The sequence below is a fragment of the Manihot esculenta genome, chromosome 18 (genome assembly GCF_001659605.2).
Source record: "Manihot esculenta cultivar AM560-2 chromosome 18, M.esculenta_v8, whole genome shotgun sequence".
Taxonomy (NCBI): domain Eukaryota; kingdom Viridiplantae; phylum Streptophyta; class Magnoliopsida; order Malpighiales; family Euphorbiaceae; genus Manihot; species Manihot esculenta.
Window position 1 is genome coordinate 11,456,713 of NC_035178.2, and position 61,044 is coordinate 11,517,756.

At 37.3% G+C, this 61,044-nt stretch overlaps 2 protein-coding genes and 1 pseudogene across 2 annotated transcripts; all 3 read left to right on the plus strand.

Annotated features, from left to right (window-relative positions):
- Nucleotides 1–31,659: 31,659 nt before the first annotated feature.
- LOC110606216 (mitogen-activated protein kinase kinase kinase 20) lies at nt 31,660–33,172 on the plus strand. The gene is made up of 4 exons (XM_021744973.1): nt 31,660–32,601; nt 32,645–32,737; nt 32,829–32,999; nt 33,155–33,172. Exons 1-4 carry the CDS (start codon nt 31,660–31,662, stop codon nt 33,170–33,172), a joined length of 1,224 nt encoding a protein of 407 aa, XP_021600665.1.
- An 8,059-nt stretch (nt 33,173–41,231) lies between these two features.
- On the plus strand, nt 41,232–42,167 carry LOC110606217 (mitogen-activated protein kinase kinase kinase 20). Its single transcript, XM_021744974.1, has one exon. It carries the CDS (start codon nt 41,232–41,234, stop codon nt 42,165–42,167), a length of 936 nt encoding a protein of 311 aa, XP_021600666.1.
- A 2,425-nt stretch (nt 42,168–44,592) lies between these two features.
- LOC110606219 lies at nt 44,593–45,524 on the plus strand (annotated as a pseudogene).
- Nucleotides 45,525–61,044: the final 15,520 nt, after the last annotated feature.

The window sequence follows — 61,044 nt, forward strand, 5'->3', positions numbered from 1 at the left end:
CTTTAATAAACAGAATGTCTTAATCTTTTCACCAATAAAAAATATACTGATACCAAAATTCTTTCACAGTGAGTGAATATATATATATATAAATTACAATCACTTAACGGTCAGCTGTCTGCTTGCAGAATTGCGGCAGCTGAACCATCTATAATAACTAGCACGAAACTACTAAATAACTTGAGTTAACTATTTTGGACCAAGTGAAAAGTGGATCCAAAAGTTATTTGGGTCAGTTCGGGCCCGGCTGTTTCAATTGGTATCAGAGCCACCCTGAGTCAGACAAATTGTACGGAGCTAGTAGGCCTGCGAGGAAAGGGCTACCCGTGAGAGACGAGGTGGAGCTGCCCGAGGTACTAGCGAACCACAATACTCAAGGGTTCGGTCCTGATTAGCAATCGTAATGGATTCAGTTGCGACGAGGACGTCGCAAAATTTAGCGAGACCGAATGTCAGCTGCCTGCTTGCGCAATTGCGACAGCTAAACCGTTTCACATCGGAAGATTTGAAAAAAATGGATTTGTATATAATAACTAGCACGAAACTACTAAATAACTTAGGCTAACCATTTTGGGTTAAGTGGAAAGTGGGTCCAAAAATTATCTGGGTCAGTTCGTGTCCGGCTGTTTCACTTAATTTTCAAATATTAAATAATTGCAATTTATAAATTTAAATGTTTTAATAAGTATATTTTATTAAAAAAAAAATTCCTCTCTCTAGTTTTTTTTAGAGAGAGATTCTCTTAACTTTTTCTTCTCGTTTACCTTCACTTGGAGCCCATATCTGTTTCCCTACCCCTTGTGTGGCCTCCTCTGCCCTCTAAGTGGAGGAGTTTCTCTTTCTGGATCGGCTTGTGGATCTAGCCTGCCTCTAGTTTTGCTGAGTATGCATATTATTTGTTGTAGTTGTGTTGCATATTTATTGCATCAACGTGGGCTTTTCTTCTGAGATCTAATTTTTCTTTAAGAATATGCGTCTTCTACTTGTGGTTGTGACATGTTGGGTCTCGTCATTGTCAGTTTGCCTCAACGAGCACCATTATTTGCTGCAGCTTGCAATGGGATGCGTGATGCTGTGAGGAGGGAAATCTCAAGGGTCTATAGTCAATTGCTACCGTTAATTTGCAAACCCCAAAGGTTAATGATATTGCCTAAGCTCTTCCCTTCGATTCCACAACAAAACTTGGAGGTGAGTTTGCTTTTCAAGATTTCATGGCTTTCCTATATATATTGGATATGGTTATAGCATATAAGCTTCTTACTGTTTTTTCTTTTTTTTCTTTTTTCCTACCGACTAGATAAGGTAGCGGTTGTTCTTGCCCTTACATGAGGTTTACTATTGTGGATTCTGTTGTTGCAGGTTGGGGAGGATTTGGGTCGGCAAAGTAGTTGCTGCCCTCCTATGCTGCCATTTGCTAGGGTTCAAGGTAGATGGGCTTCGGTCAGAGTTTTGGGATTGTAGAGTTATCTTTTTATTTGTCTATGTGTATTTATACCTGATTTGGGTTGTTATCCTATTTTTAATTTTTTATCTTCAAAAAATATTTATTTTTACTAAAAAAAATATTTTGTAAAGTTTAATTTACCATCTTCGTGTCCAGCTATTTTTTGGTAAAAAAATAATGATTTTTTTTATAAGAATTAACAGTTAAAAATTAATAATAAAAATATTAAAGTACGAATTAACTTGCTGTATAGCAGTTAAAGAGCAAAATTATATATATATAGCTTGAAAATAAATAAATAAATATATATATTTCAATTAATGTATGATTCTTAAAATTTGAAAACTATAAGGTCAAATTAGTTGACTTTTTAATAAAAAAAATTCTTTGTCTCCTAAAATCGGATTTTATAAAATTTAAGATTACTTAGTATTTGGTAAAATTTCAAAAGAGAGAATCAAAGGGTGTATTCTGACAAATGCTTGGTTATAATTGGTTTGGGTTAAAACTCTCGCGTGGTTTGTCAACTTCTTTGGCCTTTCTAAGTTTGTGTTGCTTGTTTATGTCTTGCTTAGGGAGTGCTTGTGAATTTTATTCTTTATCTAATTTTTCTTTTTAAACATTAAGTTGCTGGTGAATGAAGATTCTAATCTTCAACCTATGAAGTTTAATCACTGCAAGAATACACCATTTTTTTTCTTTTAAAAGTGGATATTTTTTCTCTCTGAAAATAATAATTTATTTAAATTAACGTACAAGCCCTTATACAAAGGCTTTGTAAAAAAATCATTATTCCAAAATTAGAGTTTATAAAATTTAATAGTATTGCTTTTTTATGCATAAAAAATAACTTGTCTTGAGATTATAGGAAGAAAACTATTTTTATTTTCTTACCTCTTGTGTAGTAAGTTACATAATTTATATAGTACATAATATGAACAATTAGACCTTTGATTATGCTCTCAATTATGTCCTAGAATCATGCTATATTAAATATGGTAAGATTTGATCACTGATTGATTTACAATCTTGACAGAGGATCACTGATTGATTTACAATCATGGCCGATGATTCTTTCCAACACTCCCCCTCAAGTTGGTTCATGTGGATCTAGCATACCCAACTTGCCCAAAACCTCATGGAATATTCGTCCAGCTACTGCTTTGGTTAGGATGTCCGCCCATTGATCCTCTGATCGAACAAACGGTAAAGATATCAGACCACTGTCCAACTTTTCTTTGATGAAATGTCGGTCTATTTCAACATGTTTTGTTCGATCATGTTGAACTGGATTTTCATATATGCTTATTGCCGACTTGTTGTCACAACGGAGTTTAGCTGCATCCTTTGATGGGAATCCAAGCTCAAACATCAACTTTCTGATCCATAGGAGTTCTGCCAGTCCTTTTGCTATTTCCCTGAATTCTGCTTCAGCACTTGACAGTGCCACCACATTTTGTTTCTTACTTTTCCACGTTACCAAATTTCCTCCGACAAAGATAAAGTATCCTGAAGTAGATCGTCTGTCGGAGAGATCTCCTGCCCAACTTGCATCCGTATATCAACTGATACTGAAATGACCATTCTTTTTGAACAACATGCCCATCCCATCTGTTCCTTTTAGATATCGAACGATTCTCAATGCTGCCTCCATATGGTCTTGTTTTGGATCATGCATGAACTGACTTACCAAACTCACAGCATATGCCACGTCTGGTCTAGTGTGTGATAAATAAATCAGTTTTCCTACCAGTCTCTGGTACCTCCCCCTGTCTGTGGGTCCTTCTTTTGAGTCCTTGCTCAACTCGTGATTGACCATTACCGGAGTATCGACTGGTTTGCAATCTATCATTCCTGTTTCAGTTAACAGATCAAGAATGTACTTTCTTTGTGATATCAAAATTCCCTGGTCTGATCTGAGAACTTCGATTCCAAGAAAATATTTTAGCATCCCCAGGTCTTTCATCTCAAATTCTTGGAATAAGTTGTCCCTCAGTTGTTTGATTTCGTCCACATCGTCTCCAGTTATAATCATGTCATCCACGTATATAATCAAACACGTGATCTTCCTTCCTTGCCTCTTCAAGAATAGAGTGTGATCGGAGTTACTCTGCCGATATCCATTTTTTTTCATTGCTTGAGTAAATCTCCCAAACCATGCTCTAGGTGACTGTTTCAACCCATACAAGGCTCGCCTCAATCGACACACTTCTCCCCTTCTATATCCACTCATGAACCCTGGTGGAGCATCCATGTATACTTTCTCTTCTAGATCACCATGCAAGAAAGCATTTTTCACATCAAATTGGTGAAGTGGCCAGTCTAGGTTTGCAGCTAGAGAGAATAGGACCCGTATTGTATCAATTTTTGCTACTGGAGAGAATGTTTCAGAATAGTCAACTCCATAAGTCTGAGTATATCCTTTTGCTACAAGTCTAGCTTTATATATGTCCACCGTTCCGTCTGACTTATACTTTATGGTAAACACCCATTTGCATCCCACTGGTCGTTTTCCCTTGGGTAGCCAGCATTTTTCCCAGGTCTTGTTTTTCTCCAGGGCATCCATCTCGATCTCCATTGCCTCAACCCATCTTTTGTCCTTCTGGGCCTCTGTGGCATCTTTTGGTATCCATTCTGAGCAAATGGATTTCTGTAGGTTGACCAACTGAGGTGATAGTCTTTCTCCTTTAGTAACATTTGCCACAGGGTATCTGGACCTGGCTGCCTCGAATTCTGGATCATATCTCCTGGGTGAAATTCCTCTATTATTCCGAGGGGGTAGAACATATTGGCCTGTTTCAGGAACCTCAAGGGAAATGGGCTCAGTGGTAAGGTTATTAGAAACAGGGGAAAGTTCAGATTCATATACCTCAGTTGTGTATTCCTCAGGATATTCTACGGTGTCAGGTTCTGGTTGTGACGTTGAGACCGAGGACTATACTAAATGGTCAGTATCTCCCAGTTCTGGTGTAGACTCAGGAAGAGAAGAATAATCAAGTTTTGGCCCCTCCTGACTAAGCCAATTTGGCAGTGATGGTGATTGTGCCGTTGTCTCCCCCTCACTGCTAGTTGGCGAGGGAAAAAAATATTCCTCTTCCAGAAAGGTGCAGTCCATGGTAGTGAAGAGCCGTTTAGAGATTGGGTCAAAACACCGATAGCCCTTTTTATGGACACCATAACCAAAGAAGACACACTTAAGAGCACATGGATCAAGTTTAGTGCGGTGTGTTTTAGGAATGTGAACATAAACTGTGCAACCAAAGATTTTAGGTGGAAGGTTGAGATGGGAAGGGATGGTGTGATGAGAGGACAAGGTATGCAAGGGAGATTGGAAATTAAGGACGCGAGACGGAAGTCGATTGATGAGGTAAATGGATGTGGCAACTGCTTCAGACCAAAACTTAGGAGGAACTTGGGCTTCAAACAATAGGGCTCGGGCAGTCTCAAGGATATGTCGATTTTTCCTTTCAGCAACCCCATTTTGCTGTGGTGTATAAGGACAAGTAGTTTGGTGAAGGATCCCATTATCCCAGAAAAAGGCTTGGAGATGGTTATTGACAAATTCCCCCCCATTGTCAGATCGGAGGACTTGAATGGTCTTGTGAAATTGGGTTTTAATCATGCGGAAAAAATCACAGAATTTCTCAGCCACTTCACTTTTTTGTTTTAACAGGTAAATCCAAGTAACACAAGTGCAATCATCAATAAAAGTCACAAAGTATCTATAATCAGAGGAGACAGTTTCCGGGGCAGGCCCCCATACATCAGAGTGTATTATTGAGAAGGGAGTATCAGATTTATTTGTGGATATATGATAAGTACTCTTATGACTCTTAGCAAGCACGCATGAAGTACAAACTGGAATGTCAATGGATTTAAACTCAGGAAACAAAGTACGAAGATAATCACTTGAGGGATGGCCGTAGCGCTGATGCCAGAGCCATAATTGTCGGGTTGAGGACCCTTGAGCTAAGTGAGTTGACCCAGTACTTAAGACCTCCTCCACATAGTACGGTCCATCTTTCTCAGTACCACGGCCCAGTACCGTGCCCGTATGAATATCCTGCAAAACACAAAAATGAGGATACATGAGTACTCTGCAATTTAACTGTTTGGTGATCTGACTGACAGAGAGTAATTTGCAAGATAAGGAAGGTACATAGAGGCTGTTGGAGATATTTAAAGTGGGGGTTATAGAAACGGTACCACCACCGATGATTGGAAAGGAGCCGCCGGTAGCGTTTAGAATATTGGATTTAGAGGGTGGGGCTGACACAACAAAATCTGAAGAATCATTAGTCATAGTGTCTGTGGCTCCTGAATCAAATATCCACCCACTAATATTTTGTACCTTGTTAGCATGACCGATAGAATTAAGGGCTAACGATTCAGTTTTGGGATTACAAACAGACTTATCTAAAACATCCGAGACCAGGGATTTAATTTTACAAGAATTAGAACAAGTAGAGGCACATTTAGATTTATTTAAAGAGACAGGGGTAGAAAGGTCATTTGTCCTCCTTTCTAACCCTAAAATACCTCCTTCCCGATCATAAGGGACACCCGTGCCTCCTCCTTTCGTGGCTCCTTGTAGCGTCGTGACAAACATCTCCATCATCTTTGCCCAGACAACATAATTGGAATCGTTCAATTTTATGTCGGACGGTGGCTGTACTGAATCAAGAGTGAATTGGTTCATTGATTTCTGATTTCCATATTGGCTATTCTGAATTAACTGGAATAGTTTTTGTGACAGGTCTGCTATTAGATCAATTATTGTCTGGAATTGGTCAGCCGGGCTGGGGAGGTCGGCCATTGTTGTTTTGGTGAGAGAAAGAAGTTGAGAAAGGTATCTGGTAAAGGATTATTGCAGGACGGCTATATTTTTAGACCGAAATCCGCTCTGATACCATCTTGAGATTATAGGAAGAAAACTATTTTTATTTTCTTACCTCTTGTGTAGTAAGTTACAGAGTTTATATAGTACATAATATGAACAATTAGACCTTTGATTGTGCCCTCAATTATGTCCTAGAATCATGCTATGTTAAACATGGTAAGATTTGATCACTGATTGATTTACAATCATGACAGAGGATTACTGATTGATTTACAATCATGGCCGATGATTCTTTCCAACAACTTGCATATGACAAATATTTTGTGTAAAAAAATATTTATTTAGTATTTAATTATAATTTAAAAATTAAATGATATTAATAAATTTATATATAATAATTTTAATTATAATATTGTCAAAATCTTATAAAAAAGTCTTTTTAAAAAAATAAGTAATTTTTTCATAAAAATAATTTAATTTTCTCTTCAATTTGAAATATATTTTTATTGAGAATGTTTTTTAAAAAAATAACATTTTTCTACCATTTGATTATAATTTAAAAATTAAATAATATTAATAAATTTATAAATAACAGTGTTAGCGATAACACTATTATATTTTTACTTTTATATAATAATATTATAGTATCAGTTAAAAAAATTATTGCGTTAATATTATTAATACAATAATTTAAAATTGTTATACAAAATTTAATTTTTTATTATATATCATAATATATTTTAATAAATATTTATTTTATATTTAATAAAATTATAATTTTTAATTTTTTTATTTATTATAAAAAATTAAATAAATTACTATAAACAAATTAAATTGTTTTTAAATTGTTATTATTAACTTATAGCTATATAAATATGCAAGATAATAATTTATTATGAATATCTTAAATTTATTTTTATATTAGTGTAATATGGTAAAAAATCTTTGAAAAATGACTTCAATAAGTAATTTTCTTAAAAACAATTTAATTTAATTTTTAATTTAAAAAATATTTTTTAAAAATCAATTTTCTTGACTGATATAAACATTAAAAAATAAAATTTCCCTCTGTGATCTCTTTGTGACTCGATTGTCTTGCATTTTTCTCTCTTAAACCTAACTTCTTCTTTCCCCTTCCCTGTGGAAGACGATTTGCGTCAATTGACTATTGATGAAGAAAAAGATGTTATTGTCCCTATTAAGAGTTCCAGAGATATTCAAATCGTCACTTATGATTTCTGTATGGTGGGAATGTTTCTCATATACAATCCAATAAATTTTCAGAATATGCAAACCTCTTTGATAGATTTATAGCGGCAATCCTCGGACAGTTATTGCATTGAAGGATTTGATTCCTAGTTACAAGTCGGATATTTTATTTTTGATAGAAACAAAAACTCTTAGTAATTTTTTACACTTTGATGGTTGCTTCCCGGTCAATAGACAAGGATTGGAAGGAGACCTTTCGTTAATGTGGAAGAGTTATGGATTTGTTTCTGTGGTTGACTTTTCTTCAAATTTTATTGATTCGGTTGTTTTGGAAGGTAATGTTCAATGGAGGTTTACTAGTTATTATGGGTTTCCGGAATCACAACGACGACGTCAGTCTTGAAACCTTATTCGAGCTTTATCTCGTAAAAGCTCTCTTCTATGGCTTTGTTTGGGAGATTTTAATGATTTATGCTCAAGAGATGAGAAAGAAGGAGGAGTATTTTTGGCAAATTATCCTATGCAGGGGTTTAGACAGGCACTTGAGGAGCATTTTTGCCAAATTATCTTATGCAGGGATTTGATTCTAAATGATTGTAAATCTTTATTAGACTCTAGAATTGATATTTTTGTTACATGGATTCGTCGTAATGCTACTTTAGCTGCTCATATTTTAGCTAGAGAATCTATTAGTATAATCGTCTCTCTATTTGGGATGATATCCCTTTTTGTTTGACAGAATTTTATTAATATAATCAATAGGTATGCTTTAAAAAAAACATTAAAAAATAATAAAAAATTCATATTTCGTAAAACAAAACAACCGGAGGCTTGTTTGGTACACTTTTAAAGAATAGAATCAAGTGTGTATTTATCAAGTTCTTAAATTTCCCATTATTATCCCTACATCAATGTACCTTAATAAATAATTACGATCGATAACACTTCTAAACCATTTAGTGAAGAAAAATGAAAATGTTATGAGTATAAAATATTTTCATTTTTTTTTCTAAAAACTTCTTTTTATTTAAAGCAATTTGAAAAAAATGTTAATTTAAGATACAAATTTAGAAAAAAAATTTGTATTATGTAATTAATCATGGAGAAAAATTGTATTCTCCTCTTATTAAATAGTTTTATAAGCTATTAATGGGTTAAAATTATTATTAACGTAAAATTTGGCCTTTAATTAATTAAAATTAAAAAGTAACTGATGACTGTTGGGTTTCCTCTACCCTGGGCGAGGTCGGCCCAAGTTGAGAACAATGGCTCAAAGCCCATCAAGCTCTCCTTAGGCTGACCAACTCAGCATCTCAGGCCTCGACCCAGACACGCCGGGCCGAATGGATTACCCGCGAACCCAGACCCAGCAGGAAGAAGCCCAGTCTGGTGATGTGATGTGAGGGAGAGGAGATGGTCCAGTCACTTCACAGCTCAACCCGCACGCATGCCGAGGGAATTAAATGGCCGCCTGGCATGGAGAGGGGTCTGACACGTCTGTACGTACGGGTCTGAGTGACATAGACAGGTAGCACAATAGCAGAGAGCCGGAAGGCATTAGGGGCAGGTAAAAAAAGGAGGGGGGTCTTCCTTCTTCTTCCGACTTCTTCCTCAGCTCCATATTCTTTTACTTTATTTTTATCTGCAACTCTGGCCTATCCATATTACACTAGTCATGAACCTCACTTGAACGTCGGAGGGTCTCTATCGGGAGCATCTCCGGTAGACCCCTGACTATTTTTTCTTATTTTGCAGGTCCTTTCATCAAATCGAACACTAAGAGACCCATATGATGGACCCAAAAGAAAACTAGATCTATCATGGAGTAAGAGGAAAATCATATTCATCAATTGGCGCTGTCTGTGGGGACGAAAGAAATTTTACTATCTCTAAAGTTCCTAAATTCACCCATTGAGATCCACATAAGGTATGAAAGTTTGTGCGAAAAGGAAGCTGGAGACTTACAGTAACCCAGCTGAAAATAAAAATTCATTATGCTCGAGAATATTTTGATAGTCTTTCAAGAAGTTTGTTTTAATGCTTATTTAATTTTATTACTACTAACTTTTTCTTTGAAACCCGGTGAAGTGAAACTTCAGATCGAAATACTTATCTATAAGTATAAAATGCTAATCTTCTCTATAAAAAGAAAAAGAATATGGTGAATGAGTGATGTATATACTTGTTGAAATATTGAGATTGGTCGTATATATATTGTAAAGATGAGATGGGCAGGTTGGCTACAAAGTCCCAGATTAGCAAGTTAGAGAGAAAATTAATAAAAAAAAAAGAGAAAGAGAGGGGAGACCCGCGAGGAAAAGTAAAACAAGTTGGGTAGATTGGACAGTTCTCTGATTGGACAATAAATAGGCGAGGTCGGACTAACATTTCAGGTCGGATAGGACACGATTCATTGCCAATTGACATTAAAGTAAGGTATATATAAAATTGCCACCTGTTTGTCACTTGTCATTAGCATAAATTATGCTCCAGCTCTTATCTTGCCTTAGAATTTCGAGACTGCCTTTGATTACTGTAATTGTTTTTTATTAATTATTGTTGAATATAAATAATTTCATAGATTATTAAAAGATATGCTTTGCATGTAAATGATAACGCTAAATTTAATTAAAGTATACTTACCTGAGTTTAGATATCTTGACAATTGCTTACATAACATTAAAATTCAAGTATTGTTGTAATACCCGGCTAGACTCCGGTATCGAAATTCCTACCGTCCGATTGAATCTCGGATATTGGAAACCTCTAGAAGGGTAAAATTATGTTTTTATAAAATGTTTTAATGTATTTTATGATTTTAAGTAAGAAGGAAATTAAGTTTTGAGTGAAAAAGACCAGGGAGACATTTCCAGGTTTGGCAGCCGAACCCCAAGTTCGGCCGCCGAACATGGGATAGTTTAGGGAGGCAAGTTAGGCTTCCGAAAGTGGCTCAGGTTCGGCCACCGAACCCCAGGTTCGGCCGCCGAACCCCGTGTTCGGCCGCCGAACACCGTGTTCGGCCGCCGAACTTGCATGAGTTTTGGAGGCACTTTAGGCTGCCGAAGGTGGTCTAGCCAACCCCTATTTAAGGGCTCCATGGCCGAAACAGGCGAGTTTTCTCTCCCTTTTCGGCCAACGGTGAGTCCATGCTCTCCCATGGTTGATTTTTGATGTTTTCCTCCAATCTTTCGAGTTTTAACAAGTTTTATCTTAGTTTGAAGATATTTGAGCAAAAAGAGCAAGTTTTAGAGCTTGGAGACCCAAGGAGTGAGATTTCTCCCATCTCCGAGTTAGATTGCCTCTCCTCTCGATCTCCAAGAGGTAAGAGTAGATCCTTAGCTCATTTTATATTTTAAACAAGTTTTATAAAGGTTTATGGGGTAGAAAATGCATGTTTAGGTTATTTTGAGTTTATGGGTTTATGTTGAGTTTTTGAGCAATGTGGGTTGTTATGTATGTTTGATGTGTTATAGTTGGGGTTTAGGATAGTTTGAAGCCCCTAGGAGCTTATGTATGTGTGTATGCATGTTGTGAAAGTGTTGTGTTTGAGTTGAATGGTTTGAGAGGCAAATGTGCATAGTTGAGGCTGAGTTCTGCCCTTTGGAAGAACTCAGGTTCAGCAGCCGAAGGGACTTTCGGCCGCCGAACCTGCCTGTGGAGGCAAGCCTTTGGCTACCGAACCTTGCCCCCGAAAGTGGACTTTCAGCTCTGGAAGGGAGTTTCGGCCACCGAAGGTGCCGCCGAACATGCATGAGTTTCGTTTCTGGAGAGAACCTTCGGCCGCCGAAAGTGCCGCCGAAGGTGCATGACTTTCAGCTCTTGAGGGACTTTCAGCCGCTGAACCTGCCGCCGAAAGTGCCCTTGTAATACCCGGCTAGACTCCGGTATCGGAATTCCTACCGTCCGGTGGAATCTCGGATGTCGGAGACCTCTAGAAGGGTAAAATCATGTTTTCACAAATGTTTTCATGTTTTAATGATTTTTAAGTAAGAATGAATTTGAGTTTTCAAATGAAAAAGACCATGGAACCTTTACCAGGTTCGGCCGTCGAAAGTCATGTTCAGCCGCCGAACGTGGATAGGTTTTGGGAGCACTTTTGGCCTCCGAAAGTTTGGTTTGAAAGAAACCAAGTTCGGCCGTCGAACCTCATGTTCGGCCGCCGAACATGCATGAGATGTGGGGGCACGTTCGGCCCCCGAACGTGAACTGGCCAGCCCCTATATAAGAGCTCCATGGCCGAAAAGGGCGAGTTTTCTCCCCATTTTCGACCACGGTGAGTTCTTGCTCCTCCATGGTTCGTTTTTGATGATTTTCCTTCGATCCTTCATGTTTTAACAAGGTTTATGTCATTTTGAAGAGATTTGAGCAAGTTTTGAGCTTGGAGACCAAGGAAGTTAAATCTCTCCAAACTCCGAGTTTAGGTCGTCTCTCCCTCGATCTTCAAGAGGTAAGGGCCGATCTTGAATCCTTTTCATGTTTTAAACAGGTTTTAGTAAGATCTATGGGGTAGAATGCATGTTTAGCTCATAGTTAGGTTTTTGAGTTAATGTTATGTTTTGAGCAATGTATGTTGGATTTGTGTTGTTGTTGTGTGTTGTAGTTGGGGTTTTAGGTAGTTTGAAACCCCTAGGAGCTAATGTATGTATATTGCATGATTTGTTGAGTTATATGCATGTTGGAATGGAAGGAAGAAGTTTTTGTGCAAAGGGAGCCAAGTTTCTGGCCTTTGGCAGAAACCAGGTTCGGCAGCCGAAGGAACTTTCGGCCGCCGAACATGGCTTGGGAGGCAGGCCTTTCGGCTGCCGAAGTTGCCCCCGAAAAGAGACTTTCGTCTCTGTCTGGGACTTTCGGCCACCGAAGGTGCCGCCGAACCTGCCTGGGTTTCGGCTCTGGAGGGACTTTCGGCCGCCGAAGGTGCCGCCGAACCTGCCCTGTCCAGCCTTCCTTTGCATGTTTTTGCATGATTGTTTTGAGGTGTTTTAGGGGGTTTTTAGGAGATGTTTTTAGAGTTATGTTCTAGTGGTTTGGTCCCTCATTTGAGTCCACCTGTGTAGGTTCGGACCCGAGGAACCGAGGACCCCAGCAGTGAGTCCAGCTGCTTCTGAGTCAGTAGAGCTTCGGCCAAGAGGTGAGTAGAATAAACCTTTACGATTTAAAGCAAATAAATTATAAAGTTTTAGCATGTTCATGCATCATGAATGCCATGTGATGAATTAGGTTGCTTGCATTAGAATTCACGAATATGTTGCATTGCATTTATGATGTTGATGTGGATTGGTTATTGGATGACCTTTTAGTCCTCATATGATATGATGATGTTATGGCATGATACGGTATGGAAGTCCAGGTTGTACCCATTCTACGTCCCTGGCACATTGGTATGTATGATATGTTATGTTAAGAGAAAGACCGGTTGTACCCATTCTACGTCCCGGCACTTTGGAATGTAGAGGACTATTGGTGACAATACCATCCGAGATGTGATTTGTTGTGATGTGTTGCATTACATGATAGCATGAGATTTTTAAATGTTGTTTTCTATTATTCTGCTCACTGGGCTCTAGTAGCTCACCCCTTTTCCCTAATCTCCCAGGATTGCAGGTACGGGCTAGACAGAGAAGTCAAGAAGAGTAAAGTCTTGTAATTGTAATAGTTAGAAAGTGGACATGATAAATTGTAAGATGGTGTATAACTGAATAAGTTATGTTATGTATAATGATATTGAGGGATTAGAAGTTGTGCTTGACCCTATAGATGTTGTAATCCCTTTTGTTACATGATTTTAATGTTTTATGATAAAGATGCTAGCCAACTCAACACATGTATATCGCCCATTGGGGCATTGATGAGATCCCACAGAGGGGTCAAGTTTATGATTATGTTTTAGTGCATGCACAGGTTGAGTTTGGTGTATGAGGAATGAATGAAAGAAAAGTTTTAATTTTTTTATGTATATTTTTGATCATGTATGGGATTAAACAGGTTTACAGGTTACATGTCAGGCTTGCTACGGGTCCCGGCGGCCTTAAGCCGATCTGGATCCTAGCGCCGGTAGCGGTCCGATTTTCGGGTCGTTACAGAATGGTATCAGAGCCCTAGGTTCATATGGTCGGACCTAGAGTGTCGGGCTCATAGATTTTAGAGAAGGTCAAGCACAATAGGAAGATCATGTCCACTAGGATAGGATGTGGAGTCCTGTCTTGTTTGATGATGTGAAATGCCATGATTTTATACATATGCATTAATGCTATGATATGAATGATATGTATGTGATGAGGGTTCATGTGTGCCCACATGAACCATGTGATGCTAATGTTTGCTTGTTATGTGCTGCCTTTTAGAAATAGGATGAGAGGAACTCGTCGATCTGCACGATTGACTGGAGTGCCACCTGAGGATGAGGGCATGAGCGCCCGTCCTCCTACATTGCCTAGGGCAATGTCAAGCAGGTCCAACAGAGGCAGAGTAGTAAGAGACCCTATAAGGTCTCTGGATCTGGGTAGAAGCAGATCAGTCAGAGGAACAGTTCAGGGAGGAATGTCAGAACACATGGGGGATGATATGGATGTAGAGCAGAGGAGGGATGGCAGTTTGGGAGTTAGTATGTCAGAAGAGGGAATGGGAGAGTCCCAAGGAGGCACTCAGGCCTCGGGATTTGTTCAGCCACCCCACTACCCACACTTCTCGCAAAATCCCGGGTATTCGATGGGAGGTACATCGGATTACCCTAGTTTCACCCTTTATCCCACACAGATGCCATACCCACCCTACTACCCACCATACTCGCAATACCCAATGTATCCACCCCCACCTTACTATCCAAATCCAGCAAACCCTACCTCAGAAAATGTTGCACCACCTCCACCACCTTCAGAACCAGCAGCCCCAGCTACCCAACCTTCTAGACCTAGCTCAGCCAGTGGGAGCAAGGTCAAGATGACCGACTACATGAAACTGGGTGCTCCTTAGTATGAAAAAGGGGATGACCCATTTGTGTATCTGGAAAGGGTTAAGGTGATCACAGATGAGATTGGGGCTGATGATAGTAGAGCCATTCAGATGGATGGGTTCACGCTTAAGTGCAAGAAGGCACGAGAGTGGTTCAAGAACTATGTGAACCCGAGGGTAGACAGCATGTCTTGGGAGGAGTTTGAAAACGAGTTTGCAGGATGGGCTTTCCCGGATAGTTCAAGGGAGTTGAAGATGATAGAGTTTGAGCAGTTGAGGCAGACCGAGGATATGGGTGTAGAGGAGTTCACAGACAGATTCTTGGAGCTGTTGCCATTTGCAGGGCAAAACCTTGAGACGGATCAGAAAAGGTCAAGGAGGTATATCATGAAACTCCACTCCAGATATTCCTCCTTGATCCAGTCAGCAGATAGGGAGAGCTTCCATGCCATAGTGGATATGGCCCGAAAAATGGAGGCCAGTGCCATCGTTCAGGGGGTAGTTAAGCAGTCAGTGGCACAGCCTTCTGGTTCTAAGACCCCAGGCTCTTCTTCTTTCAGTGCAGCAGCTTCAGGTAGCAAAAAGTGGAGTAACACCACTAGGAAGCCCAAGAAGAACAAGTTTTGGAACAAGGTCAAGTCTAGTATGGGACTAGGGAGTGGCTCAAGCTCTGGCGCGGATAATGCAGTTTGTGCAAAGTGTGGTAGGCTACACAGGGGAGTTTGCCGAGCTGGGACAGCAGCCTGCTTCAGATGCGGGCAAGAGGGACACATAGCTCGGGAGTGTCCTAGGGCAGCTTTTGGAGCACAGTCTCAGCAGACAGCTTCTGGTAGTGTGGCTCAGCCAGCAGCTCCAGCCATGACTCAGGCCAGTGGCAGAGGCAGAGGGAGAGGGGCAGCCTCTTCTTCAGTGGGTTTCAGAGGTGAAGGTCCATCAGCTCCAGCACGGATCTTCACAATGACTCAGCAGGAGGCAGATGCATCTAACACCGTGGTGGCAAGTAATTTAGTCATTGGTTGTTCAGATGTGTATGCCTTGATGGACCCTGGTGCATCTCATTCTTTTATTGCTCCGAGAGCTGTCCAGAGGTTGGGGTTGATGATCTCTGAGTTAGAGTGTCCTCTCTGGGTCAGTGGACCCAAGTGTGATCCATCAGTGGCAGAGTCAGTCTGCCAATGTAGTCCTGTGTTTGTTGAGGGAAGATGCTTATCCGCCGACCTGGTGGTTCTAGATTTGACAGATTTTGATGTCATTCTAGGGATGGACTGGTTATCTACCCATGGTGCTACCTTGGACTGCAGGGACAAGGTAGTCAGGTTCAGAGGTCAGGATGGATCAGAGGTTGTCTTCAGGGGAGACAGGAGGGGTACACCTAGAGGTCTGATATCAGCTCTTCAGGCTCGTAGGTTGCTTAGGAAGGGATGTCAGGGGTATTTGGCTCATGTGAGAGAGCTTAGTAGTCAGGTTAGAGAGCCCGCCTCGGTGCCAGTAGTTAGAGAGTTTCTAGACGTCTTCCCAGACGAGCTGCCAGGTTTACCACCTGCTAGGGAGATAGAGTTCGAGATAGAACTGATGCCTGGAACCCGACCGATCTCTATCCCTCCCTACAGGATGGCTCCAGCCGAGTTGAAGGAATAGAAGGAACAGTTACAAGAGTTGGTAGACAAGGGCTTCATCCGACCGAGCACTTCACCTTGGGGTGCACCAGTTTTGTTCGTGAGAAAGAAGGATGGATCCCTTAGACTTTGTATCGACTACAGGCAGTTGAACAAAGTCACTACCAAGAATAAGTACCCTTTGCCAAGGATCGACGATCTATTCGACCAGCTAGCAGGAGCGGGTTGTTTCTCCAAAATAGATATGAGATCTGGGTACCATCAGCTGAGGATCAGAGATGAGGATGTGCCAAAGACGGCTTTCAGGACCAGATATGGGCATTTTGAGTTCCTTGTAATGCCGTTCGGGTTAACCAACGCCCCTGCAGCATTCATGGATCTCATGAACAGAGTGTTTAGCCAGTACCTGGATCACTTCGTTATTGTCTTCATAGATGATATCTTAGTGTATTCCAGGAATGCAGAGGAGCATGCCCATCATCTGCGGTTGGTCTTGCAGACCTTGAGGGAACATGGCTTGTATGCCAAGTTCTCTAAGTGTGAGTTCTGGCTGAGGAGCATTTCGTTCTTGGGGCATGTAGTGTCAGAAAATGGTATAGAGGTAGACCCCAAGAAGACAGAAACTGTGGCTAACTGGCCTAGACCCTTTCAGTGACGGAGATCAGGAGTTTCTTGGGTTTGGCAGGTTACTACAGGAGGTTCATTCAGGACTTCTCGAAAATAGCAGCTCCTCTGACAAGACTAACCAGGAAGAATCAGAAATTTCTGTGGACCGACCAGTGCGAAGAGAGTTTTGAAGAGCTTAAGAAGAGGTTGACTTCAGCACCAGTTTTAGCTCTGCCATCTAGTGATGAGGACTTTACAGTCTTTTGTGATGCGTCCCGTGTGGGACTGGGTTGTGTACTAATGCAGAATGAGAGGGTGATTGTTTATGCTTCTAGGCAGCTGAAGAAGCATGAGTTAATTACCCCACACATGACCTTGAGATGGCAGTAGTAATCTTTGCACTCAAGATGTGGAGGCACTACCTCTATGGGGTAAGATGTGAGATGTTTACAGATCATAAGAGTCTGCAGTACATCCTGAGTCAAAGAGATTTGAACTTGAGACAGAGGAGATGGGTAGAGCTGCTGAGTGACTATGATTGCAAGATTCAGTATCATCCGGGTAAGGCGAATGTCGTGGCAGACGCCCTAAGCCGGAAGTCACTAGGCAGTCTATCCCACATCACGGCAGAGAGGAGACCAGTGGTGAAGGAGTTTTACAAGCTCATGGAGGAAGGTCTACAGTTGGAGTTGTCTGGTACCGGTGCTTTAGTGGCCCAGATGAGAGAGACACCTGTGTTTCTGGAGTAAGTGGCTCAGAAACAGCATGAGGACCCAGAGTTAGTGAAGATTGCCAGGACTGTTCAGTCAGGCAAGGATAGTGAGTTCAGATTTGACAGTAAGGGTATCCTCCGCTATGGGAGTCGATTGTGTGTACCAGATGACATAGGGCTAAAAGGAGACATTATGAGAGAGGCTCATAATGCAAGATACAACGTTCACCCCGGAGCCACCAAGATGTATCAAGACTTGAAGAAAGTTTACTGGTGGCCAGCAATGAAGAAAGAAGTGGCACAGTTTGTGTCCGCCTGCGAAGTATGTCAGAGGGTGAAGCTGGAACATCAGAAGCCGGCTGTAATGCTTAACCCGCTACCTATTCCAGTGGAAATGGGAGAACATAGCTATGGACTTCGTAGTGGGGTTACCGGCAGCGTCCAACAGATTGGACTCCATATGGGTGATCGTGGACAGACTCACCAAATCTGCTCACTTCATCCCTGTCAGGAGTGGCTATTCTGTGGACAAGTTGGCGCAGGTGTATGTGGATGAGATCGTCAGGCTGCATGGGGTTACTGTTTCAATAGTGTCGAATAGAGGGCCCCAGTTCACCTCCAGGTTTTGGCGGAGTCTGCAGAACGCCATGGGTACTAGATTGGATTTTAGTACTGCCTTCCACCCCCAGACGGACGGACAGTCCGAAAGGACCATCCAGACTATCGAGGATATGCTTAGAATGTGTGTGCTGGACTTTGGCGGTTCTTGGAGGCAGCATCTACCTTTGGTGGAGTTTGCCTACAATAACAGCCATCATGCTAGCATCGGGATGGCTCCATACGAAGCTTTATATGGAAGGAAGTGCAGGTCACCTGTTTGCTGGGAAGAAGTTGGAGAAAAGGCCTTGGCAGGGCCTGAGCTAGTAGAGATCACCAGCAGGGTGGTACCCATAATCAGAGAGAGAATCAAGACTGCTGCAAGCAGACAGAAGAGTTATGCAGACATCCGCAGAAGACAGGTCGAGTTTCAGGAGGGGGATCTGGTATTGCTCAAAGTGTCTCCAATGAAAGGAGTGGTTCGTTTTGGGAAGAAAGGTAAATTAGCCCCACGATACATCGGACCCTTTAAAATCTTGCAGAAGATTGGGAATGTGTCGTACAAGTTAGATTTGCCTGCTTCAATGGCAAGAATCCATCCGGTTTTCCATGTTTCAATGTTGAGGAAATTTGTGTCAGATCCGGGCAAGGTTCTTAGTGAGCCTGATGTGGAGATCCAAGAGGATCTCACCTATGTTGAGCAGCCAGTGCGGATCATTGACACCCAGATCAAAAAGCTGAGAAACAAGGAAATCTCGATGGTGAAAGTCCTATGGAACCACCACAATATGGAAGAGTGCACCTAGGAGACACGGGAGTCCATGCTTCAGCAATACCCTTATCTTTTCTAAGGTTAGTTTCTTATATGTTTTATGTGTATGTTATGTTGTATGCCATGCTATGTGCTAGTTGAGGAACATTCGGGAACGAATGTTCTTAAGGGGGGGAGAATGTAATACCCGGCTAGACTCCGGTATCGAAATTCCTACCGTCCGGTGGAATCTCGGATGTCGGAGACCTCTAGAAGGGTAAAATCATGTTTTCACAAATGTTTTCATGTTTTAATGATTTTTAAGTAAGAATGAATTTGAGTTTTCAAATGAAAAAGACCATGGAACCTTTACCAGGTTCAGCCGCCGAAAGTCATGTTCGGCCGCCGAACGTGGATAGGTTTTGGGAGCACTTTTGGCCTCCGAAAGTTTGGTTTGAAAGAAACCAGGTTCGGCCGCCGAACATGCATGAGATGTAGGGGCACGTTCGGCCCCCGAACGTGAACTGGCCAACCCCTATATAAGAGCTCCATGGCCAAAAAGGGCGAGTTTTCTCCCCATTTTCGACCACGGTGAGTTCTTGCTCCTCCATGGTTCGTTTTTGATGATTTTCCTTCGATCCTTCATGTTTTAACAAGGTTTATGTCATTTTGAAGAGATTTGAGCAAGTTTTGAGCTTGGAGACCAAGGAAGTTAAATCTCTCCCAACTCCGAGTTTAGGTCGTCTCTCCCTCGATCTTCAAGAGGTAAGGGCCGATCTTGAATCCTTTTCATGTTTTAAACAGGTTTTAGTAAGATCTATGGGGTAGAATGCATGTTTAGCTCATAGTTAGGTTTTTGAGTTAATGTTATGTTTTGAGCAATGTATGTTGGATTTGTGTTGTTGTTGTGTGTTGTAGTTGGGGTTTTAGGTAGTTTGAAACCCCTAGGAGCCAATGTATGTATATTGCATGATTTGTTGAGTTATATGCATGTTGGAATGGAAGGGAGAAGTTTTTGTGCAAAGGGAGCCAAGTTTCTGGCCTTTGGCAGAAACCAGGTTCTGCAGCCGAAGGAACTTTCGGCCGCCGAACATGGCTTGGGAGGCAGGCCTTTCGGCTGCCGAAGTTGCCCCCGAAAAGAGACTTTCGTCTCTGTCTGGGACTTTCGGCCGCCGAAGGTGCCGCCGAACCTGCCTGGGTTTCGGCTCTGGAGGGACTTTCGGCCGCCGAAGGTGCCGCCGAACCTGCCCTGTCCAGCCTTCCTTTGCATGTTTTTGCATGATTGTTTTGAGGTGTTTTAGGGGGTTTTTGGGAGATGTTTTTAGAGTTATGTTCTAGTGGTTTGGTCCCTCATTTGAGTCCACCTGTGTAGGTTTGGACCCGAGGAATCGAGGACCCCAGCAGTGAGTCCAGCTGCTTCTGAGTCAGTAGAGCTTCGGCCAAGAGGTGAGTAGAATAAACCTTTACGATTTAAAGCAAATAAATTATAAAGTTTTAGCATGTTCATGCATTATGAATGCCATGTGATGAATTAGGTTGCTTGCATTAGAATTCACGAATATGTTGCATTGCATTTATGATGTTGATGTGGATTGGTTATTGGATGACCCTTTAGTCCTCATATGATATGATGATGTTATGGCATGATACGGTATGGAAGTCCAGGTTGTACCCATTCTACGTCCCTGGCACTATGTAAGAGAAAGTCCAGGATGTACCCATTCTACGTCCCTGGCACATTGGTATGTATGATATGTTATGTTAAGAGAAAGACCGGTTGTACCCATTCTACGTCCCGGCACTTTGGAATGTAGAGGACTATTGGTGACAATACCATCCGAGATGTGATTTGTTGTGATGTGTTGCATTACATGATGGCATGAGATTTTTAAATGTTATTTTCTATTATTCTGCTCACTAGGCTCTAGTAGCTCACCCCTTTTCCCTAATCCCCCAGGATTGCAGGTACGGGCTAGACAGAGAAGTCAAGAAGAGTAAAGTCTTGTAATTATAATAGTTAGAAAGTGGACATAATAAATTGTAAGATGGTGTATAACTGAATAAGTTATATTATGTATAATGATATTGAGGGATTAGAAGTTGTGCTTGACCCTATAGATGTTGTAATCCCTTTTGTTACATGATTTTAATATTTTATGATAAAGATGCTAGCCAACTCAACACATGTATATCGCCCATTGGGGCATTGATGAGATCCCACAGAGGGGTCAAGTTTATGATTATGTTTTAGTGCATGCACAGGTTGAGTTTGGTGTATGAGGAATGAATGAAAGAAAAGTTTTAATTTTTTTATGTATATTTTTGATCATGTATGGGATTAAACAGGTTTACAGGTTACATGTCAGGCTTGCTACGGGTCCCGGCGGCCTTAAGCCGATCTGGATCCTAGCGCCGGTAGCGGTCCGATTTTCGGGTCGTTACAGCCCTGTTCAGCCTTCCTTTGCATGATTTATATGATTGTTTTAAGGTGTTTTAGGGGGTTTTTGGGGAGTATTTTAGAGTCATGTTCATGTATGTTTGGTCCCTCATTTGAGTCCACCTGTGTAGGTTCGGACCCGAGGAACCGAGGACCCCAGCAGTGAGATAGCTGCTTCAGAGTATTGTCTGAGCTAGCCTGAGGTGAGTAGAATGACTCTTTATGTTTCAAAGCAAATAATGAAAGTTTTAGCATGATTCACAAATCATGAATACCATGAGATATATTAGGTTGTTTGCATTAGAATTCACGAATATGTTGCATTGCATATTATGTTGTTGATGTGGATGAACATTGAATGATCCATTAGTCCTCGTATGATATGGTATGGAAGTCCAAGAAGACGCATTCTACGTCCCTGGCATAATGTAAGAGAAAGTCCAGGAAGACCCATTCTACGTCCCTGGCACATTGGAATGTTATGATATGTTATGTAAGAGGAAGTCTAGAAAGACCCATTCTACGTCCCTGACACTATTGGATATGTAGAGGACTATTGGTGACAAGTTCATCCTTAATGTGATTTGTTTGTGATGTGATGCATTTCATGAAAGCATGAACTTTAAATATAATGTTTTATTATTCTGCTCATTGGGCTCTAGTAGCTCACCTTTTTTCCCTTAATCCCCCAGGTTTGCAGGTACGGGATAGAGCAGGAAGTCAAGAGTAAAGTTATGTTCTATGTAATAGTTAGCTGTGGACATGAAAATGATGTAATGTAAAGTATAGTTCAGTAATGTAATGTAATGATTGTTTATTGAGGTTTAGAGTTGTGCTTAACCCTAGTATGTTGTTAATCCCTTTTTGGTTACATGATCTTTTAATGAAATGTTTTATGATGTTATGTAAACCAAACTTAAAATATGTTATGTTACCCCATTGGAGCATTGATGAGGACTCCAATGTGGGGTTGATGATTATGATCATTAGTTATGCATGCACAGGTTGAGTTTGGTAAATGAATGAGAAAATTAAAATTTTTATGTATATGTTGATCATGTATGGGATTAAACAGGTTTACAGGTTGTATGTTAGGCTTGCTACGGGTCCTGGCGGCCTTAAGCCGATCTGGATCCTAGCACCGGTAGCGGTCCGATTTCCGGATCGTTACAATTGTTATGAAAATTTTATTATTAATTAATGTTAGCACATATATTCCTAAGAGAAAGATCATGTATTTTATAAATTGAAAAATCTTAGAGAAATCTACACATGCAAAATATTATTTATTGAGTCTCTAAATTACATGAGTTAATATTGTTGGTCAAAACTGATATTTACATTCATCTTAAATATGAAGCTAAGTGCTATGTACGACATATTATTTATTGATGAATATTATTAAATTAACAATGAGCATTCTCGTTATATACGCTCTGTGCAAGCTCTTATTTTGCAGAAAAAATTCAGAAGAAAGAGTAAGGCCAAAGAGCCTGAATCTTGCGCAAGACCTCAGTGAGGTAGGTGACCGATCTCAGAAAATGACCCTCGGCACCACAAAACCGGCTGAGATGACAAAGCGACAGTAAGGCTAATGAGCCTGAATCTCATGCAAGGCTAACGAGTCTGGAAGCGACAGTAAGGCCTAAGAGCTTAAATCTTGCGCAAGACCTCAGTGAGGTAGGTGATCGGCTTCGGAAAATGACCCCCGGCACCACAAAATCGGCTGAGATGATGAAGCAACAGTAAGGCCAAAGAGCCTGAATCTTGCGCAAGACCTCAGTGAGGTAGGTGACCGGCCTCGAAAAATGACCCCCGGCACTACAAAGCCGGCTGAGATGATGAAGCGACAGTAAGGCCAAAGAGCTTGAATCTTGCACAAGACCTTAGTGAGATAGGTGACCGGACTCAGAAAATGACCCCCGGTACCACAAAACCGGCTGAGATGATGAAGCGACAGTAAGGCCAAAGAGCCTGAATGTTGAACAAGACCTTAGTAAAGTAGGTGACCGGGCTCGAAAAATGACTTTCGGCACCACAAAACCGGCTGAGATGATGAAACGACAGTAAGGCCAAAGAGCCTGAATCTTACGCAAGTCCTCAGTAAGGTAGGTGAGTGGCCTCGGAAAAAGACCTTCAGCACCACAAAACCGAGCTGAGAGGACAAAGGGAACTATTCTTTCGCCTTTTATTAAAAAATACCATATGCTCACAGCAGACAGCGGCATACGATGACAGCACACAAAAACAACATATAAGAACATAGTTCCGACCTCACATAAAAGATTGGGGCACTGGATCATAAATGAAAAGTTAAACTCCGACCTCCCAAAGGAGCTCGGGTCATAAGGTAAAGAGACTTTGATCTCACACAACAGCCAAAAGCACCAAAGCGCCATGCTAACCTCAAGAGGGTGCTGAAACAGAAATAAAAAGTCTGAATTCGACCTCTTGAAAGAGCTCAGATTACAGGCTAATAAGACCTCGATCTTGCAAAATAGCCAGTATATATCGAAATTAAACTATGGTGCCCCAACGCCTGTATCATGTAGCAATGCGATATACTAAAGGCCAATGCAAGGCTCATAATGCCAAAGCGCCAAAGCACCATGCCGATCTCAAGAAAATGAGCTCAGTACTGGTAAATCCAATAGGCAGACCAAATTAAGGCGAGGCGAATCCTAAGCAAAATGCATACCAAGATAGAGAACCAAACAAAGGACTAGGGGCAATCATAGGAGGAACTGACCTTGAAAATTGACCGTTAGCACTAAATCAGCTCGGCTAGCCTAGAGAAAGGTCTAAGCAGCAAAGAGCTCGCAAAACGCTTGAGGAAAGATAGCTCGGAAAGCACTCAGGGGCAAAAAACCCAAACCACCGGACATACTCAAGGACCAAATGCTTAGATAAAGAATCAAGGGGACAGGAGCAATGTAAAAGGCCAAATGAACTATTCTGAATGATTGGACGGGATAGTGGAAAGTCTTGACTCATTAGATACAAAAGAATCGAACACCAGTATGGTCAAACCCAAAACAGATAGTCCAACCTCTTCGACATGGGGTCGATCTTCCTAAAAGCCTAGAGGGGCCAAACATACCTCTCTGCTGAGTCTTATGTCTGTGCTGGCGAGGCTTTTAACCTATAAAAGAAAGGTTAAAAGCTGAACAAACAAGCAGTCAGGCTGAAACATAGCCTGTGTAAGGCTGTAATACCCGGCTAGACTCCAGTATCAGAATTCCTACCGTCCGGTGGAATCTCGGATGTCGGAAGCCTCTAGTAGGGTAGAATCATGTTTTCATAAAATGTTTTAAGGTATTTCATGGTTTTAAGTAAAATGGAAATGAGTTTTTGCATAAAAACAACCTTGAAGGAAAACTCAGGTTCGGCCGCCGAACCTCAAGTTCGGCCACCGAACGTGTATGCCTTCGGGAGCGCCTTTAGGCCTCCGAAAGCATGAGTGAGGAAAGTCCAGGTTCGGCCGCCGAACATGGCATGCATGCGGAGGCACGTTCGGCCCCTGAACGTGGCCTGGCCAGCCACTATAAAAGGGTCCCTTAGCCGAAAATGGGCGAGCTTTCTCCCCATTTCCGGCCAAGGTGAGCTCTCCGCCGCCCCTCACCGATCTTGAGTTCTTTCCTTCCCATCTTACTCGATTTTCATGAGTTTTTAACTTGTTTTGAAGATTTGCAAGCTTTTAGCAAGTTTTGGAGCTTTGAGGTTCAAGAACTCAAATCTCTTCCAACCCCAAGTTAGATCGCCTCCACCCTCGATCTTCAAGAGGTAAGAGTCGATCTCTAGCCTACTTTATGTTTTAAGCAAGTTTTATGCAAGTTCATGGGATAGAAAATGCATGTGTAGCTTATGTTGAGTTTATGGGTTTTATTTGTGTTTTTGAACAATGTGAGTTGCTTGTGTGTTGTAGTTGGGGTTTTTGTTGGTTTGATGCCCCTAGGAACTTGTATGTTTGCTTGTGTATGATTGGGAATGTTGTAGAATAGGTTTATGCATGTTTGGGTAGTTTTGGAGGCAAATGTGCATAGGAGAGCCAAGTTTCTGCCCTTTGGCAGAAACCAGGTTCGGCAGCCGAAGGAACTTTCGGCCGCCGAACATGGCTGGGGAGGCAGGCCTTTCGGCTGCCGAAGTTGCCCCTGAAAAGAGACTTTCATCTCTGTCTGGGACTTTCGGCCGCTGAAGGTGCCGCCGAACATGCATGAGTTTCGCCTCTGTCTGGGAGTTTCGGCCGCCGAAGGTGCCGCCGAACCTGCCTGACTTTCGGCTCTTGAGGGACTTTCGGCCGCCGAACCTGCCGCCGAAAGTGCCCTGTCCAGCCCTTTCTTGCATGTTTTTCTATGTTTATTCCATGATGTTTTAGGGGGTTTTTGGGGGATAGTTTAGAGTTATGTTCAGGTATGTTTGGTCCCTCATTTGAGTCCGTCTGTGTAGGTTCGGACCCGAGGAACCGAGGACCCCAGCAGTGAGTCTGTTGCCCCAGTGTCTGGTCAGAGCTATCCAGAGGTGAGTGGAATATCTCCTTATGTTTTAAAGCAAATGATGGACTTTTTAGCATGATTCACGCATCATGAATGCCATGAGATGTACTAGATTGTTTGCATTAGAATTCACGAATATGTTGCATTGCACATTTTATTGTTGATGTGGATGAATGTTGGATGATCCATAGCCCTCGATCTATGATATGACGATGTGATATGTACGGTACGGAATGTAAGACCAGTGGGACCCATTCTACGTTCGCTGGCACTATGTAAGGGAAAGACCAGGACCCATTCTACGTTCTGGCACAGTTGGACACATGTTATGCTATGTTATGTAAGGGAAAGACCAGGACCCATTCTACGTTCTGGCACAGTTGGACCATGTAGAGGGCTATTGGTGACAAGTTCATCCTTGATGTGATTTAGCTGTGATGTGATGCATTCCATGATCCATATGATTTAAATGTTTTTATTATTCTGCTCACTGGGCTCTAGTAGCTCACCCCTCTCCTAATTTCCCCAGGATTGCAGGTATAGGGTAGACCAGGAGGTTTACAAGAGTAATGAAGTCACATGTATGTAATAGTTAGTGTGGACATGATAAATGTATTAATGTTATGTAAAAGTACAGTTTCAGTCATGTAATGATATTGAGGATTAGATATTGTGCTTGACATTATGTATGAGGTATCCCTTTTATTACATGATCATAAATGTTTTATAATGTACATGTAAGCCAACTCATCTCATGTTATAGCGCCCATTGGGGTATTGTTGAGATCCCACAGAGGGGTCATATTTATGACTATGTTCAGTATATGTTCAGGTTGAGTTGGATGTTTGAAAGAAAAGTTTTAAATTTTTATGTATGTTGTTGATCATGTATGGGATTTATCAGGTTCACAGGATGTATGTTAGGCTTGCTACGGGTCCCGGCGGCCTTAAGTCGACTCGGATCCTAGCGCCGGTAGCGGTCCGATTTTCGGGTCGTTACAAAGGCTAGACAAGAAAGTAAGAAATTAAGTCCGACTTCACAAATGTAACACCCCTTACCCGTCTATAAAATAGCTTAGTAAAGGATGTCACACACTATACTATATGCAATTATATATGTGGACTTAAATTAGCTTTTGCATTATAAATTGTTATTTGGTTTGTTTAAATACATGTTAATTCACCAAACAATTTTAAATGGTGAAACTGCAAGAGTCTCCCTTATTTATTACTAATTATCCCTATGAAAAATAGTCCTACAATCTCAATGTTTGCTCATTTCACATTATTAAATCCATAAATAGAACATAATAACTTAAAATAGTAAACACATTTATTTATATTCGTACTATTTTCAACACTCATTTACAGACTCTTGGTAGACTACTAATGTACATGCCAAACATAAATAACCTCTGTACAAATCTTGTCAATAACTGGTTATGATAATGTCTCTGTGCTGATGCAGAACCAGACCTCCTAATTGTTGCTTCCTCTATCTAATACCTGCGCATGGAAAGTCCAATGCGCTGAGCTTATGCCCAGTGGGTGAATAGCAATATATATATATATGCATTCAAGTATACTAGGAATACTCATGACAGATATAATGAAATAATTTTATAAAAAGCAAGTGAAAATTTTATGTATCAGTGGGTGAAAAGTGGACAAATCAGGTCATGAAATTTTATAACAGTAAGGTCATTCATATTTTGGTAACCATCTTGTGTGTATGCTAGCAAAGCATTAACAAGTCATATAATTAAATCTTAGCCCCTATAAACTCTTCGTAGGATCAACTAGCTAGATAAGGGAAAACTGTATCTGTATAGCATAAAGTGCCAAACTATATGGCCTAGGGGTCGAATGCTGTGCCTGTATGGCTAAAAAGCCGAGAAACTGTATGACACGTAATGTGTCGAAATATCATATCATGTAGCCCATTAGGACGCAGTACTGCTAAACTGTATATAGCATGCCATATCTTTATGCTATCTATGACTCCCACTGAGGTTTACTAGGGCGAAGAATGCATATTTACATGTTCAATATTTATTGGTACTAAAATTATTCATTTAGATACTTAACATGTTGAAACAAGCAAGTATGTCGAACTATATCTTCATAAGCAAGCACATTAATAAAAAGAGTCCGTAAGAGCATACATATGTGTGTAATAGACCATATTCACTCATGAGCATATTATTCAGCCATAAACATATTACTATTTCATCACGAATATGTGTGTAAAGTTTTAGTCTATTAAGCTAGCATGTGCGTAAAGCAGACATGTTAAGCTAGCATGTGTGTAATTTGGCTGCAAAACTAGCATGTCAATCCCTTTTAGGTTAACCTTTACATTTAGGTTTGTTTCTGCCTAAGATTGTATCACATTTTTAAGTGTCTTGTGAACATAATTAGACTCACCTTTCTCATAATTAGACTCACCTTTCTCATGAACTTTGTATATTGATGTCTTAGCTTTCTAACAAGATAAATTGCACCTAATTTTGACCTTTCTAACTTAAGTTATAAATTTTTCTTTGCAATCTGCTCAATCAGGTTCTAACTAGTACAGTTTTGGTATCTATTTTTAATCTAATAAAACATATCATATGCATACATTTGCATACAGATTCAAGCTTAACTTTCTTGTACAAAATTTTAGGTATACTTTTCAGGGTTCATTTGGCACTGGTCTTATTTATTTTCATTGAGTAAATCATTAGTTATGGTCTAAGTTATATAGATTGTTCCGAATGCACAGCCCCTATGACCAGTTTAGGTTCACTAGCAATTTACATATAATTAACTACAGATTCTGAATTTGGTCACTTCAGGAAAGTTTTAGCATTTTGTCTTAGCTTTCATTTGGTATATGTTAGGCTTAATTTTAATGATCACACAATAAGTTATGAGCCTTCCAACACAGACTATCATGTTGGAACCTATTCTGCCAGTTTTATGTTTTTGGCTCCCATGTTGTATCTATATGCTTTAAACCTTCCAATCATCATTTTAAAATTCATACTACATATCCATACAATCAAAAGAGCATTTCCAGCAATCAAAACCAATCCATAATTTTGCATATTCATGAGAAAGTCAAAGGAAAAACAGAACTTCATACAATCACCAAACCTTTTGCAAATTCTTTTCAAAATCTTTAGGTACACCTTAGTTACTCTTTTTCCTTGCCTTTCTCCTTTGATGTACCTTTCTCCTTTTGAGTTTGTTCTTTACAAAGAATAAGAAAAACATGAGTTTTAATTAATTTAACAACATATAATTAATTGAAACATGAAAGAATATGTTTACCTAACCTAGTTTTCAATTCCTATCACTTATCACTTAAGCACCTAAACTTCTCTCCTTCTTCCCTCCTTCTCTATGGTTTGTTTGCTGGTTATTACACTTAGGAATAGATTTTGCATGGATGAAGGCTTTGTCTTTATGGAGAAATATGGTAGAGATGAAAGATAAGAAAGCAAAATGATTTTCTCTTTCTTTTTTGTGTAGGTACGACAATGATGGCCAAATGGAAGACAACTCTTTTCCTTTCAAGCTTGGTCATCTCTTCATGTATGGCTAGGTGACACATGGTAGGTTTAGGTGAAAATGTAGAAAAAGGTGGAGGCCAAACTTGGAATTTTACTTTTAAACTTTCCATATTCATACTTTAACCTACTAAACTTTTCCACATGTTTGAATTTAGTTTTTAAACTTGCAATATTTATAGATTGACCTACTAAACTTACATTTTTAACCTTTAGAAGTTCATTTCATTTAAGCAAGTATGTCGGTTTTAGTAAGTACCTCAAGCTAGCATGTCGGAAAAAACCCTTAAGCACCTCCCGATAGCAACTTGATTCTGACTTGCTTATCACATTAGATGATTTATTTTAAGATATGTCTGTTTTCTTATTTGGATTTTCTATGATTCAGTTATTACAGTTTGAAGATGTTAAAATACTATTACTGGTCACTCTTATTGTAACTCTATCTTTGCATGTATAACTCTATATGAAATGCAAGTTGGACCTCTAAACACAACTTTTAGTGCTCTATCTATAAATGAATTGTGTGTCAAACGACTGTGAATAAGCTAGCACCTCCCCTATTTAGCTCGAGGTCAAGCTAGCACCTCCCCTGAAGCTAATTACTCTAACTTTGGAATGGTACAATTTAAATTTAATAGTTGCTCTATTTCTATCTGTAGGTTTTGGAATGTGACAACAAAAGAGCTCGGGCACCAAAGTAAGGAAAACAAAATCACGAAATCTCGAGCTCAGAGCACAAGCAGCATCACGGGCTATAGGCATAAAAGCCTAAGCAAAGAACAAAAATCCAAGCTCCCGAACTTGCAGTACGGACGGACTCACAACAAGTAACAATCAAGCTGAATAAAGCTAAGTATAGAAGATATACCAGAGAGCCGAGCTCCCTATATGAAAAGGCTTGCAAATGCAGGAACGCATAAAAGGATAAACGAAAGCGAGGGGCCGTGCTCACAGCTCGGATTAACTCACAGTAAACAAACACTTAGCAAAGATGACCTAGGAAGAGGAAAACGACAAAAGGCCAAGCTCCCTATCCCAGTGGAGCACACAGCTTAGACCGCACTGACCGCCATAAGGTTACATCTAGAGGGATAAGATGTCCGAGCTTGTAACAAGAACAAGATTTAAAATCATCTAATGCGGGACACTTATGCAAATAAGACATTCCTCTAGGTATTATATATCCGAGCTCGCAGCATTGATGAGGTCATGAGCCAAAATCAGAAATGCCCTCATGAAAATAATAAAAACTCGCAAGTTAGAAGTTTAGCCAGACGTCGAGCTCTTAGCCCGGGTCAGTTCGACTAGCAAAGTCCAGTAGAGATAGCCTGGTCCATCAATTAAGTAAAATTGACAAAGCCAGAAGACAGTCTGAGTAAAAAATAATAATGAGGTACAGGCCGAGGTGAAATATCATTCATCATCAAATACACATCTCCAGATCACCATACATTCAAACATCAAAGTAAAGAGACAAAGAAATAAAAAGGCAAGGAAAGGACGTTCTTGACAAGACCAGTTCTCGGGCCATGCGGTCATAAATGGAGTCTAGGAATTTACCCCATCGCCATTCATGTAATAACTGCCGAGGAGGTAAAGGGGCAATTAATGACCGCCGGACTTCCTCTACCCTGGGCTAGGTAGGGCCCAAGAGGAGAATAATGGCCCAAAGCCCATCAAACCCTTCTTAGGCTTACCAACTTAGCATCTCAGGTCTCAACCCAGACACGCCGGGCCGGATGGATTACCCGCGAACCCAGACCCAGCAGGAAGAAGCCCAGTCCGGTGATGTGATGTGAGGGAGAGGAGCTGGTCCAGTCACTTTAAAGCCCAACCCGCATGCGTGCCGGGGGAATTAAATGGCCGCTTGGCATGGAGAGGGGTCTAACACGTCCGTACGTACGGGCTTGAGTGACATAAACAGGTAGCACAATAGCAGGGAGGCGGAAGGAGTCAAGGGCAAGTAAAAAAAGGAGGGGGTCTTTCTTCTTCTTCCTCGGCTCCATATTCTTTTATTTTATTTTTATCTGCAACTCTAGCCTATCCATATTACACTAGTCATGAACCTGACTTGAACGTCGGAGGGTCTCTACCGGGAGCATCCCCGGTAGACCCCTAACCATCTTTCCTTATTTTGCAGATCCTTTCATCAAATCGAACATTGAGAGACCCAAAAGAAAACCAGATCTATCATGGAATAAGAGGAAAGTCAGATTCATCAGTAACTGATTTTTTAATAAATAAATAAATAAAATTTGGAAAAAGAGTGTAGCTCAAGATTATTTTTTTTTTAAATTTTATTATTGGCCTCTTTATTTCAACGTACATGGACTTAGTTATTTGTTAGGTTACGTTTTCGAAATGGCGGCAAAATTTCTATTTCGCGTCGATGTTAGTTAGGTTACAGCATCAGAGACTTGTTTACTTTGAATCCAAAATCCAAGCAATGAAGAGAAAGTTTGTGGCAGTGGAGGAAGGTAGCTTAGATAACCATGGAGTCGCATGGTGGAGAGGGCCGCTGCTCGGCAAAGGAGGGTCTGCATCTGTTTATCTTGCCTATTTGAAGAAACCCAAATCAAGAAACGCGTTTTATCGGCGAGTCATGGCTGTTAAATCGGCGGAGGTCTCTTCATCAAGTTTGCTTCAGAAGGAGAAAGAGGTTTTCAACCGTCTTCATGACTGTCCCTACATTCTTGAGTGTTATGGTGAGGAAACTACTGTAAGTCAGAATGGACAGATGTTTTACAATCTGTTGCTGGAGTATGCTTCTGGAGGAACCCTAGCTGATCTTATAAGGAGATCGGGTGATTGTGGATTACCTGAATTGGATGTGAAGAGATACACAAGGTCTATTCTTAAAGGCATCGATTATATCCATCGCCATGATTATGTTCATCGTGATTTGAAGCCAGAGAATGTGTTGCTTGTGCCAAGTGGTAGTGGTGACTTTGTGCCCAAGATTGCGGATTTCGGGTTAGCCAAGAAAGTTCAGAAGACAAATAGGAGAATGTTTGATTCATCTATTGCGGGGACTATTTTGTATATGGCACCAGAGACTCTAGTTGATAATATTCAGGAATCTCCCTCTGATATTTGGGCTCTTGGATGCATAGTTTATGAGATGTTTACTGGGAAACCACTTTGGGGTTTGAACCCTAAAGAGTCAACTGAAGAACTCTGCAAAAGGATTGTTGATAGATTTAAATTACCTGAAATTCCATCTGGGATCTCAAAGGATGGGAAGGATTTCTTGAAAGGATGCCTAGTGAAGAATCATAAGTTCAGATTCACCACTGAGATGTTACTGAATCATCCATTTGTATCAGGAATATTAGATGACAGAGGTAATGAACTTTGTGATTGGAGCTGTTGCGAAGAGTGGTGTTCTGTATCTGAAGAGAGTTCGTCTTGTTGTTTGTCAAATGTTGCAGAAGAGAGTAATGGCAGGGTGTTCTGAAGTTTCCCTGAAACATCAGCTTCAAGAGTCTAAGTGGTACTCCAAATCTCTGTTATTATTGACAAAGGTATTGTTGCATTTGATTCAAACACTTGTTTCTTCACCCGCAAACATAAGAGAAATGTGCTACTATATATTCACCATTCCTACTTGTGCAGATTGGTATTCAAGTTAAGAACCAGCTTGATGGACATCAACTTCAGCACTACACAATTGGAACTGAAAAGATTTGGGCATATGTCTCTCAAGGAATTGAAGATGTGGTTTTCTTGCAACTGCAAAGAATATGGTCTAAGTTGCCCAATGGAGCTGGATTGGTTGCAATTCTGGTATTGTGCCCATCACTAACACTGTTATATATTTAATGATATAAGAATTAAAAGTAATATTACATTGATTTGATGTTTTACAAATCTTGGATTTCATTAAATGGAGCTTGCTTGTGTGATGAATATGCTAATTCATCCCTTCTCATGACTCGCAGGTTTCCAATCCAAAATGAGCCTATACGGAAAAGCTGCTGTGTGTACTTAGTGTTTAGAAAAAAGACTTGATTGTTTATGTTAGGAAAGCTTCAAAGCCAGGACTTGCTGCCTGTAGCTTACTCTTCTATGTATCAATTCTCTACTAAAATGTTGTAATTTGATATTATTCATTATAAATAAAATTTTCATTTTTGCTTAACATGGATATGAGAAAGAAATACATCAAGCTCCATGGAAATGTTGTTTATGGTGTTCTCGATAGAATAAAGCATTAGCTCTCTTTTAAGTGATTCAAGACAAGAAACATATTTATTTAAATATACACGCTCTATCCTAACAGTTTTAAGAATTTAATTCAATTAAAAAATTCTACCCATATCTAACTGTATATCTAATCAATCAAAATATGCTATGAATATTAAAATCACAATAGATACCATTTATAAAATTATAAAAATAATCGGGTGTTTATACAACTTTGGTTCGATTAAGGATTTTCACAATTCAATTAACATATGAAGAATATGAGACGTCTAACTTCATTAGAACACAATTGGAAACGAATAGATATGGAAATATGTGATCTGAAGGAATTGAAGAAGTGGTTTTCTGGCTAACAATGAATATGGTCCAACTTGGCCAAAGGAGCTGGATTAATATTTTTAACTTTAAAAGAATTTCATTATTTTTCGAATTAAAAATAAGTTATTTTAAAAAAATGATTTCTTTAAATTTTAAATAAGAAAATCATTTTTTAAATCCCTAGTTGAAAGACTTTTTACCTACCACGGATTGCTAAATTAGCAACGCTATAAATGCATTACATTTTCGTTGCTAATGACAAAAATATTGCACAAATGTTTTGTTGCTACCTGGGTGCTAAATTTGTGTGGCTGATGCTTTTTAATTTCGTCACTAAATTTTAACAACCATGAAACTGATTATGTCACAAATATTAAATTTAATAGCATCTGTCACTAAATTTATTAATTTATATTTAAATATCCTTTTTAATTATTTTCTATAATTTCAATATAAACTTAAATAAGTATAACTTATCATTTATATTAATGATCAGCATAAAATAAATTGCATAATAATTAAAATGAAATGATCCATAGAGAGTTCATAATCTTTATTAAAAAAAATAAAATATGGCTAGATCTTAAATTAAGCTTATGAACAATTATTTTCCTGAAGTCACCCTCAGTATACAAACTATTTTTCTGGAGGCATCACTGTATAATTAGGTATCAAGTTCCTATTAAGCTAAAGTATAGATGGATAAGAGAAATTCGTATTAAACTAGTCCACCACATAAAATCCTAATTTAGCATACATGATATATTTTAATTGATTTAGCGTATACATCCGAATAATGAGTAAAATTTCTCACTTTTTGTTATTAAAAAAAACAAGTTAAAATTTAACTATAGTAAATGATATTTCACTAAACTTCTACTGTTTCGGATGATATTTTACTTCCCCTCTATTATTTTAATTCGGTTTAACATGAAAATTGTGTTTTCAGCTTAGTTTGATGGAACTTGATTCAATTAGAAAATTTATGATATTATTTTTTATTATAGAATTCCTTAATGATATTTTTTCATATAATATAAATTACACCAATTATAAACTTTAACTTAACACTACAATTAATCACACTACAAAAGAAATTAGGAATTTTTTGGTGAAGGAAATTTCATTTGCTAAGACATGTGTATTTGTCACAGAAAGAAATAGCGACTATATTCCAATGCAACTCTGCTGCAAAAAATTTAAAGGATTGAGAAAAAGCGACCGGTAAATATATTACCAGTGACTTGAACTTGCAGACAATGAATGCAAGGGCTTTTTGTCTTTGGAAGGCAAACAAAAGAAAGTATTAAAAGGAAAAAAAATTATTTTTTAATTTTTGATATGAGAAAAATATTTCTCGACTCAATACTGTATTTTTTAAGCGTGGTAAAATTTATTGTATTTTAAAAATATGGTAATTTTTTTTTAAATTACACAGTTTTTTAATGAGCGCAGTAATTCAATTAATTTTTTTTAAAAGAATTAATTATTATCATACTCAATTAATTTCCATTCTCAAAGTGTGATCTCAAAATTTAAAAGTGCGGTAAACAACTGCATATTTTTTGATTTTTTACATAATTAAAGTGCGAACACATTTATTTTAATTTTTATTTAAATTATGTAAATCGTTTATTTTTTAAATTATCTACATTTTATTAAAAAATAATAATTTTTAAATTATTTTAACACTAAATAAATTGTGTACAAAATTTTTATTTTTTATTTTAATCATAAAAATAAACCTAGATGCTGCACCATATGTATAAAATTTAATATTATTGTATAGTAGTTATATTATTCTTTCTAATGTAATTTAGATGTTGCATATATAAAATTATATTTTATTAAAATATTTTAATAATATAAAATAAAATATTAAAATTGATTTATAAGATAAACTTAAGAAAAATAAAATAATGTAAATATTTATGAATCATGAAAATAATAAGAACAAGGTAATAAATTTATAAATGATAAAATTAAGAAATTCTGCTAAGAATCATGCAAATGTCCTCCTGTACCACACGAACACTCCCTTCTTTCATGTGAATATCGATTTCTATATAACCAGTGGCACTGCTTGTACTATTACTTTCAGTCACAGGATTAATATTAGTTGAGGTAGAACGTTAATTAAGATCAGGGGACACAAACCTCGGATATTGTGTTGCAGTATATTATGATGGTAAAAAGATATCATCATGTGACCCAAATAAATTATGATAAGATACAACATTGGAGTAGTGCTGTTTCGATATGTATTGCACAAAATATTTGGAAAAATATTGTACTCTTAGACTGGATGAAGGAATATCTATATAATGTCTAGAAAAGAATATATTAACGGACCTGGCATGTCGAGTAAAAGTATAAAAAATAGCACATTTCGAGGCCTGTATCTGATATGGATTATCTTAAATACCAGTCTGCTGGAAGGATCACTGTGTCGGGGTTATCTAAGATGGTGGCATAAGTTATCTAAGATGGTGACATAAAACTACCAAGTGTCCAAGTAGTATATTGTGATCCACTGTCTTATGGAACACTTAGTCTTACTAATGACTATCCAACCTCACCAAATGGTCGATGAGTATGGAATAAAATGAGTGTCGAAATTATGACATTTGTCGGGAGAGTAGTATGTATATCAACATCAGTTTCTTGGCGCGAGCTACATCTACGCTTAGATCTCCTTGGTGGATCAACAGGCTCGTTAGGGTCATTTGTGTAATACTCGGTTAAACTCCAGCGTCGGAATTCCAACGTTCCGACGGAATCTTCATCGGAATCCGAGATCTCAAACTTGAAATCTTTAGAAGGGTAAAATAAGGTTTTTACAAAATGAATTTAAAATTTTTCTAGGTGTGTTTTAAAAAAAAGAGTTAAAGAAGTTTTTCGGCGGCCCCTCCAACCACCTATAAAAGGCCTTCAGCCCAACTGGCACATGATTCAACAACAATTGACAAATTCAAATGCACAAACTAAAAGTAGGCATCCATATTTATTGTCAAGAAAACTATTACAAAATTAGATGGGAGTATTGAGAAGAATTCGAGCAGGACAATGGCTAATGTGAGTGCCACAAACATGTCAATTGGTCTTTTCTTATGCTAGGAGGCCTATAAATGATGGGTCTTCTTATATGTATAAAGGCTATTCTTGGTTTCCCTCTTCATACTAAAAGAGACCGTCAATGGGTTGCTAGTGTATGAGTTAAAGATGAAGAAGAAGAGACTTATATGTTTGGGATTTATGGCTTGCTAAAAAAGAGTATACAGATCAAGTCGAGTAAGAGGAAGGAGCACAAAAATTGAGTTTGCAGAGAGTGAAGTCTTGATTAAAGCTTAGGGGTTCTCCTTTATTTCGGTTTGGTTTTCATGCTTCTACACTCTGTTTTTCTTAATTTATTTTTTCTCTCTTTTAATAAAGATGGTAGAAAAAGAAGGCACCATCTTAAATTGGTACTCCTGATTTTTGTTTTCTCCACTAGTGACTGTAAGTTATTTTAAATGGGGGTTGAATTTTTTACTCTTCTATTCTAAATTAAGCTTTAGGTTATAAATATTGTCTCTAATATTATACTATTGTAACACCTTTAGCACCTTTCACAAAATAGTGGTCACTACAAATTCATTTTCTTATAGTGGCAATTGATTAAAATAAAAGCTGTTAGAAAGAGAAAATAAAAACTTTTCTTATACAAATAGAACTTTTAAGAAGACATAAAAAAATAAAAAAATAAAAAAATTTATATTATTTTGACTTTAAATGTGTTAGAATAAATGAATTTATAAATTAGTCTAGATACGTTGTCTACTTAGTGATTAAGATTATGTGTGATAAGAATGTATTAATGTATAAGTGATAAGTATGTGTGATTCGTTATGTGTGTGATTATTTATGATAAGAGATAAAAGGTTATTTAAGATTGATATATATATCTATATATATATATATATATATATATATATATATATATATATATATAAGTTCTAAATAGGTTTATAAGAGGTGAGCATCTCAATTCTCATAGGGTGGAGTAGTTTTAATTACATAGAATTTATGTTCCAAGTCTCCCTTGTCCATCCTTTTATATTTTTGTTGTTTCCTTATTATCTTTTCTATCAAAGAGGGATTAAAATCCATCATATATTCCAATAGGTGGAATCATATCTTGGTAGAGTCGAATTCAAAAATATTAGAATCGAGGACAAAAGACTCAAAGCTAGGTTCACAGTCTAGGTCGGCTAGTGTGAAAGGCAATCTCCACAAGAGGTATCTTCGAGTTAGTGGACTTGTTGAAAACGCTATTTTGAAAAGTTTAGTAATTCTCCAATTTAAAGAGTAACTTGTTGAGAATGTGAGTGATCCTCCAAGTTTGAATATAAAGCCCACTGAGAAGGTATAAGAATTGCGAGAGTACACAAGAAGAACACAGGAAAGTCCTTAGTTTGAGAAATAGTAAGGTTGTGAGAAGAAACCTTCATGAGCTTTTTCAATAGCCTAGTTGTGTGAAGAGAAGGAGAATGAAATGCCTATAGTTGTGACTATTCCATATAAGTTAATTCTAAAAAAATTTCTTGAGAAATTACGTTTGCCACCTGCAATTTATGAGTATGAAAAGAGTGGGCTAGATTATCAACTGACTTTTATTGCAAAAGTCATCTTTGAAGACTCATTTGGGGAACATGTACAAAGCTGATTTAAGGTATATACAAAGAAGGATGTTGAGCATGAAAGCAACCCTAAGGGTGATAAGGTATCTGAAAAGTTTTTATAATGTGATAATTGAAGATGAGAATCATCATGAAATATATTGCTTGAGAAATGATTTTGAAGATTTAGATCAAGCTTATGAAGGCCTTAGAAGAAGAGGGAAAATATAAAAAAGTACTATGTGATTTTATTGATTTTCCAATTCAGGGTTAGTAGTTTAATTTGTGTCAAAGTAGTACCTGTGTTATTGCGTCTTTAGTAAATAGCAATAATTTTTAAACGTCGTCAGAAACGTTGATATGAAAATCATTCAAAGAGGTACTAATTTAACACAAATTGAACCACATACTTTAAAATGAAATAAGTAAAACCACATGGTATTTTTTCATACTTTTTCTTTTTAATTAAAAATTATATTTTACTTGTTACATCAATATTTTTTTACTGCGTCAAAAAATTACCGCTATTTGTTAACACATGATACCATAGGTACTATTTTGATACAAATTAAACTATAGACTCTTAAGTGATAATGAGTGAAACAACATGATATTTTTTTGTACTTTTTCCTAGAAGAAGCTATGATAAGCCATTATTAAGTTAAATGAATAAAAGGCTAAGATGAAGGAACGAGATTGTGAAGAATCTGATTATTAAGAAGAATTAAAGTCAACTTAACCTAGAAGAAGAGCAATATTTGCAATTTGAGATATTCCTCGGTCTAAATCAAAGTTTGAAAAATTAAAATGAAGCAGGAATTTTCAAATTAGGAGAGAGTGATAAGAAAAATTAATTTGTAAATTAGTCTAGATACATTGTCTACTTGGTTATTAAGATTATGTGTAATAAAAATATATTAATGTACAAGTTATAACCATGTGTGTTTGTTATGTCTATGGTTATTTATGATAAGAGGTTAAAGGTTATTTAGGATATATATATATATGTAATTTCTAAATAGGTTTGTAAGAAGTGAGAATTTTCATTCTTATAGGAGTGGAGTAGTTTTAATTATATGGAATTTGTGTTTTAAGTCTCTCTCTTCTATCCCTTTATGCTTTTGTTGTTTCCCTTATTAACTTTCCTATCAAGGTGGGATTAAAACCCATCATGTTTTCCAATAAGTGGTATCAGAACTTGGTAGAGTCGAGTTCAAAAGAATTAGAGTCAAGTTCAAAAGAATTAGAGTCGGAGACAAAATACTCAAAGCAAGGTTCACAATCCAGGTTAGCTAAGGTGAAAGGCAATTTCCATTAAAGATATATTCGAGTTAGTGGACTCTTTGAAAAGACTATTTTGAAAAGTTTAGTAGTTGTCTATGTTAAAGAGGAACCTGTTGAGAAGGTGATCAGTGATCCTCCAAGTTTGGATAAAAAGCCTGTTGAGAAGGTGTAAGACTTGTGGGACTACACAAGAAGGACACGAGGAAGTCCTTAGTTTGAGAAATAACAAGGTTGTGAGAAAAAAAACTTCACAAGCTTTTTAATAGTCTAGTTGAATGAAGAGATAGAGAATGAAATGCCTATAGTTGTGATTGTTCTATATAATTTAATTCTAAAAATTTTTTTTGAGAAATTATGTTTTCCACCTGAAATTTATGAGTATGAAAAGAGTAGGCCAGATCATTAATCGATTTTTGTTGCAAAAGACATTTTTGAAGACTGATTTGGGGAATATGTACAAAGTTAATTTAAGCATATAAAAAGAAGCATGCTAAGAATGAAGCAGCCTTAAGAGTGATAAAGTATCTGAAAAATTTTTATAATTTGATAATTGAATATAAGAATCAACATGAATTACATTGCTTGAGAAATAATTTTGAAGATTTAGATGAACCTTATAAAGGTCTTAGAAGAAGCTATGATGAAATCATTATTGAGTTAAATGAGTTAAATGAATTAAAGGATAAGATAGAGAAATAAGATTTTGAAGAATCAAGTTATTATGAAGAATTAAAGTCGACTCAATTAAGAAAAAGAGTAATATTTGCCATTTGAGATTTCCATTTAGATTATGGTCTAAATCAAAATTTGTAAAATTAAAATGAAGCAAGAATTTACAAATTAGAAGGGGGGTATTAGAATAAATTAATTTGCAAATTAATCTAATCAACGGTCTACTTGATGACTAAGATTATGTGTAATAAAAATATATTAATATATAAGTGATAAAAATGTGTGATTCGTTATATTGTGATTATTTATTATAAGAAGTTAAAAGTTATTTAAAATATATATATATGCTAAATAAATATGAGAAAAAAATTAATTTTAAGTCTTTTATTAATTTTTAGAATATTTCTTAGATGGTCATTATTTGTAAATTATATTATTATATTTTTAATTTAACTTAAAAAAATAATATTTTTATTATATAATTTTTTGGTACAATTGATTTGACTATGATTGAAATTCAGAATCTCTCATCTCGTACGGTGCCACCCAATTGATTTTAATTATATATTGTAATTATTAACAGTGAAAATTAATATTTTCTTCTCTTATTAAATAGCTTTAAAGGCTATTAAATGAGTTGAAATTATTATTAACATAATATAATATAATTAGAGTGGTCTTAAATTAATTAAAATTAAAAATTAAATAAAATTTAGAAAACGTGTAAAGCTCAAGATGAACTCAGTTATTTGTTAGGTTACGTTTTTGAAATGGCGGGAAATTCTTATTTCCCGTCGATGTTATGTGGCAGAGAAAACCATTCCCCTATTCACTAGAATATTCTAAAGCATCAGAGATTAGATTACTTCGAATCTAAGTAATGAAGAGAAAGTTTGTGGCAGTAGAAGAAGATAGCTTGGATAACCATGGAGTCGCATGGTGGAGAGGGCATCTGCTCGGCAAAGGAGGGTCTGGGTCTGTTTTTCTCGCCTATTTGAAGAAACCCAAATCTAGAAACGAGTTTTATCGGCGAGTTATGGCTGTTAAATCGGCGGAGGTCTCTTCATCAAGTTCGCTTCAGAAGGAAAAAGAGGTTTTCAACCATCTTCATGACTGTCCCTACATTCTTGAGTGTTATGGTGAGGAAACTACTGTGAGTCAGAATGGACAGATGTTTTACAATCTGTTGCTGGAGTATGCTTCTGGAGGAACCCTAGCTGATCTTATAAGGAGATCGGGTGGTTGTGGATTACCTGAATTGGATGTGAAGAGATACACAAGGTCTATTCTTAAAGGCATCGATTATATCCATCGCCATGATTATGTTCATCGTGATTTGAAGCCAGAGAATGTGTTGCTTGTGCCAAGTGGTAGTGGTGACTTTGTGCCCAAGATTGCGGATTTCGGGTTAGCCAAGAAAGTTCAGAAGACAAAGAGGAGAGTGTTTGATTCATCTATTGCGGGGACTATTTTGTATATGGCACCAGAGACTCTAGTTGATAATATTCAGGAATCTCCCTCTGATATTTGGGCTCTCGGATGCATAGTTTATGAGATGTTTACTGGGAAACCACTTTGGGGTCTGAACCCTAATGAGTCAACTGAAGAACTCTGCAAAAGAATTGTTGATAGATTTAAATTACCTGAAATTCCATCTGGGATCTCAAAGGATGGAAAGGATTTCTTGAAAAGATGCCTAGTGAAGAATCATAAGTTCAGATTCACCATTGAGATGTTATTGAATCATCCATTTGTATCAGGAATATTAGATGACAGAGGTAATGAACCTTGTGATTGGAGCTGTTGTGAAGAGTGATGTTCTGTTACATTTGTATCTGAAGAGGGTTCTCCTTGTTGTTGTTGGTCAGATGTTGCAGAAGAGAGTTCCCCTGAAACCACAGCTTCAAGAGTCCGAGGAAGTACGTAGTACTCCAAATCTCTGCTACCATTGACAAAGGTATATGTTCTTGCATTTGATTCAACAGCCCATGTTTCTTCATCCGCAAATACAAGAGAAATGCCCTACTATATGCTAATTCATCCCTTCTCATGACTTGCAGGTTTCCAATCCAAAAGGAGCCTATACGGAAAAGCTGCTATGTGTACTTAGTGTTTAGAAAAAAGGTTTTATTGTTTATGTTAGGAAAGCTTCAAAGCCAGGACTTGCTGCCTGTAGCTTAGTCTTCTATGTATCAATTCTCTACTAAAACGTTGTAATTTGATATTATTCTTTATAAATAAAATTTTCATTTTTGCTTAATATGGATATGAAAAAGAAATGCATCAGCTTCCATAAAAACATTGTTTATGGTGTTTTATTACATAGAAAAATTTTTGTTGTCTTATCTGATTTGAGATAAGCTCTTTAGTTATATGCTCTATTACAAAATTTTGTTAAAACTATCTTTATGAAATCTCAAATTTAACTCTCATTTTTCTGTTTAGAATAAAAAATTTTATAATTAAAAATTCAATTCAATTAATTTCTTTTTCATTAATTCTCATATTTAAATTTAAGAAAAATAATAATTTTTAACTTATGAGAATTTCATTTCAAAGAATTTTAAAAATTATATATGATTGTGTGTGAATTTATTTAATTTTTTTTTACAAATGAATTTTCCTAAATAAAGCTGTTCAAATTATGGCAAAAGTAGAGATATCCTTGAAAGAAAATAAATAAAGAGAGAATATTGAAAATTGGGGGAAAACTACTTTTATAGTATTTAATGGCATTCAGAAAGTACATATATGACTGAAAATTTTCTGTTATTATTGCACTAACTGATAATGCACAGACATGAACGAGCAATCATGCACCAATCATCCACGTGAAAGTTCATAACCGCTTAAAGATTTTTTTTTTGAATCAACATAACCGCTTAAATATGAAATCTCAAAAGAAATCTTTGAAAGAAAAAAAAAAAGATTTTTCTTTGATTTTTTTTTCATTTTCTAAAATTTGAAATATTAAAAGAATAATTAATGAAAACATATTTTTTAATAAAAGAGAAAATTAAGTTTTTTTTAAAATTATCTTAAGAGAAAAATCTATTTTTAAAATTTTTATAATCTTATTAATACCTTTAAATTACTTTTTATATATAAATTTATTAATATTATATTATTTTTTAAATATTTTCTGTAATATATAATTATTTTTTATAAAATAAATACTTAGTATAAAATTTCTAATAAAAAAAAAGTTCAGTCGAGAGTTACCTAATCTAATAATTCTTTTTACATTATTAATAAGCATATCTTTCTCGGTAATAAAACTAAAGCCAGACATAATTAGCTAATTTCTTAATTTTTTTAAAAATTGCTCTCCTTCAAAATTCAATTTGGAGATATCATATTAATTACTTTGTCAGTCCAATAATCTTTATCTATTTTTTTAAAATATTTCAAAATTTTATCTTTATTTACTTATGATTAATATATAAATTTATAATTATAAATCTATTTTATTTTATTTTATTTTCAATATTTATATTCAACTTAATACTTTTGTTATAATTACGATAAATTAAAAAATTTATTATATAATTTTTTATTTAATATACCTTGAAAATAATAATTCATATAATATGACATATGTATTAAAAATAAAATATTATATATTTTATATTATAATTTTTTTATATTTTAAATTTTTATTAAACTATAATATGTATATAAAAATAAAAATGAAAAATAAATAATGGGATTAAAAAAATATTGTTGAAATAAAAAAATACATTTTAAAAACTATTTTATTAATTAAATAAAATTTTAAAGACTAAATTTTTTTATTAATTATCACTATACATTAATCGGATTTATAAATTTAGAAATACATAATTTATTTTTTAAAAGAGAAATTGAAAGTATATATTATCGAATTCTAAAGTTCCCTATTATTATATATTCCATTGTCGATATTTCTCTTTGAAATTAATTTAGTTAGAAAATTAAATTTAAAATAAAATGAAGTCCAAGATGTCCTAAAACTAGTAAGATCCTGAAAAAGATAGGATTAATTATTATTATTTTTTCCGACTGTAATATTAGTTATTCCATGGGTCAGGAGATATAAGGTTATAGTTGTTAGTTAAGTTAGGTTTTCAAAATGGCGGCAGCTACGAAAAGAAAGCTTCAATTTCACATCGATATTTACAGCAGCAAAACACTTTCCCTTGAGTAACTGGGAATTGCTAAAGCATTAGAGATTAGTTTGCTTTCAACCCAAAATCCAAGCAATGAAGAGAAAGGTTATGGCAGAAGAAGAAGGTAGCTTCAATAACAATCATGGAGTCGCATGGTGGAGAGGATCGTTGCTTGGCAAAGGAGGGTTTGGTTCTGTTTATCTGGCCTATTTGAAGAAACCCAAATCAAGAAACGCGTTTTATCGGCCAGTCATGGCTGTTAAATCGGCGGAGGTCTCTTCATCAAGTTCACTTCAGAAGGAGAAAGAGGTTTTCAACAATCTTCATGACTGTCCATACATTCTTGAGTGTTATGGTGAAGAAACTACTGTGAGTGAGAATGGACAGATGGTCTACAATCTGTTGCTGGAGTATGCTTCTGGAGGAACCCTAGCTGATCTTATAAGGAGATCGGGTGGCTGTGGATTGCCTGAATTGGATGTGAAGAGATACACAAGGTATATTCTTAAAGGCATCGATGATATCCATAGCCATGATTATGTTCATCGTGATTTGAAGCCAGAGAATGTGTTGCTTGTGCCTAGTGGGAGTGGTGACTTTCTGCCAAAGATTGGGGATTTTGGGTTAGCGAAGAAAGTTCAGAAGACAAAGAGGAGAATGTTTGATTCATCTATTGCAGGGACTATTTTGTATATGGCGCCAGAGACTTTGGTTGATAATATTCAGGAATCTGCCTCTGATATTTGGGCTCTTGGATGCATAGTTTTTGAGATGTTCACTGGAAACCACTTTGGGGTTTGAACCCTAATGAGACAATTGAAGAACTTTGCAAAAGGATTGCTGATAGATTGGAATTACCTGAAATTCCATCGGGGATATCAAAGGATGGGAAGGATTTCTTGAAAGGATGCCTAGTGAAGAATCATAAGTTCAGATTCACCGTTGAGATGTTACTGAATCATCCTTTTGTATCAGGTGAGATTCTAGATGAAGGGTCTGTGAATTCATCTGTCACGTACTGGTAATGAACTTTGTGATTAAAGCTGTTCTGAAGAGAGTCCTGAGTCCACAAAATCAGTAGTCCAAGTAAGTAGCAATCCAATCTCTGCAGAGGTTAATGTGCTTGCATTTGATCCACCAATACATGTTTCTCAAAATCATTATGAGGTTTGATCTCTGCTAAACTATATTTTTTAGATGGACATCAACTTCAGCATTATAGAATTAGCACTGAAATGTTTTGGGCATATATCCGAAGATGTGTGGTTTTCATACAACTGTAAAGAATATGGTCAAGTTGGCCCAACGGTTCCTTTGGATTGGTATGATAATAACACAGCCTTTATTTAATGATGTGAGAATTGCCAATAATGTATGTTTTACAAGACTTGGATTTCATTAATTTGAGCAAGTTGCTTGCATGACTTGAGTTAATGGCTCCAGTGATGGCCCTCCAACGATTAATTCATTGGATCAAGGAATAAGCATTCCATCTTGTTGAGGCAACAAGACGAAAATTCTCATTCATTCATACACCAAGGGAGGCTAATTCACTTGCATATAATTTGGCAGAATCATCAGAAATGACCAGGGTGTGTAGTCTAGTGTATATACTTGCTTGTTTAGGTAGCTGTTACGTTTTGCTGAGTTAAAAGTTATTATTTTGCTACTCTTTGTAATAAGTACCAGGTTTTTTCACTTAGCATGTTATGTCTAGGATGGGTGTATGGGAGCCCGATGGCTTGAGTTTAGATTTAATATTGCATGCTAAGTTTTTCCTGGTGTTCATCTATCAATAAAATTTATTCTTTATCTATTTTTTTTTCTCAAGAATAGTTACTTGATGAAGATTCTAATGCTCCTATTCTATGAAGTTTAATCACAGCTCACTTGCAGGGTTCTGTTTTTGAAACCTAGCTGAATGTCTTGTCATATCAAAAAATGAGCCAGTAATTTTTAAAAATAAAAATCATTTAAGATTTTTTTTTAATTTAAGATCAATAATAAAATATTTATGAATTTAGAGTTTAATCATCATTGACCATCAAAATTAGTTTTTGACGTAAAGCCATTATTTATTATTTTTTAATTTTTAATTTTTAATTATTAAAATATTATAATTATATTATATTTTTTATTATAATAAATTTTTTATAATAAATTTTATTAATTTTAATATATTATTATAATAATATTATAGTTAAATAATACTAATTATAAATTTATTTATCTGTTATTAAATATATATATAAAAGTCTTGAATTAAATAATTAATAAAAAAAAATTAATTAATTAATATGAATGTTTAAAATTATAAAAATTAACAGAATAATATTAATTTTATGGTACTGTACATAATTATAAAATATTTTTAATTTTATAACATTGAAATTATATAGAATCAGTAATATTTTTAATTTAAATATTAATAATAAATATATTAAATATTAATATATAAAATATATTAAGATTTAAAATTATAGAATAAAATTATTATGTGATTAAATGTTATCTCGACCACCGGATCGTTTATTATTTATTAAAGTTAATAAATTTAATTAATTTATTCTGTAATTAAATTAATTAATTAATTTATTTTTTTAATAAATTATAAACCTCTCTCGTATAATATCTAATAGCAAGATAATATAATAATTTTAAACATTTTACACCATTACTAAATTGTTTATAATTTATTAAAAAAAATAAACAAATTAAATAAAGTGATCTTATATACGTTTAATAGCATAACAGGATAATATTATAATTCTACATATTTTTATATGCAGTCTCTTTACTATTAACTTTTATAATACTCTTATATATTAAAAATATTTTTATAAAATATAATAACTATTTATAATTGAACTTAGTATTTTATAAAGTTATGAAATAACATTATTATATGATTAAATGTGTATAAGATTATTAGTACTATTTAATTATAATATTATTGTATTAATTTATTAAAATAATAAAAAATTTATTACTGGATAAATATATACGATATCATTGAATTATTTTTATATATCCAATCGCAGCGAATTGTTTCAATACATCTAATTGTAATATAATATTAATTTTATGACCTTAAAATTTGTTTCTATACATCTAATTGCAATATAATATTAATTTTATGACTCTAAAATTATATAATACAAGTAATTTTTTATTTAAATAATAATAATAATATCTATTAAATATTAATATATTAAAATTATAAAAAATATTTATTATTATAAAAATATAATATAAATAATATTATTAAATTAATATAATATAAATATATTATTATAATATATTAATAGTTAAAAAAATAAAAAAAAATTAAATCATGGCTGGTGCCAAACCATAATTTAAAAAAAAAAATAAATAATAGTTTAGTGCTACTCTAAATAATGGAGCCCTTTTATAAAAACGCCATACACCATTTTTTATTATCAGCCACGGTCAAACTTCAAATCTATAAATATTTTATTTTTAACTCTAAATTAATTATTTTTTTTATTTTTAATCCTAAAATAGTAAAAAGCACATTCTTTTGGAAAAGCTGACATGATCTTTTGATAATAGCTGCTAAGCCAAGCACCACATGAAAAGAAGAAGGTGTTATAGTAAAACATTTTTTTAGTAGAAATCTCATACCAGTGGGAAATCTAACAAAATCCATAATACCAACAAATTTACAGAGGTTTGTCTAATAAAATCCAATAAAACCCAAATTCTAAATATAGGCAATAAAACTCAAGCTACATAGATATAATACAAAATCCAAAAACCTAACATCTTACTAATACTAACTCAATATCAATGTAACAAACACAACATTAATTTAACAAAAATTAATAATAGCCAAACTAAATTTTGAAAAAATAAAACATTTAAATAAATTTTTCATAACAAATAATTATAACACACCATTAGAAAAAGCAACGGCGTTAAATTATTGTCATATATACTTTAACTGTAATTATAGACTAATAGCAATAATTTGAAAACCGCTGCATCTATCTCTACTACTAAATAAAATGCAATTATCTATTTAATTTTTCGTAATAAATAAAAAATGCGATCAAAATTATAATTTTATTAAACATAAGATAATTTTTTATTAAAGCATATTATATATAGTAAAAAAAATAAATTTTTTTATAATAATTTTTAACCGTTGGCAAACTGTTATTTTAATAATATTAAGTGTGGAAAATTGTTAGAGATGAAATGCAGAAAAAATAGGAACACAATAAAAAATTGCACTCACTAAAAAATATTAATTTTATTGAAAAATGAAATTTTTACAACAAAATAAAACATCACTCAAATATAAATATTCTAATTGCATTCACTACCACTCATTTCTACTCTTATTTTTTTTACTGACACGTGAGACTTGCTCTGCTCAACTCTCTCACCGAGACTCTTAAAACTCTCAATTGATACTTGGAGAAGCTCTCCTTCACGCCTTTTATAGGCAGCAACAAGGCCCATTTGCAAGGCCACTTGCAATGACCTTAAATGTCCCATCTAATAAAGCTTATGTAAGCTTCCTTCAAATGTTGTCTTTCTTCTTTGAATCTGCAGCTTATTTCTTTCTTCTTTTTTTTTTTTTTTTTAATTTGAATAATCATTACATTGCATTTTTAATAGTGATAGTTTTAACACTCCCCTCTTTTGAAACTCTTGTATTTTTACACTAAGTAAACCTTTAGTGAAAATATCAGCCAGTTAATCTTTTGTCTTCACTTTCATCACCTTGATCTCATCTCTTAACATTTTCTCTCTTATGAAGTGATAATGCACATCGATATGTTTAGTTCTTACATGAAATACTGGATTCTCAACTAGACTGATTGTTGACAAATTATCACAATACAACGGTATTAGATAATCAATTTCTTAATGCAAGTCCTTCAACAATTGCACCAACTAAGTACTTTCTTTTGCTGCCATTGTTGCTGCTTGGTATTCTACTTTTGTGGTAGAGAATAACACAGTCGGTTTTCTCTTATTACATAAAGTAACTACTCCGGAACTCAGACTAAATATGTAGCCTATAGTTGATCTTCTTGTATCACAGTCACCAGCATAATCAACATCACAATATTCTTCTAATTTGCAGTCAACTTTGCTTTTGTAAAATAACCCGAGATCGAGTGTTCCTCTGATATACCTCAAAATTCTTTTAATTGCTTCCAAGTGAGACTTTTTCGGATTTTGCATGAAGTGACTTGCTACTCTAACTGCAAATGCAATATCTGATCTTGTCAGCGTCAAATAGATTAAACTTCCAACTATCTGTCTGTACGTTTTTTGATCTTTCAAATCTTTGCCTTCTGAGATGCATAGCTTGCAGTTGACCTCTATTGGAAGAGTAAGAGGTTTGCAATTGAGCATTCCATACTTTTGAAGTAGATCCTTTGCATATTTTTGCTGAGACAGGAACACTCCCTCCTTTGTGCGTTCTACTTTCAGTCTGAGAAAGTGATTTAATTCTCCAAGTTCTTTCATTTGGAAGTGAATTGATAAATTCTCCTTTATTTGTTGGATCTCTGTCTCATCATCTTCAGTAATGATGAGATCATCAATATAAACCAAGATGACTGCTGGCCTTCCTTCTTGAACTCTAACAAACAAACTAGAATCAGCTGGTGTGATTGTATAACCACTACGAACAAGGAAGTTAGCAATTTTTCCATACCAAGCCCTTAAAGCTTGTTTGAGTTCGTATAATGCCTTCTTCAACTTGCAAACATGTTGCGGGTAGAGCTTGTTCTTGAACCTTTGCGGTTGCTCCATGTAAACTTCATGATCCAGCTCTCCATTGAGAAAAGCATTTTTCACATCCATCTGTCACAGATTCTATGACTTAGATGCTGCAAGTGCCAATAAAACATGAACAGTTGCAATCTTGGCCACTGGACTAAATATCTCATCATAGTCCAGTTCATATCGTAGTCCAGTTCATATTGTTGTGAAAATTCTCGTGGTACCAATTGAGCTTTATATCTCTCGATTGACTCATCTGGCCGAGTCTTGATCTTGTAAACCCATTTGCATGATATGGGCTTTAAATATTTTGGCTTTGGAACTAGGTCCTATGTTTGACTTTCTTCCAGAGCTTTTACTTCTTCCATCATAGCTTGTATTCATTTGGCTTTCTAGGATGCCTCTTCATAGGATTCTGGTTCCCTTTCATCTTCCACGAGTGCAACATTAGCATACTTGGGATTTGGCTTCCTTGGCCTGACTAATCTCCTTAGCTGTGGTGATGATGATTTTGGTGACAAGGGCTCTGCTATTTGTTGATCTTCTGACATACTTGTTGATTGGCTGTCCTTTTCTATTCGCTGGTAAACACCTATCTGCCATGGCTTTTCTTGTGGTATTGACTATGGAGCAGCTCTAATACCTTGTTGCAATTCTTTTGATGGTTCTTCGAACCTTTCTTGCAATCTTTGCTCTATCTCCTTGGATTGAGGCAATGCCACATACTCTGGGGTCCACTAGGATGATGTCTCATCAAATAAAATATTGCGTGAGACATAACATCTGCCAGTATTAGGATCACAATATCTTCAGTCTTACCCAACAAATATGCATTTGATTTCCTTTTTATCAAATTTACTTCGAAGGTGATCAAGTATAAAGACATAACAAACACACTCAAATACTTTGAAGTGACTTACAGTGGGTCTCATTTCTCTCAGCTTCTCAAATGGAGACATAAATCCCAACTTCGGTTGTGAAAGTCTATTGATTATGTGAGTCGTTGTTCTCATGGATTCTATTCAAAATTGACATGGAATATTTTTAACATATAGCATGCTTCGACAGACTTTTGCAAGGTGTTTATTTTTCCTTTTAGCAATGTCATTCTGCTGTGGTGTGCCTGGATAAGTCAATAGTCGTCGAATCTTGCATTGATGAAAATAAGCAGAGAACTCATCAGAGATGTATTCACCCCCATTGTCTGCACGAAGGCATTGGATGTTCTTCCCAACTCCACTTTCTATCATCATCTTGAATTTTTTAAACTTTGCTAGAGTTTCAGATTTTTATTTCATGAAGTAAACCTAGAAATATCTAAAATAATCATCAATAAATGTAACCATGTAATGCATATCATTTACTTATGATTGTTTTACTCTTCCAAATACGTTTGAGTGAATCAACTCTAGCAATGCTTTGGCTTTGAAAATTGAATCTTCATATGGTAGCTGATGCGCCTTTCCATACTGATATCTTGCACACACCGTTTCTATACGAACATTAAGACTTAGTAGTCCTCTGAGTAAAAACTTGTTCATCATCAACTTCAGCTTATGGTAGTTGACATGTTCAAGTGTGCATGCCATAGATACCGCTTCTTATTTTGTCAACATAGGCCTCTTTAGCAAGCATCATTTACATTGAGTCTACTTTTACTCCTTCCATTGACAATGCATCTATAATGTGAACTTGTTGACACATCTTGACATCTTTGGGCCAAAAACAACAAATTTGCCAGAATCCATTGTAAAGAAGCCCAGAGATCACTGCAACCCAAAATACGTAGCGAAAAAATAAAAGATCTCTGTTTTCCATTTCAGGATCCGAGTGTTTCATTTAATTCGAAAGGAAGGATAAAGAAAGTAACCTTTTAGATTTCAAAAATCCTATCAGGACTGATGGTGTTGCTTCTGAAACGAACACCCTTAATGGTATCCATATGAATGTTTTCATCTGGAGTGCTAGCTCTCTGAACGGATGGATTAGCTATGTGCTCCAAGTCTGCAACTCAGAAAATGATCACAAAAACCCTCCTCACACTTTTTGTAAAGTTCTCAAAGAAAATATTTTTTGTTCACTCGTTTTCTCTCAAAAACTTTTTATTTTTACACTTTTCATAAAAGAGTTGTGGTAATCGTAATAGGCACATAATCGCAGATACCAATATATATGTGCGATAAGTCATTTTCAAAAGAAAAAAAGGACCTTTTATTTGTAACCGTTACAAATAGGCTGCAGATATTATTACCTTATAATAATTATAAATAATTAATATTAATATTAATAACATCTTTATTAATATTATTATTAATTATACTAATGGGCTTTTAGCCCATTAATATGACATAACACATCAATGACGTTCTACTATGTGTGACCTAATAGGCTCACATTAATTGGTAATAGGCCTAGTCCAACAAGACCCATAAATCATAAGCGGCCTCTCGCAAGATGTTATGACTACCCAATTAATATGAGGATCAATAGTCCGATAAAGTCTAAGAAACAGAACATGTATCAATCCATTTGTCACACGATATCTAGTTTGAATATAAGTCATGGTCAATGTCAAACTTACAATATTCAAACTTATGATTTCTCAATCTCTAAGTAGACTAATAAAACCAAATGATATTGATCACATTATCAATTTATTTGAACACGACCATGCATTTCTCAATCTCACTTATCAAGGGGCCCAGAAGATATCTCTCTAAAAGAGAGGGACAAATTCTATCTTGATTGTTCAATATCCTCTATATAATTTCTATTATGCTCAATCATAACCTCTATGATTATCCACTTAAAGACAATGTTTGGTTATGTCAAAACATAAGAGTCCTTATGCTGGAAACTATGACAATCTCAAGTCAGAAGATTAAAACATAACTATCTTGAAATTCACTTATAATAATAACCCATGTAGTGATCTCAGTGTGGAGTCCATCTAATACTTTATTTCTAACAAGTATCTATGATTATTGATTTATATCAACATACACATAATCATCTCGTAATTATCAATCAATAATCATACTAGTCATATTTTATTATTATCATTATAATAATAAGTAATAAAGGAAGTTAATCATTACTATGTAACATGCAAATAAATAATAATGATAATAAAATCTCTTTTATTAATAAATAAAATGACATACAAAATGTCCAAAATAATGGCTTAGGGCAAATATACTAACATCTATCAACTGTGAAACTGACAGAAGATTTTTCTTCATCCCTGATACTCTATAGATACCCTCTAGCTGCACTTGCTTTTGATTGTGATAAAAGTCAATTACGTTATTATGAATATGGGTAATTGGTAATTTTACATTATTTACAGTTATTACAAATCTCCTGTCATATGACTAGAACACCTAGAATAAAAAATCTAGTCTTTCTCATAGTTTACTCTATGAGAATTAATATCACTAAAAGCTTGCTCTTCTTCCTCCATTACTACCATGAGGCTGGGTACTTTAATCACCTCTGAACTGGGATATTCTTTCTGCATTACTTATGCACTTGCGAAAAATGTCTCGAGGTCCCATTCTAGTTCATTTTGATAACTATTGCTAGCTGGTGCTGCCTTTCTCCTAAAGCTTATTGTTGCTACATTGCTTTCAACAGGTTTTTTCTTGGACCAACAATCTCTGCCATAATGTCCCTTTCTGCCACAATTGAAACATTCATTAGTTTTTTGTCTAAAATTTTTAGACTGTTGACTGTTTGGAGATTGTCTCTGTTGAGTCCCCCTAATTGGAAACTTCCTTGTGTTTGCTTCCCTGTCTGACCACGATGCTGGTTCCTCCTTCTGCTAATGAAGAGCGCCACCTCTTATGTACTCGATGAGACTCTAGCAATTTGTTTTACTAGAGTTATTAACAAATTCTCCAACTCCTCAATTAAAGGTTGTGTTGGCTAACCTTGAATTGCAAGAATAAATTCTCTATACTGAGGTCGTAATCCATGGATGATGATTCGCTTCTTTCCGCCATTGTTAATTGTGGATTTCTCATCCAACTCTACAATTTCTCTACAAAGATTTTTTTTTTTACTTTTGTAAAGTATTGACTAATTGTCATATCACGTTGTGCGATAGACATTAATTCACCTTCCAGTAACTGCAGTCTCGCATCATTCTTGCGAATTGAGAAGCAAGCAAGTTCCGAGCTTCTTTCTGTGCGGTAGCTTCTCTAATGTGTTCCATCATTTCGTCTTCTATTATCATCTTCATATCAAACATGGCTTTCCCAGCTTTAATCTTCCATCTCTTTAAAAGATTGGAATCATCTTGTGGTGGTGGTCTGGTCTCTGTCCCGACAATAATCTCTCAAAGATCTTGACCTTGCAAGTATGACTCCATGCAAGTCTTCCATATATTGTAATTATTGTTGTTGAGCTTTTTGATGCCCCCAACATTATTTTCTTCTGCCATCTTATCTTGGTTTTAACATCATCGCAATTTACTAAGAAAGTGTGGTTCCAAACCAATAGACTTCATGTAACGGTCAGCTACCTGCTTGCGGCTTCCGTCCCACATCATCAGATTATAGAAAATCTAAATTGTATATAATAGCTAGCACGAAACTACTAAATAACTTGGGTTAACCATTTTGGACCAAGTGAAAAGTGGGTCTAAAAGTTATTTGGGTCAGTTTAGGCCGGGCTATTTCAATTGGTATCAGAGCCACCCTGGGTCAGAAAAATTATGCAAAGCTAGTGGGCCTGTGAGGAAAGGGCTACGCTTGTGAGATGAGGTGGAGCCGCCCGAGGTACTAGCAAACCACAATACCAAAGGGTCTGATCCTAGTTAGCAATTGTATCCGATTCAGTTGCGATGAGGACGTCGTAAATTTTGCGGGATCGAGTGTAACGGTCAGCTGTCTTCTTGCAGCATCCGTCCCACATCGTCATATTATAGAAAATATAAATTGTATATAATAGCTAGCACGAAACTACTAAATAACTTGGGTTAACCATTTTAGACCAAGTGGAAAGTGGGTTCAAAAGTTATTTGGGTCAGTTTGGGCTGGGTTGTTTCAGTTTCAATTGGTATCAGAGCCACCTTGGGTCAAAAAAATTGTGCAGAGCTAGTGGGCCTGCGAGGAAAGGGCTACCCGTGTGAGACGAGGTGGAGCCGCCTGAGGTACTTGTAATACCCGGCTAGACTCCGGTATCGGAATTCCTACCGTCCGGTGGAATCTCGGATGTCGGAAGCCTCTAGTAGGGTAGAAACATGTTTTCATAAAATGTTTTAAAGTATTTCATGGTTTTAAGTATGAAAATTAAATGAGTTTTTGCATGAAAAGTCTTTGGAGGAAAACCCAGGTTCGGCCGCCGAAAGTCAAGTTCGGCCGCCGAACATGCATGCGTTTTGGAGGCACGTTAGGCCCCCGAAAGCATGAGTGAGGGAAGTCCAGGTTCGGCCGCCGAAAGTCAAGTTCGGCTACCGAACATGGCATGCATGCGGAGGCACTTTCGGCCCCCGAACGTGGCCTGGCCAGCCACTATAAAAGGGTCCCTTAGCCGAAAACGGGCGAGCTTTTCCCCATTTTCGGCCAAGGTGAGCTTTTCCGCCATTCCTCACCATCCTTGAGTTCTTCCCTTCAAATCTTTCAAGATTTTCACAAGCTTTTACATTGTTTTGAAGATTTTCGAGTTTAAAGCAAAGTTTTGGAGTTTTGAGGTTCAAGAACTCAAAATCTTCCACCTTCGAGTTTAGGACGTCTCTCTCTCGATCTTCAAGAGGTAAGAGCCGATCTTAAGCTCATTGTATGTTTAAAGTAAGTTTTATGCAAGATCTATGGGGTAGAATGCATGTTTAGCTCATAGTTAGGTTTTTGAGTTAATGTTATGTTTTGAGCAATGTATGTTGGATTGTGTTGTTGTTGTGTGTTGTAGTTGAGGTTTAAGTTAGTTTGAGGCCCCTGGGAACCATTGTATGTATTTTTGCATGATTTGAATGAGTTATATGCATGTTGGAAGAGTTGGGAGGCAAATGTGCATAAAGGAGCCAAGTTTCTGCCCTTTGGCAGAAACCAGGTTCGGCAGCCGAACATGGCTGGGGAGGCAGGCCTTTCGGCTGCCGAAGTTGCCCCCGAAAAGAGACTTTCGTCTCTGTCTGGGACTTTCGGCCGCCGAAGGTGCCGCCGAACCTGCCTGGGTTTCGGCTCTGGAGGGACTTTGGCCGCCGAAGGTGCCGCCGAACCTGCCCTGTTCAGCCTTCCTTTGCATGTTTTTGCATGATTGTTTGAGGTGTTTTAGGGGGTTTTTGGGGGATATTTTTTAGAGTTATGTTCTAGTTGTTTGGTCCCTCATTTGAGTCCACCTGTGTAGGTTCGGACCCGAGGAACCGAGGACCCCAGCAGTGAGTTCAGCTGCTTCTGAGTCAGTAGAGCTTCGGCCAGAGGTGAGTAGAATAAACCTTTATGTTTTTAAAGCAAATGAATTATAAAGTTGAGCATGTTCATGCATCATGAATGCCATGTGATGAATTAGGTTGTTTGCATTAGAATTTACGAATATGTTGCATTGCATTTATGATGTTGATGTGGATTGGTCATTGAATGATCCTTTAGTCCTCATATGTTATGATGATGTTACGGCATGATATGGTATGGAAGTCCAGGTTGTACCCATTCTACGTCCCTGGCACGATGTAAGAGAAAGTCCAGGTTGTACCCATTCTACGTCCCTGGCACAGTTGGACTGTACGATATGTTATGTTAAGAGAAAGACCGGTTGTACCCATTCTACGTCCCGGCACAGTTGGATTATGTAGAGGACTATTGGTGACAATACCATCCGAGATGTGATTTGTTGTGATGTGTTACATTACATGATGGCATGAGATTTAAATGTTTTCTATTATTCTGCTCACTGGGCTTTTGTAGCTCACCCCTTTTCCCTAATCCCCCAGGACTGCAGGTATGGGCTAGACAGAGAAGTCAAGAAGAGTAAAGTCTTATGTTTGTAATAGATAGATAGTGGACATGATAAATTGTAAGATGATGTATAACTGAATAGTTATGTTATGTGTAATGATATTGAGGTTTAGAATTGTGCTTGACCATAGTTCATTGTAATCCCTTGTTGATGCATGATCTTAGATATTTGATGATAAAGATGTTAGCCAACTCAACACATGTATATCGCCCATTGGGGCATTAATGAGATCCCACAGAGGGGTCAAGTTTATGATTATGTTTTAGTGCATGCACAGGTTGAGTTTGGTGTATGAGGAATGAATGAAAGAAAAGTTTAAATTTTTATGTATGATTGTTGATCATGTATGGGATTAAACAGGTTTACAGGTTACATGTCAGGCTTGCTACGGGTCCCGGCGGCCTTAAGCCGATCTGGATCCTAGCGCCGGTAGCAGTCCGATTTTCGGGTCGTTACAGAATGGTATCAGAGCCCTAGGTTCATATGGTCGGACCTGGAGTCTCGGGCTCATAGATGTTATAGAAGGTCAAGCACAATAGGAAGATCATGTCCACTAGGATAGGATGTGGAGTCCTATCTTGTTTGATGATGTGAAATGCCATGATTTTATACATGTGCATTAATGATATGCTATGCTATGTGATGTATGTGATGAGGTTTCATGTAGGCCCACATGAACCATATGATGCTAATGTTTGTTTGATGTGTACTGTTTTTCAGAAATAGGATGAGAGGAACCCGTCGATCGGCAAGATTGACCGGAGTACCACCTGAGGATGAGGGCACGAGCGCCCGTCCTCCCACATTGCCTAGGGCAATGTCTTGTAGAGCCAACAGAGAAAGAGTGTCAAGGGACCCTAGAAGGTCTTTTGATGCTAGCAGAAGGGGGACAGATAGGGGAGGAAGTTCTTCAGATGTGAGGGAAGTTATGGAAGAGGATTAGAGGAGGGATGGGAACCTGGATGTGAGCATGGAGGAAGAAGGGACAGGGGAGTCACAGGGAGGCGTTCAGGCCTCGGGGTATGGTTTTCCACCCTATTATCCACCCTTCCCACAGGGTTCAGGGTATCCGATGGGAGGTACATCGGATTACTCTAGCTTTAACCCCTACCCTACCTACATGCCTTATCCACCTTTCTATCCACCTTACACACAGTACCCAGCTTATCCACCCTCACCCTTCTATCCAAACCCGGCAAACCCCACCTCGGGGAATGCTGCACCTCCACCTCCACCACCTACAGAACCAGCAGCCTCAGTTACTCAACCTCCTAGACCTAGCTCAGCCGATGGGAGCAAGGTAAAGATGACAGATTACCTCAAGCTGGATGCTCCCAAATACAAGTCAGGGGATGACCCCTTTGAGTATCTGAGAGTAGTGAAGACAATAACTGATGAGCTAGGGGCGAATGATAGCAGGGCCATTCAGATGGCAGGGTTCACTTTAAAGTGCAAGAAGGCACGGGAATGGTTCAAGTGTTATGTGGACCCGAGACTAGACGGTATGACATGGGAGGAATTTGCGAATGAGTTCGCTGGATGGGCTTTTCCAGATAGTTCCAGAGAACTGAAGATGATTGAGTTTGAGCAATTGAGGCAGTCAGAGCACATGGGTGTAGAGGAGTTCACGGATAGATTCTTAGAGCTATTGCCTTTTTCAGGGCAAGCTCTAGATACAGATACGAAGAAAGCCAAGAGATATGTTATGAAGCTGCATTCCAGGTACTCCTCGTTGATTCAGTCAGCTGAGAGAGAAAGTTTCCACACTGTGGTGGATATGGCTCGAAGAATGGAAGCAAGTGCTATAGTTGAGGGGTCAGTGAAGCAGTCAGTGACCCAGTCTTCAGGGGTTAAGACCCCAGGCAGAGGAGGGCCAGGTCTCTCTTCTCAGAGCTCAGGTAAGAAGAGGTGGGATAACACCACCAGGAAGCCGAAGAAGAATAAGTTTTGGAACAAGTTGAAATCCGGTCTGGGATTTGGCGGTGGCTCGAGCTCAGGCTCAGATGGTACAGAATGTCAGAAATGTGGAAGACCGCACAGGGGAGTGTGTCGAGCTGGGACTAATACATGTTTCAGATGTGGACAGGAGGGACACATAGCTCGGGAGTGTCCTAGAGCGCCTTTTATGGGCCAGCCCCAGCAGACAGCTTCTGGTAGTGTGGCACAGCCAGCAGTTCCAGCCACAACTCAGGGCAGTGGCAGAGGTAGAGGGAGAGGGGCAGCCTCTTCTTCTGGTTCCCGAGGTGAAGGTCCATCAGCTCCAGCCAGGATCTTCACCATGACTTAGCAGGAGGCTAACACATCCAACACCGTGGTGTCAGGTAATCTCGTTATTGGGTGTTCTGATGTGTATGCATTAATGGACCCGGGTGCATCTCATTCATTTATTGCTCCGAGAGCCGTTGAGAGGTTGGGTCTGATAGTCTCTGGGTTAGAGTGTCCCCTATGGGTCAGTGGACCCAAGTGTGACCCGTCAGTGGCAGTGTCAGTCTGCCAGTACAGTCCAATTTTTATTGAGGGAAGATGCCTCTCCGCCGACCTTGTGGTTCTAGATTTGACAGACTTTGACGTCATTCTAGGGATGGATTGGCTATCTACCCACGGTGCTACCTTGGACTGCAGGGACAAGGTAGTCAGGTTCAGAGATCAGAACGGGTTAGAGGTCGTCTTCAGAGGAGACAAGAGGAGCACACCTAGAGGTCTGATATCAGCTCTTCAGGCTCGTAGGTTGCTTAGGAAGGGATGTCAGGGGTACTTAGCTCATGTGAGAGAGCTAGACAGTCAGGTCAGGGAGCCGACCTCGGTGCCAGTTGTCAGAGAGTTTCAGGATGTCTTTCCAGATGAGCTTCCAGGTTTACCACCTGCTAGGGAGATAGAGTTCGAGATAGAGTTGGTGCCTGGAACTAGACCGATCTCTATCCCTCCCTACAGGATGGCCCCAGCCGAGTTGAAGGAGTTGAAAGAGCAGTTGCAAGAGCTGGTAGAAAGGGGCTTCATCCGACAGAGTACCTCACCTTGGGGTGCTCCGGTCTTGTTTGTGAGAAAGAAGGATGGGTCCCTCAGACTTTGTATTGACTACAGGCAGTTGAACAAAGTCACTACCAAAAATAGGTACCCTCTGCCAAGGATCGATGATCTATTCGACCAGCTAGCAGGAGCGGGTTGTTTCTCCAAAATAGATCTGAGATCGGGGTACCATCAGCTAAGGATAAGGGATGAAGATGTGCCGAAGACAGCTTTCAGGACCAGATATGGGCATTTTGAGTTCCTTGTAATGCCGTTCGGGTTAACCAACGCCCCTGCAGCATTCATGGATCTCATGAACAGAGTGTTTAGCCAATACCTGGATCACTTTGTTATTGTCTTCATAGATGATATCTTAGTGTATTCTAGGAATGCAGAGGAGCATGCCCATCATCTGAGGTTGGTTCTGCAGACTTTGAGGGAACATGGCTTGTATGCCAAGTTCTCTAAATATGAGTTCTGGCTGAGGAGCATTTCGTTCTTGGGGCATGTAGTGTCAGAGAATGGGATTGAGGTGGACCCCAAGAAGACAGAAACTGTGGCTAACTGGCCTAGACCCACTTCAGTGATAGAGATTAGAAGTTTCTTGGGTCTGGCAGGTTACTACAGGAGGTTCGTCCAGGACTTCTCAAAGATAGCAGCTCCTCTGACCAGGTTAACCAGGAAGAATCAGAAGTTTGTGTGGACCGACCAGTGCGAAGAGAGTTTTGAAGAGCTTAAGAAGAGATTGACTTCAGCACCAGTTTTAGCTCTGCCATCTAGTGATGAGGACTTTATGGTCTTTTGTGATGCGTCCCGTGT

Bases quoted from the DNA above. Each gene is read 5' to 3' on its own strand.
- LOC110606216 (XM_021744973.1), top strand. From the start codon at position 31,660: ATGAAGAGAAAGTTTGTGGCAGTGGAGGAAGGTAGCTTAGATAACCAT. The intron at 32,602-32,644 runs GTATCTGAAGAG...CAAATGTTGCAG, and splicing joins GTTGCGAAGAGTGGTGTTCT to AAGAGAGTAATGGCAGGGTG. The intron at 32,738-32,828 runs GTATTGTTGCAT...CTACTTGTGCAG, and splicing joins CTCTGTTATTATTGACAAAG to ATTGGTATTCAAGTTAAGAA.
- LOC110606217 (XM_021744974.1), top strand. From the start codon at position 41,232: ATGAAGAGAAAGTTTGTGGCAGTAGAAGAAGATAGCTTGGATAACCAT.